Here is a 72,089-nt window from a genome sequence, read left to right as displayed (position 1 = left end):
CATACTCAAGTTTAATGTCATAATAAAACATTAAACTACGTTTTTTAAGGTGTACGGAAACTACCGATCTCTTCATTCTACTGTGTGCTCCTTAGCTTTGTCAGTTTCCAAGTCTCACATCCGTAGATTATGGATGGTATTATAAACTGAATGTAAACTTGTTTTAAAGAAGTACAAAGCCTCTCATGATCTATTTACAAAATTTTCCAATCAACTGTAATATGCTTTTTTATTCTATTATCATCTTAAGAATAAGAATGTCATCTGCAAATCTTTGGCAATTAAAATATTCACTATTAATCTTCAAACCTTCCCCTTCCCCACTCCCCCTTTTGAAAACCTCTTCCAGACAAGCTGTAAATAGTTTGGGTGATACTGTATCACCTTATACTCATTTTTTGACCCCCCCCTCTTTTCTTTATCATCTTTATGTAGTTGAATTCTTCTCTGGAATCCTTACAATGTGTCTGCACCCTACTTGCACAGTGAGGTTAGTACTGCTATTTGTTCTACCAAGTCAAAGGCCTTCCCATAATCTACAAAAGCTAAAAGATGTTGTTTTCTTGAAAAGTTGATTCATCATCTGGAAATTGTCTACTGTCAAGTATCCACTTGTAAAACCTCCCTGTTCTCTTGGTTTCCATGCAAAACTATTTCATTTGTATCTTGGAAAATGCTTTCTGTACATTTGATACTTTAATCAGTCACTAAGGCCTTTCTGGTTCCTTTCTTTGGAAGCAAAATTATTATAGCATTGTACCATGATTCATGAATGCTTTCCTGACAGAAACACCTCTTTTAGGATTTATCAGTATGTCTTCTACCCCAGGTGCTTTTCCTCGCTTCATATTTTTCAGAGCATATGCTATTTCTTCCTTCATAACCTCTAGTACACTCCTAATATCTATAGATGAATTTATCGACTCAACTACAGTGTTTCACGAGTAAAGCTCTTGGTAAAATTCTATATATTTTTTTTTATATCATTCTGCTTCAGTATTCAACACCTCAATTTCTATCTTTCAAAGGTATAATTTGCTGCCTCCCTAAAACAAATCTACACTCAACCCTTTAATACTTTTACCTTTCTGAATAGTTTCCTCATTTTCATCCATGCTCCTTCTTTTCTCCAATCTGTTTTTTTTTAAAAGCTTGTTTAGCTCTACTCTCTTATTTGTCTCTTCTGTTTTTGATCTCCATCGTCTTTTATTATGTCATTCGTAACTTTAGACTACACATTTTCTCTCATTTTTTTATATTTCTTACTTTCTCTGTAGATTCCCCATTGATATTCACCGAATTAAAGTTCATAACTTCTATGGTATCTTTATTTGTTAGAGCTTCAGATCTTTTCCTAACTGAAATTTCTTCTTGTTATCCTTTTTCACAAGACTTATTTTCTTCTTCAAAACTTGTATTTCTCTTAGCTCTGCAACTTGCCATTTTCTAACCACTATCCTGTATTTAAATTATTTGTAACTGTAACATTGCTAACGCTCTTGCTTTTACCTAATATGAAGTTTATTACATTATTTTTTGCTCCATTTACAACCTACACACTTTTGGAAAGGGTTAGGTATTCTAATGTTGTAGTTTTCTGCAAAACTGACCAGCATCTCTCTTTTCATTTCTTACCTGCTCCAAACTTTCCAATGCACAAATCATCTCCCATGTTTTTCCCCACTATGCAATGAAATCACCTATTGAAGTCGCCATATGTATTTACCTTCTCTTGATCCATTACCTAACTTCAATCTAAGACTCAATCTTATCATCTGAACTCTTTATGGAGTTGGTACAAAATCCAGAAATATTTTTAGAGTGAACCTTTCACACAACCCTATCACAATCCAAGCTACCCTATCTGATGTACTACCAACTTCACTAAGTTCCAGCAACCTCTTGATTTAGCAAGAATCCTATTCCACTAGATCTTACATTCTGCTTACCTCAAAGAACAGGTGGTGACTACCTTATATTTGTGTCAGCTTTTCTTTTTCTCTTTAGACTTTGCTCAGTCCCATGATGTGGTCTTCTGAGAGGGTTTTCACATTGTTTCTTCATGTGTTTTCATCCCCAAGACTTAGATATGCTTGGACAGTACTCAAATCAAGGGGCACACTGTATGTATTTACATATATATGTACACACATATACTGTATATTACATGTACCCAAATACGTCCTCATATGTACACAAAAGCTAAAGAAATAGCACAAACTATAATGGGTAATGGGGAATACATCTATCTACCTATACACCGAGGGGTTTTTCCCCCTTATAAGGGAGGTAGCCAAGTCAGAGGGCAAGTACCCACTCCCACCCATTCCACCATCCTTTCCTCCCCTCCATCTTGGTTCCTCGTGGAAGATGGGTCATCCCTTTCTCCCACCCACTGCCCTGGGTCAGAAATAATGCAGCAGGACTAAATCCACAGCAAGGCCTCTTCACTTAATCAGCAACCACCCACTCTGTCCTCTCTTGCAGCAAAAATAGAAGACTGGGAGAAATTCCTTCAGGCTGCATCAAAATACCATTCACACATAACTGCTCCCTAGTCCCACCTTTTCCATTACTTGCAATACAGTAATATTTATAAAGAACCATTCTATATCTTTCTTTCTCCCTTCCCTGCTCAACAGATATTCCTCACTTGCTCAATGCCCCTTTCACCCCATCCATCCATCTCATCCTTGGTCATTCCTTCCGCACCTCTTTTACTAATCTTTCTTGACTTGTTTTTTCCATGTCTAAACTACTCTTCCATCAGCTCTATCTAGCATCTCCTTTTCCAACTCCACTCTCCTCCTCATCTCCACATTTCTCACTCTATCTAAAGTTGCAACTCCTACCATACTTCTCTATCATTTCATCTTAAATACATTTAAAATTCCCCTATCTGGCCCTCTTCAATTCCAAATATCTGCCCTATACAGTGTCATACATACAAGCACCCCTTCATATAATCTCTTTGCATCCATTCCCAGATGCGCATTTCTCACGACACTTTCTAAATCCCCCAAAGCATTTACTTGTTTCTCTCAATCCATAATTTACATTCACCTCCACTCCTCCCTCTCCTGCCACATGCAACCCTAAATATCTAAAACTATCCACTTCCACCAGCCTCTCTCCCTTAAGATTTACTTCCCAACTCTCTGCCATCCTCTCCCCTTGTACATCTCATCACCTTACTTTTTATAAGTGAAGAAATAGAAGTTTAGAGGCTGGGAAGATATGAACAAGGTGGTGAAAGATCAATGAAAATAATATTCAAATCTCAAAACAATTTCTAAAATAATTAAAAATATAGGTAAACTAGCTAGGCTAGACAAAGTCCAGAAAGTCTGAGTAAGAAGAGACAACAGAAGAGAGAAATAACAAAGATGATTGAAGCCAAGAGAAAAAAAAAGGGAAGATCAGAGTGCAGAAGGGATACATTAAATAAAATCTAGAAGAGGAAAAGAGAACATACACAAATATTTAGATGGTTTGATATCAGCAAAACTAAAGCTAAATGGCAGTGTAAATAAAAGAAAGAAAAAGTTTCATTGAAACCAAGCCTAATGAAAGCACCAACATTCAAGTGAGCAAAGTAAAATATAACATATGGAAAAGGAACAGAAAAAAAATTGGAGGTGGAGTGATGAAAGCAGAAAAGCATTGTATTAATGTGGAAGAAGAGATGGAAATGGGAAATGGTATGGCCAAACTAATGAACATTAAAATAAAAAACAAAGAGGGTGGAACAAGAAATAGCAGTGGCATACATCACCTCTCCCTCCTCGACAAGTTCATGCAAGGAAGTTGAATACAGTGCAGAGAACTAATAAACAATTTAACTGTGAAATTAGAATGGTTTATTAAGAAAAGCAGAAATATAACTTATGGGCAATTTCAACTCTGGAGAGGAAATTTAGGAAGATTGGGCAACAGAAGGTAGCAAGAAATCATGGGGCAACATATTACTGAATATAGCTATCTCTCTACCAACAGGCTTCTTTCTCCTTATATGGGAGGTAGACAGCCAAGGCACACACCCAAAACCCATTTCACTTTCATCTTAGCTCCTTGTGAATAAAAGGATTATCCCTGTCCCCTGTCCACAGCCTGGGTAAGAAGTAATGCAACAAGACACAGCACATCCACATCTGGGTCAGCTGGTTCATTTACACTTAGACCTCATCCCCTCATACATAAATAGAGAAGGCTAGGAGAAATCCCTACAGGCCATGTCAATTTATCTTCCATTTACAACCCCATTCCACCTGCATATATCTCTTGCCTCTCCCTTCTCTGCTCAACAGACATTCTCCTTTTAATCCAATCATCCATCTCTTTTTTGGTCGACCCCTTAGGTTCATTCCACCCAACCACATTTACTTTCAACTGCCTATTGCATTCCTTCCCAAACTCTATCACTACTTGTTTGAAACTCTCCTCTAACCCAGCCACAAGTGCAATGTCATCACCAAATAACTGGCTTACCTCTCACTTCCCTTCCTTTCTAACCGTCTTCAATCCTCTGCCCATCACATTTTAATCTACCTCCCGTACCACCCCATCCATATACACTTTCAACAACTATGGCAACATAACACATCCTGGCAAAGCCCCACCTTCACCACAAACCACCTACTCTCACCATTTCTAACCCTAACACAAGCTCTAATAGTGTAAAAGATCTCGAGTGCTCTTAGCAGCTTTCCCCTTATATATCTGCAATACCTCCCACAATATCATCCTCTCTATCTTGTCATAAACCTTCCCTAAACCTATATATAAAAAAAAAACTTCCCTTTTACCAAAAACTTCCACAAATCTCCCTTCCCACACTGTTCCTCTCCTAGTCCTCAACACCCTCCCATATGCCTCTACTTAGCAAAATGATCCCTCTAAACCTACATTCACATTTGTCCCCTATTCCTTTGTAAAGCAGAACTATACAAAGGATTACAAAGGAGGAGCATGCCGACAATAGACCTTTTGGTCCATAACTAGGTCAGATGCAATAAAAAAATAAATAAATAAAAATTATATAAATAATAATAAATAAATGCATAGGTATAGTTAAATAATAAACAGGTAAATAGTAAATAATTATAAATTACATATATATATTTTTATATTTTAACAACCACAATGCACTTTAATTCTAAGCCATCAATATCAGGAGACCCAATGGGACACATGCGGAAATTGAAATGCGGTACTGCCGAGGACTCCCGATGTTGATGGCTTAGAATTAAAGTGCATTGTGGTTGTTAAAATGTATCTCTAATCACTGGGACCCAATCAGTGTTGTGTGTATATATATATATATATATAAAAGACATCAGGAAGTACTGTATAGCTCTACATAGAAGTGTACAGTTGTGGACCACATTGGGATGAAAATATAGCCCAAGCTAACACTATAAAGGTCAGGTTTGATAAATGGAGTAATGGAGATGGGACTCGTAAGCATAACTCCAACCTGTACACTGCAAGTAGATACAATTAAAGTTTGTACACTCCAAGGAGCCCATTCATGGTGTGGCATGTATGATTCACCACTAGCCAACATGCCACTCTCTTATTTTCCATCTATGTGCTATTTGAAACTTTTTTTATATTTTGTGTACAATATAGGAAGTTGTACACTGGGACCTCTCAATTCAACAGGGTTCAGGCAGTTTTAGAGCCGTTAAAATGCACTTTTATCAAAATGTGAATCACTGCCATTTTACAGACTTAGAATTTTTTTTTTTTTTTTTTTAGTTTGAATGTCAAATTTGAGAATTTAGGTAATTAAGGTTTAGGGGTAGGAATTGACAGATTCAATCTGTGAGCTGTCAAACGTGAACCATCACATTGTGACCCCAGTGTATGGTAAAATTAGCATCACTTTCTAAGATTATAATGATTTGAATTAATTCTTTGAAACTTGGCAATTTGGTACGATATACATTTTAGACACCAGTACCAAAGTGCCTACTATCATATCTATGGGAGGATGAAATAGTTCTATTCTTATATATACAATAAAAAACCTGCCATATGTCCAATGCAGCCTATCAGATGGGAGATGAAGCAACATTGGCTAGTACAGATATTCGTCTATCTACACATTCTAGTAATGCATTTTCACTTTAGTGTGCCATTTAATACTAAAATTTGTTCTTCAAATCACATTCAGCAAATCACTTTCATGCCAACAGTATTTTCAAATTGTATGCTGCCAAACAGCCACCTGGTAATAGAATAAGGATATCTTTATTCATAATGCAATATGTATATTTCCAAAATAAACTAATTTTCATGAAATGATAGATGGCTTCATCCTCTTCCCATACCCATGGTAGATGCAACTCTTGGGAATCAATTGAATTTTCTATTTGCGTGATGGCCAAAAGAATCCATATATACCATAAATAGATGAATATGTGTAGGCTAGGGAGTCACACAACCATGGGCTAGGCATAATAAAAATTACTGATAAAATACTGAAGAAAATTTAAATTGTGACAAACCAAATTCTCAGTCTATTGACAAAATTATGGCATATTACTTATGAGACATCAGCAGGTACCTGTAAGACAAGTTATCTTACTGTACCTCCTTCCCTGGTATGCATGATCAATTCATACCAAAAGCTGTTTTATATTAACCAACACTTATTAAAATTAAAAATGCTCTTGAAAGACGAAAGGAATGTTAAACTTCAGCCACTTGTAAACCATTAGCAACAAGTGGATGGCAACAAAACAATAGTGAGCATGTACCAGTAGTGCTGCCCTGGTGGCTGACTAAAGTAACAAAATATCACAGCCAGAAAAGTTTCTCATCCTGTATGGTAATTTGCTGGGTCTGCATGTACTGTAGCAATATATAGAAATTCTTTACTACTTCAGCAAATTCAAGTTCCTTTTACGGTTAGTGAAGTTACAAAAGATGATATATGGTACTTTACTCCAGTATACCATCTCACTATCAAATTTACTTTCACTATACATTTTCACCTACAAAATGCATCTTTCAACCAATGTGTGATGAACCACTAGTTGTTTTTCTTTCTACAAAATGTCTTTGTAAAACATGGGAATGTCTTAAGTGTGGGAGTCTTGTACCCCTGCAAATATGCTGTGATGCATGGAAGGGAAAGGGTTGAGGGAGTATGTATTTAACCTAGTTGTATTATACGGGAAGGGAGCTATGCTCGTGGTGACCCGTCTTTGTATCTCTCAGCATCAAGTTTTTTCTTAAAATCTTGAATAGTGTTTGCACACACTGTTTCTTTGTCTAATTTGTTCCAAGTATCTATCACTCTGTGTGGGAAGCTGTTTTTTCAGATCTTTTCTGTAATTATCTTTTTTTAGTTTCTTTTCGTGTCCTCTCGTTTTTCCATTGTCCCATTTCAATAAGTCATTCTTATCTAAGATTTCCATTCCTTTCATTATTCTATAGATAGTAAGTCTCCTCTTTCCCTTCTTTGTTCCAGAGTTGGTAATTCTAATTTGGACAGTCTTTGCTCATATGTCATTTCGGAAAGAGTTGGTGCTAGTTTTGTTGTTGCTCTTTGTGAATGATATTTTGATGTGGTCCAAAGGGTATGTGTGAATGATATTTTGATGTGATCCAAAGGGTATGTGTGAATGATATTTTGATGTGATCCAAAGGGATTTCTCTCAATCTTCTCTTTTCCTGTACGAGGGGATGAAGGGGAGTCGCTGATAAAGGATGAAATGGGTGGGAATGGATTTATGCCTAGGACTTTGACTACCTCTCTTGTAAGGGGGAAAAAAGCCTTTGGTATATGTATGTACACTCGATCCTCCACTCAATGAACAAATGTATGCAAGGACCGGACCATTCCTGCCAAGTGTAAACAGAACAGACTGGATTGGTAAATAACAGACAAATGACCGTTTTTGGCAATTTGATACGATATACATTTATTGATTTTTTACTTTGCCTAAAAATATGGTAATATTGTATTACTTATTAGTTTTAATACAACAGGTAAATGTGAAATAAGTGATCACAAAATAAAGTTTCTTTTGAGTGAGGTGGAGGTACAGGATGATATATCACTGTAAAGTATCGCAAAACAACAGATGAATGGGCCATCGTCCAGCTCTACAACAAAAAATATTGTCCATTTGAACGGACTTTAAAAAAATATTGTAAAAAAAAAGTTTAGCGCGCTCTCCGTAGTTCAAATGATACTTACGCATGACGCTGTGTCCATTGTTTACATGGCACAAACGACAGACTGAACGTGCCTTCCCTCATCCTCCTCCACCATCTCAATTTATGTTGCTTGAATCTAATTTATTTGAAATTAATGTTATCATTTTACAATGTTATGTGTATAATTAATGATTTAGGGTTGTTTTATAAGATACGGTAATAGAATTTACGGATGTATGGTACAGTAACAACTTACGTTCATTTTCAACTTACGTTCGGAACATAACTAAAACGTAAGTTGAGGAGTGTCTATAAATTGAAGGTCCATTGCGTCGAGATCCATTAAATGGAGGGTTGAGTGTATGTAGGTAAATATGGTGTCTACATAACTTGCATACTCCAATGGAGAAACATGATCTTTTGGATACTTTATTCTGGTTATGGTTAGTACAGTGCTATGGATGCTGAACACAAAAAGAATCGAGACAGACTTCACAATAACAGGTTTAGTGAGTACATACATAAAAAACTCGAAGAACCATACTCACCATTAACAGGTGGAAATCTAGCCATCCATTGTAACTATAGTACTCTTACACTATTAGGCCTACAACTTACACAGGATAGACGTTTTCTACATCCTTGGGCTGTGACAACTGTCTTCATCACCAATTAACATATTAGTATGACTATATACACCATCCAACTCCACTGTTGATCAAATATTAGTCCATCCAACTGTCTATGGGTTAACGATGCAATTGTCTACATACTGTTGAGAGGAACAGCTGCCTCATGGGGGTCAGACTGCACTCTCGACTGTATATGACCAAGGTCTGGCTAATAATCTTGTGATATAACGAAGAGCCTGCAATTGGGGACGAGTGTGAGTGAAGGGCTGAAGATGGGGTGAGGGTGGGGGGTAAGGCAGTGCAGACAACAGGTGAGGGGGCATGAAAGGCTGGAAGCAATGGCAGCTGATGGTGGAGCCGTACCAACCAAAAGATGTGACAAAAGAAAAGAACAAGATGTTGGTCAAGGGAGATGATGACTTGACACTACTTCAAGTTTTCCAGGGTCATCGAAGGTTCCTGAAGAATGCATGGGTGATGAGATGGATGAGTGTGGATCTAGTCATGGTGGTTAGTCGACATGCACCAGAAACACGCCCATCCACCTAACAACCCCTAAAACAATTCCATGACTTCCAATGTTGTTCTGTAATTTGGGGTTAGATAACCACTGTTCACTGACCATGGGCCAAACAGTCCTTAGGTCCACTCATTGATCTTTACTGGAAGGCCACACTGTATTAGTGTGGGAAATTGTTATTTGTTTGAATTTGCAAGTAGAGGAGAAACAATTGTTGGTCGAGATTGAGTCTAGTTTGAATACCTGTCCAGGGCTGGGTGTCAACCTATTTGCCAATTTAATTCCAATTAAAAATAAAATTCCAATGAAGGCAAATTCAATTTCATGAAAAAAGTCCAATTTGTTATCATTGATACTTCACTTTTTCTTAATTCAAAATGCATTTAAATCTACCCAGGGTAGTACTATAGGCCTATCAAGAGAAGTAAAAACTACACTTCAAATGAAAATCTCCACCAAAACTGCTTTTCCTAAGACACCTATCACATTCTTCAATGAAAATTTCAACCTGTTTAATTTTTTGCACTATTACGAGTCAGAAATCATACACACTTGTTTTTTCAATGTACACAAAAGCTGGGGCTAAACAAATACTTATTTTTTGTCTCCTTTTTGGATGCACTTGGTCCAGCAGTCCACAAGCTTGAACAATTGCACTTGTGCTCTGCAGTAAGCTCCCTTGGCACCCATTTTGCACAGACTTTATGGAAACAGAGCTCATCATGGATGATTTGATAGGCAGAACCATGGCTAATTTACCAAGAACAAGCTACCTCCTCAACGATAACTCGCCAGTTTGCCATTACCATCTCTTGAGCTTGCCAATTCTTCTCATCTGTGGTAGAGGTACAGATATCCTGCTCCTTCTTTGTGTCATGCTTGCCCAGCCACTTTTAAACTTCTTGATCCACTCACACTTCTATACAATAGTGCACCTTCCCATATTGTGCTAAAAGCCTCCTGTGAATTTCAGACAGACACACCTTCCAACCAGAGAAACCAGGTCACTGCACTTATTTCTTTTTTTGGTGCATATTGCTAGTGGAGTGGCAATATTTACACTGTAAAGATGGAAAGCGAAATGGCACAATCAGGCTCAGACTTCCATTACATGACCACAACAGTACCAACTATAAGCATAAATGTGCAGAACGCAGTGCAACAAAAATAAAGATATGTTATGGTGATGTGCGGATAATTTTTGACTCTTGTATGAATGATTATTTCTGAAGCTCTGGGCATTACACTTGATAATCTATTCTTGCTTAATTTTGTGGTAAATTATAAATGTCTGCTTCAGTTGTTTGAAATGGCGTCTCTGCCATGACTGCCACGGTAACTGTCATATTGAGCTCTGATTCTAGTTCTCCTAATAGGGCATATCCTTGGGGCCACATATGCCGAGTTCCACATTAATCTTTAAATCAAGTGCATACACTCATGGGGCATTTCTTTGTTATAATAATTTTTTTGATAGATTTCAGGACAAGAATCTAGGCCCTTCCTCATGTGGGGTGAGCACATTAGTACAGGATAAGATGTCAGGATGAAGAACAGTAATCAACAGAGTTCCACAAGATTCAGTAAGCACCAATAAGGTTTCTTATCTATGTTAATGACATAATGGTCAGTACAAGCTAAGCCAACATGTTTGCAGATGATGCAAAAAATTGTGAAGACTGAAAGCAAGGAAAACTGCTATTGCAAAAAAGAACTTTACACCCTTTTCCCAAGGAGCCAAGAATGAAAAATTCTAATACAAAAGACAATGTAACTATTCCTTGGGAAGTGTATCCAATACACAAGCAATAGGGAAGGAAGATTTGGGAGTATCAATAAAAGATAACCTATCACTTGACAAGACATACCAACATGACTGTGGGAGACATATGGACTGCAGAAGATTGAGGTGATTTTTTCATTACATGGATGAAGAAAGAACTAGCTAAAATCCTGAACTACACAGTAACCAATATAATCCCAAATCTAAATGATATGACACATGACATAAGATTGATAAAAATAGGATTTTCCCATATCAGGAGAATGAAGAGGTAACATTGATATCTAGATCAAAGATAGAAATAATGGACTTAAGTATTTGCTGGTATGGAATGAAAGATCAATAAAAGGTCATAGTAAAAACCTGAAAAAGCAAACTAGTTTGAAAGATGTTAGGAAATATTATTTTCTGCATAGAAGTGTAGATTTATGGAACAAGTTGAATATATAATCCAAGTCAACATTATAAATAAATTTAATACAAAACTTGGAGTGGAGGCAAAGAACTGGGACACCATGAGCACAGTTCTAGCTCAACAGGTGTAAAAACATACACTGGCTCCACAATGCAGCGGTATTGCTCTCAACCACTAATTCAGTGATCCGAGTTTGGGTCCCACTCATGGCCGAAAATTCCAACATAGCTGCACTATGAGCCTGCACTCTAACTCTAGTGGGCAATGAGTTTGTGTGTGTTTTACCTGTAGATCAGGCCATATATGAGCTCTTGAGCTCTCATCTAGAAAGATAATAGCGGTCAATCATGAATCCAAAAGTGATCTAAGACCATGATTAATATCAAATACACATTGCTCAATGGCATGGTGGTACCATGCTCAACTGCCACATTCATATTTTGTAACTATTCCTTGAGAAGTGAATTCATTACAAAGGAGAAGAGAAAAAAGAATTGAAAGTGTTGACAAAGAGCATGCCATCTGATAGATATATCAACAAGATTGAGGGGGAAACATATACAGCCATGGAAAATTAAAATGACTTTTCCCTATATGGATGAAAAATCTTCTGTTCTCAAACCACAATCCATTCTAGGAAACTGTTCTGGAACTGATTTAGTCAAAGACCAAAAAGTATATTGATCCGTTAGATACAGCTGTACCAGGCTGATATTCTTCCCACAATACTTTGAATTTTTACCTATTTTTCATTTTTCTATGTTCACATTAGGTGAGAAAAGACATTCTGGTTGACTACAGGAGTGAAAGAGAAAAGAAAGGAAAGGAGAGGAGAGGAGAGAAGAAAGAAAGAAAGAAAGAAAGAAAGAAAGAAAGAAAAAAATCTGGTTGAGAACCAATCTGTTTAACACTTGAGGTTCTATAGTGTAAGCAAGATACAAAGGGGAGCAACCAAACGGGTTCCCAGCCTATCAGGTATATCATACAAGAAGAGACTAAAAGCACTGGAATTGTCACCAATGAAAAGAGGATCTTATCTCAATGTTCAAGTCACTTAACCAACTGTGCAAGCGTTTTGAGTCATACACATGGTTTGCAATTGTTCGGGGTTAAAAAAAATTCTCAATAGAAATGTTTCCCATTATAAAATGAAAGGTTGCATGAAAAAGCATAGGAAAACCAAATGTTAGTTAATCATTTGCCTTAGTTAAGGTGCAGTGGTGTAGCTAAGTCGCACATTTTGTCACTTCAAGGTAGCGGGCAATGAGTGGTGGTCATGCATGGATGAGTGACCAGGAACTTTTCTGCCACCTTTAAACACTTGGTTCATCACCACTACTGCTTCAATTGTCCATAGTTTTTTTTTTTATGAACGTTTTTTGTGTAAGTTGTCTTATCATGAGAAGTTGAGGGATGTGGTCATCATGGTGATTGACCTGCCCCTTCCATGATGTCCAAAGAGACACTAAGGGATGCATGGGTGGGTAGGTGTGGTCTGTAGACTTGTTCACCCTGAGTTGGCAAACTTCATTTTAAGACATATGGGAGCAAAATGCAGACTGCCAAGTTTAAGAAAAGCCTTCACATCATACAACATAAGTCGCAGTTACATGGTGTTCATTATTTGATGCATGGCATAGTTTACAAGTTAAGTGGATAAAATACACTGATAGAAGTCATCTCTTGATTGGGGATGGTAGGGCTCGAGAGATCATGAGAACAAATTAAAAAAGATTAAATGTCTAAAGGATGCGAGTTTCCTGTACAGATGTATATACTTGGAATTGCTTGGAAGACAGCCCATGCTAGAACAATATACAAGTTTAAACCTACAGTAAATATGATAATTGAAGAACAAAGCCCAAGATAGAACCATATAAGTTTGTAGCCAGGCATGATAAATCATTAGGAAACAAGACCCTTAAATGTTGCTTCTTTTCCTGGATACTACATTTAAGCTCAGTACAAACACCCATATGGTTTCATATCTATGTTAATGATGGAAGGTGCAAGCTATGCTAACATGTTTACAGATGATTCAAAGATCATGAAAAAGTGAAAAACAAAGAGGACTGTGGGCTGTTGCAAGATGATTAGATACTTATTTGCATGGAGACAAGAATGGACAATGAACTTCAATACCAAAATGTACAAACTCCTTTATAAGGGGAAAAAAACCTTTGGTATAGACAAAGTATCGGAAATGGGCAACAACTCTAGATGACCATCTTTAAACCCTTCCTTGGGAAGTGAACCCATTACAAAAATAAGAGAGAAGATTTGGAGTGCTGATAATAGACAATGTCACCTGACAGGCATAACAATAAGACTGTAGTAGTGACTCATGAACTACTGCAGTACTCTATGGTTGGTTTCCACAATATGGATGATGAGGATGAAAAAACTAAAATTGATCAATTCAAGACTGGAACATCAATGGTATGGTCTCCACACGGTTAAAGATAGAAACAAGACTGAAAGAATACAAAGGCAACAACAAAACTGGTCCCCAGACTGGCAAATAAGCCATGTGAGGAGAGACAATCTGCCAATATTGAAAGACTGAGGGGGAAGACACTTGATTACTATATCCAAGTAGTTAAAGATGATAGACAACATTAAAAATATCTTGATTAGAGATGGAGGGTCTTTAAAAGTTCATGAGAACAACTTGACAGAACATGTAAAGGAAGAAAAAATATAGTGTCCCATATAGATGCATAAAAACTTAGAATAGCTTTGGAGATATCCCCTTACCTGGAACAGTACATAAATACATCTTAGTATGCCTGGGGTCCTTGTTCTTCCTGATACTGAAGGAATTGGTAGAGAAACAGGAAGTGCCACCTCCTCTTTAGCTGATGACATCACCCTCAGCCACAATATCACCACAGAGACAGCATGTGAACTACAAGCCAACTTTAATCAAATCTATGAATGGGCTAACAATACAGGATTCAAAGAAGAAAAATTTTAGCTGTTAGGGGGTGGCCCAAATATCATCACAGACTTTACCAAGCTCTATACTGAAGGATAAGAAATATAACCAAAACCCAGCTTGAAACTATCTATACATTAATGGACCAGACTGAGCCGAAGAATAGGAACTCTCAGCGAGGTAAAAGCAGTGGAGAGCCACAGCTTCCAGGACACTCCAGATCCAAAGAAAATGAAGCAAATAAATGGAATATGATAATTAGAAAATAAAGATACAGCCCAAGTTGGAACCATACAAGAATCTAAAGCTAGGTATGATAACTGGAGACTATGAGGCAGGAACTTATGAATGTTGCTAATTTCCTACACACATTAGGTATATAAAACACACATGGGGGATACATGTGCGCACGCGCACACACACACACATACATACACACGACTCGGTGGCACAGTTGGTAGAGCACTGGACTGCCAGCACGGTGGTGCTCGCAGTACCTGGTTCGAATCCTGCCCAGGGCCAAAATTATTTCGGTATCGATGCGCTTCGGGTTGTTACTCTGACTCTTGTGGGTGGGGAGTTGGGGGTGTGTGTGTGTGTAAGGTCATAGCATTACCCATAGATCGGTCATACGAGCTCTGAGCTCTCTTCCAGGAGAGAAATGGCTGTTGATCATGAGTCCAACACGTGATCCAAAATACCAAAGACCAAGGTGAATACACACACACACTTTCGTCGGATGGACGGCGAGAATTGGAGTTCCGAAGAAAAAGCGAAATCTTTGTGGATCTCAACGTCAAGGAAGTACCTTATTGTATTTATAGGGAAGGGGAAAGCTCGTGGTGTAGTGGGAAGGTGATAAAAAAAGGAGAAGGGGAGGGATTACTGAGGGAAATGGAAGGAAATGAGGAAGGGGAGGACTTGGTCCAGGAGACCAGGCGTCTTGTAAACAAGAAGTACCGAAGATGATTTTGGAGACGAAGTGACTAACAAAAATGTAAAAATTAGAAATATAGATAAGAGCAGCACAATGGAAGGTGAAGATAAATTGGGAGAAGAAAGAATAAAAAAAGTTATGAGAAGGACCTGGGAGTCATTGTTATGAATAATATGTCACCTGAGAAACAAACAAATAAGATTTTTGGTGAAACTTATAATTTAATAAGAACAATCAAAGTGGCATTTACATACCTGGATGAAGAAATGGTGAAGAAAATACTAATCACTCTGATAAGACCAAGATTGGAATATGCAGCAACGATGTGGTCACCATGTACAAAAAAAATTATAAAAAACATGAAAGAATACAAAGAGCACTTACAAAAATGGCACCAACACTGAAAACTATCATATGAAGAGAGACTAGCAACACTTGAGCTACAGACACTAGAGCAAAGAAGAGAGAGGAGATCTGACAGCTATTTACAGAATCATGAAAGGCATAGAAATTATTTATAGAGAGGACCTAATAAAATGGGATGATAGAAATACAAGAGGACACGGAAAAAAAAATCAAGACAGAGCTATAGAAGAGATCTGAAAAAGAACAGCTTTCCTCACAGTAAGAGACAGTTTAGATAAAATGAGATATGAAGATGGGACACCACGAGCATAGCTCTCCTTCCCGTAAAATACAACTAGGTAAATATAACTAGGTAAATACACATGGGGCATACATGCACACACACACACACACATGCATGCACCCACACACACATGCATGCATGCACAAGTTCAAATATAAATATGATAATTGGAAATCAAAGATATAGATTAAGTTGCAACCATACATGTCTAGGTATGATAGAAAATTAGAAAAGTTCCCTGCTTTGCTGATTGTACAAATATACTAAAAGCCAGCCTTGCATTACCAAATAAACAAAGAAACAAGGGACTTAATTGCAGTATTTACTTCAGTGAAGGAGGTGGACAAATTTGACAGGAATTATTTCTGTTCGGTACAGGAGGGCTATGGGAACAAACTGAAAAATACCACATAAAATATGTAAATTAATTAAATTTTCTTTCAGATGCAGAAACTGGAGTAGCTGAGATGATACTCTAGAGCTCATGTCAGAACCATAAACAAATTCAAAACTAGTTCTATTTAAGAAAAAGCTGCAAGCCCACAAGTTTTGCGCCCATTCCGCATACTTACATATTAGAATACCTAATCCATACTAGAGAAGAATAAGCAACAATGGCCTAGTCTCCACAATGTGAAGGATAAAGAAGATAAAGCATGCAATGGGCAGTGGCCAAATTGTTTCCCAGGTTTGTTAATAAAAATATGATTAAAAGCATTGATCCTGCTTTCATGGACTGAGAAAGTGTACAGTGCAGGTCACCGAGAGAATGGAAAACACAAGACCTCTCTGGTCAAATTGAAAACACAAGACCTCTCTCTGGTCAAAATCACACAAGTCATTGGAAAAAGGTGGGTGGGAGGAAAGGAGGGAGGGGGGAGGAGAGATGCACAAGACAGAAAGGGAGATCGAGAGTGGAGATAGAGATAGATAGAGAGAAGGGAGGGAGGGAGAGAGAGAGAGAAGGGAGGGAGGGAGAGAGAGAGAGAGAAGGGAGAGAGGGAGAGAGAGAGAGAAGGGAGAGAGAGAGAAGGGAGGGAGGGAGGGAGGGAGGGAGAGAGAGAGGGGGGGAGAGAGAAAGGGGGGAGGGAGGGAGAGAGAGAGAGGGGGGGAGAGAGAGAGAGAGAGAGAGAGAGAGAGAGAGGGGAGAGAGAGAGAGAGGGGAGAGAGAGAGAGAGGGGAGAGAGAGAGAGAGGGGAGAGAGAGAGAGAGGGGAGAGAGAGAGAGAGAGGGGAGAGAGAGAGAGAGAGAGAGAGAGAGAGAGAGAGAGAGAGAGAGGGGAGAGAGAGAGAGAGGGAGAGAGAGAGAGAGGGGGGAGAGAGAGAGGGGGGAGAGAGAGAGGGGGGAGAGAGAGAGAGAGGGGGGAGAGAGAGAGGGGGGAGAGAGAGAGGGGGGAGAGAGAGAGAGGGGGGAGAGAGAGAGAGGGGGGAGAGAGAGGGGGGGAGAGAGAGGGGAGAAAGAGAGAGAGAGAGAGAGAGAGGTAGAGAGGGAGAGCGAGAGAGCGAGGGAGGGGGAGAGCGAGGGAGGGAGGGGGGGAGAGCGAGGGAGGGAGGGGGGGAGAGCGAGGGAGGGAGGGGGGAGAGAGATAGGGAGGAGGGAGAGAGAGAGAGAGAGAGAGAGAGAGAGAGAGAGAGAGAGAGAGAGAGAGAGAGAGAGAGAGAGAGGGGGGGAGAGAGGGAGATAGAGGGAAGGGGAGAAAAAGAGACAGGGAGGGTAGTAGATAGATAGATGAGGGAGAGAAAGATGAGAGAGAGTGGGGAGAGAGAGGAGAGGGAGAGAGAGATGGTGGGAGAGAGGGAAGGAGAGAAAAAGAGACAGGGAGGGCAGTAGATAGATAGAGAGATACTGAGTGGGGAGAGAGAAGAGAGGGGGAGGGGGGAGGGGGGAGGGAGAGAGAGAAGAGGAGAGGAGGAGTGATACAGGAGAGATAAGAGATAATAGAGAAGAGTGGAGAGAGAGAGAGAGAGAGAGAGAGAGAGAGAGAGAGAGAGAGAGAGAGAGAGAGAGAGAGAGAGAGAGAGAGAGAGAGAGAGAGAGAGAGAGAGGTGGGGTGGAGAGTGGGGAAGGGAGAGAGAAGAGTGGAGAGAAAAGGAGAGAAAGGTGGAGGGGGTGAGAGGGGAGAGTGAATGGGGAAAGAAAAAGAGTGGAGTGAGAAAGAGAAAGAAAAAAAAGGAGAGAGAGAGAGAGAGAGAGAGAGAGAGAGAGAGAGAGAGAGAGAGAGAGAGAGAGAGAGAGAGAGAGAGAGAGAGAGAGAGAGAGAGAGAGAGAGAGAGAGAGAGAGTGTGTGTGTGTGTGTGTGTGTGTGTGTGTGTCACTTCTGGGATATGAGACAAGTGTGGAACTCCAACCCACGACTAAGCGAACCCAAGACTTGCACGTTCCCGAATAGGCTACCACACACAAGAAAAAAAATATATAGAAAAATACAAATTAGAACGAACACACACACACACACACAGAGAGAGAGAGAGAGAGAGAGAGAGAGAGAGAGAGAGAGAGAGGGGGGGGGGGGGACTGTTGACTCCCTTGCAATGACAACCGACGAACAAACCTCTCATATTAGACTGACCATGTGAAAATCACATTATCCCAATTTCCCCAAGTATAAAGCGAAAAAAACAGCATCTACTACATCTCGTTAATTAAATTTCTGGGTTATGTTCAATTTCCTCGTACTTAATATTCTCCGAAACGATTCATAAATTTCCCTAAACGAATTTTTCAGTGATAAATCGTAGCACAACTTGTATATTTTTTTCACCCATATTAAGTAACGTCCGCGAACGCGCGCAATTACGTTTATACTCAAATTTACCTAACCTACAACATACCTTCGGCGAAAATGGTTGAAGAATTCTTCGCCGAGGCCAGTTGAATTACAAGCGCCATATGGAGTTCAAAACTTATATAGAACACTTTCACATGAAAATTCAAATATACTACACAAAATGTGAATATGGAGGCTAAAAACTGGCAAAGATGTAAATTATTTCCAAAATTCAAAGACCACATTAACACCGGTAATCCAGACGATGTTAAAACCTTATAAAAAGGTATTACGAAAATAGGTATAAATTTAATTCTTTAATAATACCATGCCATTTTGTGAGTAAAAACGAATGTTCTGGATCTAGACTAAGAAAAAGTAAGTTAATCAGACCAGTTGAGAGACATTAAGACGTTTTAATTGAAGTCACACATTCATATTTGATATAACCCTGCACATTCCGAGTCGAACCAACAGCATAGAACTTAACATCTACACAATTTGATTTTGTTTCTACCTAATCGACGTCCCAGGTTATCAAGTAAAACAGCTGCCGATTTCCAAGTTCCCAGGTTTCTTGTTTAACTTTCCGCACACAAAAGACGCTGCCGTTTATGATGTCCACGGACATACAGGCTGAGTGGAGGAAAAAAAAAAAGTCCCGACTGTAATTGCGCCTGCTTTGTGTACGATTTGCCTCTGGGCTTGCCTTTGCTTGGCCTGGCTTGTCTCGCGACAACTACGACTATTTTGTAATTCATTTGTCAATAACTTCAATGTAATCTGTTCACGCACTCTCTTCTGTTGGCGAGGAAAGAATGGTTCGAGCGTGCCTCACAGTGGCATATTCGAGCTGCTTCAAGTACAAAAGCACTAACCCACCATAGCAGGCCGTGAACAAATCCCCCACGGAACAAAGAGACCCAGCGGCAGTATGTTAAACTCACTTTTGAACTTTGTACTCACACTCGATTCTCGTCGATTATTTGTGCTGTTCCTGTGCAACGTACAAAGTTTTCGCTTTTCACAATCCACAACAAAACTTTCCAGGAAGGGCGAAAATGACGAAGACAAGGCGTGTGATAAGCGCTCAACCACCACCAGCTCATCCTCAACACTTCACTGGCTGACTGGCGATTCTGGTTGGCCAACAGGCATCCACCTCGTCCTCCGCCTCCAAGCGTGTTGCCATTTTTCTTTCCAATTATTTTTTTTTACCTTTTACTACATTTCTCTTCCATAAATATAGTTACAAATTCAAACTTACGCTTAACCAAGAGACAAAATTTTACATCAATATCTTAAGAGAGAAATATACAAAAACAATGCAATAAATACGTTGTGGTAAGGACTTCACTACCACTCAACTTCCATTAGATACGTAGTAAGACGACAATCGGCAATGTTTTAATACTCTTTCATTCATTATTATTCCCCTTAAGTTTAACTCGGTAAACTTAAGCATAGATAGATCCTTATTTTTCATAAGTGATGAATGCTTTCACAAACATACTTATTTTTACTAACTCGTATTTGTTAAATCTAGCAATATTACGCGCACTAAGTGCTAAATCTCACCAATCTCGCGTACTTGCTTTGTAGATGCATTTTTTTGTATATTTATGTTATTTGAATAATTTTGTTTAATCATAGCACACTGTCAATATATTTCCTTTATTCTTGTTTACATATCAACTCAGTATTGAGAAAAATATGTGAAATATTTGAAGTCATAACTCAGTGGTGCTAAGTACGAATTTGGGCACGTTGGTTCATTATTCAGCCTGTTCATGATTCTGAATGATCAGTACCTCTCCAGACATTTAAAACACACAACCACACACCCCTAAAAAGCCAGCATCACAGTCGTATAATGGTTTACATTTAAATATTTGAATCAGTTCTAAAGCTACTTGCAAGTACAAAATAGTATTTTGAAAATACAAAGCACACACGCGTACACAGAAAATCGCACATATATAGAAATGAAACCTACAGAAAAATCAAGATATCAAGAGAAAAAGACAAACAATGCTTTCACAGTATAGAAATGTCATACACGTGGTTTTTATTTTGGAAGTGATAATTATAAGTTTGTCAGGATGTGGTTGGTTGGCTTATGAAGTTTTTAGCTAGTAAGCCAAGCGCCGGAGGAGGAAGTTAAGGAAGGAAAATTAAGAATAGGTGCTTTGCTTCATCCGTAGATCAGGGGTGATCCTATGACCCAACCTCAAGTCTCCATGGACAATCCCTTTGCCGTATGCGGTTGGACTGTTGGGACAGGTAACAGTTACTGCTATAATATAGGAATTGGAGAGGAGTGCGTGACTCAAACTTAGCGACTGCGAAACCAGTACGCCTCCGGGCCTAATTTATCCATCAGTTGCAACAACAGGGTGCGTTATAAGATGTCTGGCAAATGGTGATCATGAATGTGAAATTAAATGTTTATTTGACAAGCGACATTTTCCAGACAGCTCATAACGCGGACTAATGAATTCAATGCTACGAAAAAACTTGATGTATATATATATATATATATATATATATATATATATATATATACAGTGGCCGCGAAAAGTTTGGGCGCAAAATTATAGGCGCCCAAACTTTCCGCTTAACTGAAAACATGCGAAAAATACAACTTTCCGCCCAAACTTTTCGCTAATTTTCAATGCTAGCGTTTGTACCCATATTTAGCCGAGACAATACGCACTACTTGGCAACTCTGTTTAGGCGCACTCGATGTCACGTGGAGTCAGTTTCTAAACATCTCTCACGGGGAGTATTATTATTATTTTTTTTTTTTGCGGTGGTCTCTGTTTTTGTGCCTTGATATCTCCGTAATGGGAAGTGGTAAAGAGCTGGAAAGAGACACAGTTGTTACAATCATAACCCTCTATAAGGAGGGTTATAAGTGTAAAGATATTGCTACTCGTGTGGGAATTGGAGTGCGTCAAGTGCAAAAGTGGACCAAGAAATTTCGAGACGGAGGAAGTGACATCATTCCTACTCCAAAGCATCGCTCTGGTCGGCCAAGGAAGATATCAAATCGTACTTCTACGGTTATTAGGAGGCAGTTAGATAAAGATCCAACGCTCACAGCTCGAAAACTGAAAGAAAATAACCCTGCACTGCTGCATGATGTGTCTGTAAGATGTATTTCTGATCATTTAGCCAAAGATTTACAATACCGTAGTTGCTGTGCTAAAGTTCTTACCTCCTAAGTGCAAAAAACATATGTGATCGCATAGCATTTTGCAAGAAATATAAGGACTGGTCCTTAGAAGACTGGGAACGAGTATTGTGGAGTGATGAGTCAACGTTTGTGGTGTCGTCGGGCTGCAGGTCGAAGCGTGTGAGGCGCCCCAGGGGGTCTGACCCTAATGACCCTTGCTATACAGCTAAAGTGGTGAAACATGCTGCAAGTGTTATGGTGTGGGGATGCTTTGCATTTGGTGGAGTTGGCAATTTAGTGTTTCTTGCACAAAATGAGAGTGTAAATCAGCACACTTATTTCGAGTTATTGTGTGATAACCTGCCTGAAAGTTTTGTAAAGTGCAATGCTAGTTGGTTTATGCAGGACGGAGCTCCTGCTCACACAGCTTGGTCTGTTACCCAATGGTTAGAAGACTGTGGTGTTGATTACTTCAAAAAATGGCCTGGAAATTCTCCAGACCTAAATCCCATTGAGGACGTATGGCATATAATTAAAAAACAGCTTCAAGATCGTGAGGTCTCCACTGTAGCTAAGCTAAAAACAGAAATACAGGATATTTGGGATAATATTATTCCTCAACACGTACAAAACCTGGCAAGATGCATCCCGGCACGTTTGGAGGTCATAAAGCTTAAAGGGAAAATCGCTTGGTAAATAAGGTATGTAATAAGCCATTTATAGGTCTTTAAATGATTATTTAAATGTCACAAGTGTTTACATTTGTGTCTCGTTAATTATGCGCCCAAACTTTTCGCGGCCACTGTATATATATATATATATATATTGGAGTACTTAATTTTACTCTACATTTTCACACTGAAATGGGAACCGGTGAGTGTTGCCATTGTCCTCCTAATATATATATATATATATATATATATATATATATATACATATATAATTTATTTTAATTTATTTATTTTATTTATTTATTTATCTATTTTATTCTTCTTTTCTTTTTTTCTTTTAGAAGCTGGTCCGCTCGACCCAATCTTGCAGGTGGTCCACGGAACTGTTCATACATAATTGTTGGAGACTGTGTCCACGGTATGATGCCACTACAGTGACAATACCCGTAGGAACCTAATATACACAGTGAGGTGACCAGTGGTTGGGGGCCATTACTAAGAGTGGATGCACTTCCTATGTTCTGCGTCGCGGACAGGATTCGAATCAACGCAAAATCCCCGAGCGGTTACTAGACGTGCACTCATCCAACCGAGCCATGGGTGGGGGTTGGGGGGGGGGACATTCTATTTGTCAATGGCAGAATAGAAAGGAATCTATGGGTGGGCCCTGGAACTGTCGCTGAGGGAGTGCGACTTTTCAGTAAGAGGTAGCATTAAAGTATTGTTATCATCATGATCATCATCACCATGATTTATTTTCCTTATTACAATTATCATTGTTTAGTGCCATTGTATTATTATTACTAATATTATCATCAATTATTAAGCTACAGGCTTGAAAATTACCGATATTTGCATTAACTGTTGACAAAATACCTGAATTCCAAAATTCACCAACAACACTATATTGGTATTTTGTTAGTAATAAGCACAGCTTCTATCCATGGGGACAATATTGCACTGAGTTGGAAATCATACAGGGAGGCAAGATATTTAATGAGGATTACAGAATGGAGGGAAAGTAGATTCTCTCACTTATTTATTTATTCATTAAGTCTCCAATCACAAGATAATCTTGTATAACTTTGGTCTGGAAGAATATCACACGTTGTTTTACTGACTACATGAAACCTACACTTTCAATCATCCCACCAGTGGGTGGTGACTGGCAATACTTCACCCCACCCTGTGTTTCCTAGCATTTGGGGGACACCACCAGAGCCAGGGCCATCCACAGGAATTTTTGTAGGCAGGGGCAAAATTAAAGATGTTATACATACAGTACTAGTAATATCAAATAAACCTGAGTAATAGAATAATTATGGTAATAAACAGTTGATAAATGTATATGGTATTTTATTCATTTTGCATTTCCCATGTAATTTTTTATTCATTTTGTATTTTCCTTGCATTTTTTTATTTTCCATAAATTCCAGGGAGGGAGGGGCAAATGCCCCCATGTAGACAACTATGACCAGGCCCCTCACATGTGGGGGGGGGGGTCATGTGCCCTGGGACAGCACATTTAGGGGAGTGACAGTTCTAGCCTGGACATGCCACCCACAAGACTGACAAATTTTACATTAGAATCAACAGAATATGAAATATTTTTCCCTTATCCTTTCTATAATTGGGACATTAAATACAATTTTTTTTTTTTTTTAATTATTTCGCAAACCAATATCTATAACAAGCAGTAAGGGATGGTAGAGTTGGGAAGTGGTGATGTGGGGAGGGGGGGCATCACTGAGAACTTTGCCCCGGGATAGCACTTAGACATGTAAGGGTTCTGGACACCACAATCACTACCTGCTCTGTGCAGGTATGTCCAATAATAATTAATTATTAATCCTTTAACTGTAATTTTTTTCTAATACAGTTTGTATGATCTTTTCAATTTCATTATGGCTTATAATAATAATAATAATAATAATAACAATAATAATAATAAGTTTATTTGGCAAAGAATCAATATACATGAAGTGCAGATAATGACAAGAACACATAGTTCGAAATAACAATTACAATTGCCAAGGATAACACAAAAAAAGCATGTAAGCTTATTTCCATTGTGGTCTAAAAGGCTTCTTCTTCCACATAATGATACGAGGGTAGTAGTCAGTCAAGGCCCACATACCTAGTTGTAGATTACAGGATTGCAGCTGTGCTCATAAGATCTCTTTTCTTTGAATCTATTTATCAAATATTACCTTGGTTGTGTTTATGGTATTGATTTGCATTATATTTTCATCCAACTTCGTCCAGAAGTCTATACTTCTATGTGGAAAGACACAGCACATTGACAGCAAGGCTGCTTCATAAATTCGGCGACCCCCCCCCCCTCTGTCCCCTCATGCAGAAAAAGGAGAAGACAGGGAGAAATCCCTTTGGGATGCGTAAATTTTTTTCTCATACATACTTCCTCACCCCCCATCCCCCACCCACTCCCCCTCATGCATCACAGCACCATCTATACACAACCCTTCTCCATTCACCCCTGTCTTCTGTACTCTACTGTCCTTCCTCAACAGACATTCCTCTTTTGTAATGCCCCTTTCACCCCATCCATCCATCTCATCCTAGGACACCCCCTCATATTCACTCCTTCCACCTCTGCCTTCCACACTTCTTTTACTAATCTTTCTTCACTCATTCTTTCCATGTGTCCAAACCATCCTAATACTCTTTCATCAACCCTATCTCCCAGTTCCCTTTACACCCCTGTTCTCCTCCTCATCTCCTCATTTCTCACTCTATCCAGCCTAGTAACCCCTATCATACTTCTCAGATATTTCATCTCAAACACATTCAAACTCCTCTCTTCCTCTCTTATGTTCCATGTTTCTGCCCTGTACAGTGCTGTTGGCACAATCACTCCTTCATATAACCTCCTCTTAGCATCCATTCCCAGATGTCTATTTCTCATTACACTTTTTAATCCACCAAGGCATTTACTCACTTCTCTCAATCTACATTCTACCTCCACCCCTACTCCTCCCTTTCCTGCCACATTCACACCCAAGTATCTAAAACTATCCACTTCCTCTAGTCTCTCACCGTTAATGTTCACTTCCAGCCTGCTGTCACTCTCTCCCCTTGTACATCTCATCACCTTAATTTTGCCCTCATTTATCTTCAGCTTCCTTCTTTCACACACCATCTCAAACTCTGTCACTAATTTCCTCAATCCCTCCTTTGATCCTGCTACAAGCACAGTGTCTTCAGCAAACAACAACGGGCTTATTTCCCATTTTTCTCCATTTTCTTTAACCATCTCCAACCCCTGAACCACTACCCTTGCATTCACCTCTCGCACCACCCCATCCATGTATAGATTGAACAGCCAGGGTGTCAGGGGGGTACAAATAAAGGTTTATACTCGGTATCATTGAGAATTTGGACGTGAGAGAAAAGAAACACCAAGGTAACACAACACGTGTTTTTATTGGATATCAACACAGAGCACTATCCTATCTACCTCTCAATCACATATATAAATAAATATCACCAGCGTGATGTCTACAAGACTACAAGACTACAAGTCTACATGTATACTAAACCACTCCTCGCACTGCGGGCGCGAGGATCTCCTCGAGCGTAGATTCCTTCTTCGGATGAGTCCCCTTGTGTCCTTGGACGGGCGCACGTCTCCTCCTTGGTCTCCTGCTCCGACGAGTCCCCTTCTGTCCTGGTGGACGGGCGCACGTCTCCTCGTGGTCTCCTGCTCCGACGAGTCCCCTTCTGTCCTGGTGGACGGGCGCACGTCTCCTCGTGGTCTCCTGCTCCGACGAGTCCCCTTCTGTCCTGGTGGACGGGCGCACGTCTCCTCGTGGTCTCCTGCTCCGACGAGTCCCCTTCTGTCCTGGTGGACGGGCGCACGTCTCCTCGTGGTCTCCTGCACCGACGAGTCCCCTTCTGTCCTGGTGGACGGGCGCACGTCTCCTCCTTGGTCTCCTGCTGTCCTGGTGCCCTCCCTCCGTGGAATGGGAGGGGGGGGGGGGTCTGCCCTCAACGGCAGACGGCCGTAAAGTGTGTACCCTCCATCTCCATGTCCTTCCCTCTTATACATCCGGGAGGGTGAGGGAGAGTGGGAGGGCATGGATCTGCGCATGCGCACAGCAGTAGTGACCTCGTATAGGGACAGTTGGTAGCACTGGAAGCCAAGCATGACCTCACGATGACAGTCCTTCGGCCGGTCAGGTGTGCTTGCTGACTAGCACCAAGCTCCAAGCTCGTCACGTGACCCACGTGACACAGGGTGACATAACACATCCCTGACAAAGTCCCACCTTTACCTCAAATCATTCACTCTCTCCATTTCTAATCCTAACAGAAGCTCTACTACTCTCGTAAAAATTCTTGACTGATCTTAACAGCTTTTCTCCTTTCCCATTTATCTGTAGTACCTCCCACAGTGCCTTCATGTCTACCCTGTCCTGATCCATAAAAGCCCAAAAACATCCTTACCTTTTCCCATAGCTTTCTCACATATCTGTCTTACCACAAAAATCTGATCTATACAACCCCTACCTGTCCTAAAACCACTGTTCCTCACCAATTACTCCCTCTGTTCTTCTCCTAATCCTCTCAATCAAGATCCTCCCATAAGCCTTCCCAACTACACTCAACAAGCTGATCCCTCTAAAACTACTACACTCACATTTGTCACCCTTTCCCTTGTAGAGGAACTATACAGGCACTCTACCCTCTCTTAAACATTAAATAACCTCACAAGCCAGTCCACCATAACTGTACCTCCTTTCTTCAGACATTCTGCATGGCATCCATCCAACCCAGGTGCCTTTCCTGCTCTCATCATCTTAACAGCTGCTTTCACTTCATCTTTCCCTATTTCTCCTCCATTTTCCTCACTCATCACTCTCATTTTCTTAGTGCTTCCCACTGCAACTACCTTTCCCTCCCTATCCTCCTTCACATTTAGCAACTCCCTAAAATACTCTGCCCACCTTCCTCTCACTGCCTTCTCTTCCATTATCATCTCTCCATCTGCACCTTTTACCTTTTCTTCTCTACTTGATTTGCCTCCTCTTCCTCTCTTAATTTCTTTCCAAAACATCCTTTTATTACTTTCAAAATTTTCTGTCATACTCTTGCCCCATTTCACATCTGCTCTCCTCTTTGCTTCCTTTATCTTATGCTTAACTTCCCTTCTCTTTACTTTGTACCTCTCATACAATTCCCTCATCCTAATTTGTAGCCAATCTATAAATGCCTGTATCTTCTCTTTTACACCCTTCTTTGCTTCCTCATCCCACCACTCGCTACCCTCCCTTCTATTTCCTCCCACCCTCCTTGTTCCACAAACCATCTTTGCACACCTTTTGACTCCCTCCTTGAACCATCCCCATTCCTCCTCCACTCCTAGTTCTACTCTATCCTTCACTCCCTCCCACTCCTCTCTCAGCTTCTTCTTATACTCATTCTCCTTTTCTTTCTCATTTAAGCAGTTCACTCTAAGTACCTCCCTACCTTCTCCCCTTTTCCTCTTTCTCCACTCTCAACTTACCTTCCACCAGAAAATGATCTGATATTCCCTCACTCTTTCCCCTTAGAACATGTACATCCCTAACTCTTCCTACCATACTCCTGGTCACCACTATGTAGTCCATTAATGCTCTATCTGCTACCCTTCTATCCACAACCCTCTCACATGTGTGTGCTTATGCTTGACTTTCTTCCTAAACACTGTATTTGCTATCATCAACTCTCTTTCAAGACAAATCTCCACCATCAATTCTCTGCTATGATTTTTACATGGAACTCCATACTTCTCAATCACTCCATCTATTGGTTCATTTCCTACCATAGAATTAAGGTCTCCCAATACAACTACATTGACATTTCTCCCTAATCCCTCTATGCACTCATTTATATCTACCCAAAAAGCCTCCCTTTCCTCTACGCTTTTCTCACTACCAGGCCCATACGCACTTACAAAAACCCACATCTCCCTTCTCAGCTTCACCTTCATCCACTTCAACCTTGATGAAACCTCCTTCCACTCCACTACATGCTTATCTCTTCACTTACTAGTATAGCCACCCCTTCTCTCCCTCGTCCCTTCCTCACTCCTGAGTACCTCCCAGCTACACTCCCAAACTCACACTTCCCTTTCATTTTAGTTTCACTCAAACTCAGCACATCCATCTTTCGTCTGGCAAACATACTGCCTATCTCTTCCCTTTTACTCTCATCTGTACCACATCCACACACATTAAAAGACCTAAACCTTAGGGTACTGGTTGAAAAATTCCCAGGCCCTCTTATACCTTTACTTTTTTTAGGGAATGTCCCCTTTGGGGCTACAGGTAGCAGGACTCCTAATCCCATCCCCCGTACCGTTTTTTGTCGCCTCTTATGATTCAAGTGGAAAGATTTGGTGGTAGCATTCTCTTCCCCCACCACAGGGTAGGCGAAAAAAGGAAATGAATATTCAGAGAAATGGTACAGGACAGTAGCAAGGGGCTGGGGGACAGCATAACGGAGGGACAGTTGCTGTATAAAAGTGTCATCATTTCTCTATGAACAGAGTTTTCCTCTATCACAGACAAAATGATGTGTGGCTCTGGTCCATAGGGGCACCCCATTATGACCCTAAAGTAACGACTGCATACTATTCTGCCACAATAACATGCAGCAATACCCTTCACATTCAAGTTGATTATAGACACCATATTGTGATTTTTTTCAACTTTTGGTTCCCCATGGTGTGAGGTAAATTAAAATACAAAGCTATTAATGGAAGTCATGTATATGAAAAACTAGGTTTAATTTCTAATTAAAAAAAAAAAGGATGAAATAAAAGCCTCACTACATTGCAAGAATATATTAGACATGTATGTAATTCATTTATTACAATATATCTATTACAACATGAAAAATCTTGCTATGCAGGAATGTATATCATTTGTGCTCTCAAGGTCCCTTTTGTAGGAACACCAACAGCATAAAAAAGATGGCAAAAAAACCCTGGCGATACCAACAGATGTTATACTTGAGATTTCAGACCTAGGTCAGGGACTGGGTGCCAGCACAATGGGTTACACCAACAATGGGTGTGTGGAAAGACAGGTAGGTCTTTCACTTCCCAAGATTTAATGATGCCTGATGTAAGCACTTCAAGATGCTATTAAGAATACATACATACATACATACAAACTTATACCAACAGCTTTCTCCACCTTACAAGGGAGGTAGCCAAAGTCAAAGGCATAAATCCACTCCCACCCATTTAAGAATATACCAGTATATCCCTCTTATCTTGGCTCCAGGGGGGAACCAAGATAAGAGGGAGGTAGGGGGTGGATGGGAGTGGAGTATATGAGGATGGAATGGGTGGGAGTGGATTTTATGCCTTTGTTTCTTGGCTACTTCCCTTGTAAGGGGGAAAAAGCCTTTGGTATATGTATGTATGTATGTATGTGTGTGTGTATATATATATATATATATATATTTTATATATATATATATACATATATATATATATATACATACATATATATATATATATATATATATATATATATATACATATATATATATATATATATATATATATATATATATATGTAGTTGCCATGCTTTACTTGGGAAAAACTGATTTATGCATGTACACTAGCAGGTTCCCTTGTAAGGGGGAAAAGGCCTTTTGGTATATGTGTGTGCACATGTATACATGTATGGATGTCTATATGCATTTATGTATGTAGACATGTGTGTACTAGCAGTTTCATATTCTTCCCAGCCCTCTTTTTTGTAATTCACAATTTTTTTTTTTTTACTTGTTTCAATTTCATACCTTCTTGCCATCACTGTAGTGCAATAATCTTCTATGCAGAAAGAAGAAGCCAGTTTTTGAGTTTTCTTCTTGATCATTAAACTTTTGTTGTATAAATATTCCAGTTTCCTTGAAAGTATTCAAAAGAATTCTTAATGACTCTTATCTTCACTTACTCATGCCTATGACATCATCTATACATACTCCCCACGGAACATCATTACATTCTTATCTGTTTCATGGACTTTGATCTCATGTAACTTGACACCCTCCGGGAGAAGTGGTTCAATCTCTTTGTAGATAACCCATGCAAGGTTCTCAGTGGTGCTAACAACCAGTGTATCTCTGAAAAGTAAATTTCAGTTACTCAATCAATAGTCCCAGCTCTCTCTTACAGGAGACCTATGACCCTAGAAACTGGTTGGCCACTGTTTAGTCCATAAATAACTTCAAGAGAGTTTGTGTTGCTGTCTAGAGAGCATCAGGGAGTGTGATATAAGGTGCCCTATGTCTTCTGCAAGGTGTCTGTATTGAGAGAATTGATGTCCATTTACAAGTCATTTCTGTGTTGGTACTGTTTTAGCTCACGGTGGTGAACTGAATATATGTGCCAGAGCAGTTTTTGATTGTATTGGGAGTGATTTCTAAGATGGATTGATATACAGGACAGTTAGGAAAAGTAAATTTGGTAGTCTGTTTAGGAGTGCTTAATTTATGATTTGAGTGTCTACATGATTTATATGGCTGTATTTGTGGTGGAGTAAATTATTGTACATGTTTGGGTAGGATACTGCTGTAGTTGTTTTCATGTTATGTTTGATGGACTGTGTTCATGTGATGCAATGTGAGGGGTGGATGTGTTTAAGACTTCTTGCAGAGAATTGTACCTATTGCTCATGTGTAATCTATGGTTCCAATTTGGTCTATATCTTTATTTTCTAATTACCATGGGAGTGGGTGCATGCCTTTTGACTTGGCTACCTTCCTTATACATACATATACCAATGGCTTTTTCCCCTTTACAAGGGAGGAAGCCAAAAAACAAAGACATAAAATCCACTCCTACCCATTCCATCCCCACACACTCCATTCCCATTCACCCCCCTCCCTCCCTCTTATCTTGGCTCCTCCTGGATGATGGGTCATCCCTGCATCTTGTCCACTGCTCTGGGTCAGAAGCAATGTAGTAAGACATAGCACATCCACAGCAAGGCCACTTCATTTAATCGGCAATCCCCCCCCCCCAACATCTTCTCAAGCAGAAAAACAGAAGACGAGGTGAAATCCCTTCAGGCTGTGGCAAAATATCATTCAAACATACTCCCTCCTCCCATCCCCCACCCACTCCCTTGTGTGCATCACATTATCATCTATACACAACCATTCTCCAGTCACCCCTATCTTCTATCTTCTCCCTTCCTTCCTCAACAAATATTCCCCTCTTTCCCAATATCCCTTTTACCTCATCAATCCATCTCATCCTTGGTCACTCCCTCATGTTCACTCCTTTCACCTCTGATTTCCATGCTTCTTTTATCAATCTAACTGGTTGCTGCCCTTTGTGGCATCTCAATCTTGTTTATATCTTTCACTCTGTGTGGGATCAATCATTCAATCCCCTGGTCTCTCTTGTAGAAAACCTGCAGCCTTCAGGTAACCAGCTACAGCCCTTGGGTGGGATCATAAGCTAATGTTCGGGCACTATAGTAGGAGGTGTTCTGCGTCCTCTGTGCTGTGGTTGCATCTGTGGCAGTTTGAATTTGTGGCCAGGCCTATTCTGTGTTGGTACTGTTTTAATGCTGGATGTTGTCCTGAATATAGGTGTGCCAGTGTGGTTTTTGTCAGGTGTGAGAGGGTGCTTCCTGTGGGGCTTATGTCAGGGGGTTCTTGCTGGAGTATTGAGTTTGGTATTATGTCTTGAAGGGCTTATAGGAGGCTTATGGGAAGTTCTGACCCAGGGCAGTGGACAAGATGCAGGGATGAGCCCTCATCCAAGAGGAGCCAAGGAAAGAGGGGTGGTGAATGGGAGTGGAGTAGAATGGACATCAATTCACTAGAATCAGTACAGAGAAGAGTGACCAAAATGATACATGGATTCAGAAATCTGCCTTACGAAGAGAGGATTAGGCATCTTAACTTACATTCTCTGGAAAGATGCAGAGTGTGGGGTGATCAAATAGAGGTGTTCAAGTGGATCAAAGGCTTTAACACGGATGATGCAAACAAGGTCATCATATTAAAACAACAGGGCAGGACTTATAGTAATGGATTTAAACTGGACAAGTTTAGATTTAAGAAGGAAATAGGCAAAAATTGGTTTAATAATAGGGTGGTCAACGAATGGAATAGACTTAGTAACCATGTAGTGGGTGCTGAAACTAACAGTTGTTTTAAGAAACGGTTAGACAACTTTATGGATGGGGATGACAGGTGGTGATGGATATGGAGCTGCCTTATGTTGGCCTTATGGTCTCTTGCAGTCTCCTTCATTCTTATGTTCTTATGAAATGGGTGGGAATGGATTTATGCATTTGACTTTGGCTACCTCCCTTGTAAGGGGGAAAAACTCCTTGGTATATGTATGAATTATGTTCTAGAAAATGCAAAGTTATACCTAGGCTTGTTGGCATCTAGGAGGCGTAATGTGAATGTGATGCAGTATTTTCTGTAGGAACACACTGACAAAATACTGAATGTATCACACATACTACCATTCCTTTTTTGAGTGCTATAAGACAGCATTGCAGAACCAATACACAAACAGGTAAGCACCAATGATACACCATTATGAAAACTTCTTCAGAAATATTCCATTTTAAATTAATAGCCCATAAATATGCCATCTATCTGCACATCTAGGCTGTTGTCCAAGATATTTAGGGAGTTGAGAATATTCTCAAAAGACAATGAAAAACTCTCAATATTGCTGAATATCTGTTTCGCTACAGGATGCTTGGGTTGGTAAACAGCTCATGACGTCATCGGAACTAATACCAAGAGATGGTGCTGTGTGCTGTGTTTTAGAATGCAAATTATCAGATGATGAATATTTTTGTCAATAAGTCCCTCAAATAGTATTTTTGAGATATTTGTTTTAAACATGGTTCTCGTGAAAATAAATAACAATACAAAAGAGAAAATGCAAAGTTGTACCTGGGCTTGGTAACCCTTTAAGGACATAATCCAGATTGGAACCTTACATGTATTTGAGCCTTGATATGATAAATTGAAATATCTATATACATACATATACCAAAGGTTTTTTTCCACCTTACAAGAGAGGTAGCCAAAGTCAAAGGCATGAATTCACCCCCACCCATTTCATCACCACATATTCCACTCCCATTCACCACCCCTCCCTCTTTTCTTAGCTCCTCCTGAATGATGGGTTAGTCTTGAATCTCGCCCACTGCCTGGGTCATATGCATTGCAGCAAGACACAGCACACCCACAGCAAGGCTGCTTCATTTAATCGGCGACCCCAACTCTTGTCTCCTCATGCAGAAAAAGAGAAGGGAGAAATCCCTTCGGGCTGCATCAGAATATCATTCACACATACTCCCTATCCCCCTCCCCCACCCACTCTCTTCCATGCATCACAGCATCATCCATACACAACCATTCTCCACTCACCCCTATCTTCTGTCTTCTTCCTTCCTTCCTCAATAGACATCGCCTTTTTCCGAATGCCCATTTTACCTCATCAATCCATCTCATCCTTGGTTGCCCCCTCATGTTCACTAGCAAAGTCCCACCTTTACCTCAACCTACTCACTCTATTTCTTAATAAAATGAAAACCCATGAACAGTTCCTTTTCTTTGCATTACAATCTGGTATATACACAAACTATTCAATAACTAACCTGAAAGCAGGAACATCCAAGTCAAGATTTTTGTGGTCCATAGGATCCATGATAGTCTTCTGGATGATATCCTTCAATATTACAGCATTCATCACCATTCCAGTAACAGGATGAATTGGGGCCTTGACTGTTACCTCCACTGTCAACAAAATGAAAGGATGAATACAGTGTAAATTTGGTTTTATCTATATACAGACAACTTTATCTGACATATATAACGCTTACTCAAACTTCAATTTAACATGTCAATATTCAATACGAGTTTTATACTCTGATTTAAGTTTTTCAACTTTTGTTGAGATAGAATCTTAACAATACTAAAACATGGATTTGAAAAAAATTATTGTTATGGGAGTAAAAATGGTGAGAATATTCTTCTCCCAACCTCACTTTGTGGGTAACGGTGTATAAGTTTAGAAGAAGTCTTATTTTTTGTAGATAAGAGCTAATAAACATACAACCTATCAACAAGTGTTTGTTTAGCCTCGACAAAAGAAATCATCAATATTTTCTGAGGTAAATTTCTGAGTCCATGTATCATTTTGGTCATATAGAGGAGAATGACCAAAATTATACATGGGCTCAGAAATCTACCATATGAGGGCAGGCTTAGGCACCTTAATTTACACTCTCCTGAAAGATGCAGAGTGTGAGGTGATCTAATAGAAGTGTTCAAGTGAATCAAGGGCTTTAACAAGGGAGGTATAGACAAGGTCATCATAATAAGACAACAGGGCAGCACTAACAGTAATAGATTTAAATTGGACAAATTTAAAAAGGAAATTGGCAAGAACTGGCTTACCAATAGAGTGGTTAGCAAATGGAATAGACTTAGTAACCATGTAGTGAATGTTTAAACTATCAATTATTTTAACAAAAGGTTACACAACTTTATGGATGGGGATAATAGGTGATAACGGACATAGAACTACCTAATGTAGGCCTTATAGTCTCTTGCAATCTCCTTCATTCTTAAGTTATGTTTTCTGACCATATCTAGGTAAGAAAGAAAATAGCTGTTATATCCAAATTTATGAATGTTGTAAGAATTGTAGAATGACAACAGCATAACCCCCTACAATTTTCTTCATTTTCTTTTTATGGTAAGACTAAAAATTGTTAGCGATGCTAATATTGAACATAAGTTCTCACTTTTATTGCTCTTACCCAGGAAAGACTGTGACCTGGAGAACTGACAAACAAATGTTTCTTGTCATCAAAAAACTTGATACAAAATACTCTGAAAAACAATTGTTGCTTGAATTTTACTGAGTGAAAATTAGTAACCCCACAGAAGCTGGTAACAGTCCTTGGGCGCCCCCCTATACATTTCTCTGGGATGAAATGTTAGGCTACTGTCAGAGTTTTATTACAGTATACCCTCAATATATATCATATTAATTGGGGAGAAGACTTGGTCATTATAGCCAAAAGTTCAATATATCTGAGGGCTTTATTATACTGAACTTTCTGCACATATCAATTTTTGGCTCAGTTTATGAGATGGAAGTTTGGTAAAAAATGTACAACCTGTGAACCAGTTACAGTAGTTTGTGACAGTTTCTATGTCACTGACTTTGATAGGAGGAAAGCAGTTGCTGGTTGTCTGTTTTCAAGTGAAAATTCAATACTCGAAACTCAATACTCCACTAACAACCCCACAAAAAAAAAAATCCTATGTCTGGTAAGAACCACATTGGCATGCTTGCATTCAGGACACCATCCATCACTGAAACAGTGCCAACATGGAGTTGGCCTGGCCACAGAATCTAACTGCCCCAGATGCATCCCCGAAATACAGGACATACAACACCTTATACTACAATGCATCACACTAATAAACCTTAGACAACAACACAATATATCTTCCCTGAATAACTTATGGACCCACCCAGTTTCCTAATGGCTGCAGGTCTTCTGTAAGAAAGACTATAGATAACAGATTGATTGATAAAGGTAATAGAGTTGAACTTGACAGATTCCTTGGGCCTGGTCTGGGGATGATGTAAGCCCCTTGATGATGCACCCCCAGATGGAGGTGAGGTTGTTAATGAATTCTGAAGATAGGTGGCAGGAAGATAATTCTTTCTAATGTTCATCTCACAAGATCATCTGATTAAGTACCTGATTTTGGTCCCTACCCCAAAACTGATTGGAAAGTCTATGCCTCTCATTCTGACTTTTTTTTTTTTTTTCAATCATGTAGCTGCATTAAGCTTAGTGCTGACAGATTTCAATGAATTCATTTAAAGTAAAACTATTCAGTCAGTCACCCATGGACAGTGGTGATTAAAATCCAAATACAACCTCATAAATTCTGTTCTTGGCTATCATATGAATTTACTAAAATAGAAGGACTTCTCTGTTTTATGAAGAAGACTAAAACTTTAAGCAACCAAACTTTAGAATATAGTCAAGCAACAGAATCTTTTTAAAGCTGTAAAAGAAACCTATGGCAAAAGACTATGTGGAAACATCCTCTATTGTGATATAATTTCAATTTGATCACTAATGCCTCTAGATTTTCTTCCATTTCTCACTAAAATCAAACCTCTATGGTGAGTGAATCAATGATGATGTCAAGGGCCATTTCAATGTAAATAACCTCAGACCTAATACCTAAGCCCCAAAGAAAACTCCACTCCTAAACTGTGACCCAGGTGAGCACTGTTTGAACAGTTGATGGACAATTAGTGTTGGGCACAGACAGGTGTAGAGCTTGCAAAACAGTACTTTGAGCAGTTGTAAATGGCTGACCCCCTGAGAGGTTTGCTTTTCCTGCCTGGTGTTCAGGTGATGATTGTTGATCTAGTGATGGATACAACTCTACCCTCTTGGGATGAGGTTAGAGAAGCTGCAAACTGAAAGGTTAAAAACTTGGGTTGGCCTATGCATGAGGTATATAATAAATCAACTATTTCTTAGCCAAAAACAGACTTGTACAGAAGTGATCTTATGGATAAGTACTGTATACAGTAATCTGCCACATGGAAATATTTTCATATACCGGTAGTTAAATTGTCAGGCAAGAAATATTCCAAAACCCAAACTTCTAGGTAAACTACTGAGCATAGGTCCCAGGTTTTTAAAATAATGCATATATACATATGCTAAAGGCTTTTTTCCCTTTTCAAATAATGGAATAATGAATTAGGGTAATAGAGCATTAGAACCATATTTTATGGCATGTAAAACTTGTTCAAGAAAACCCTCATTAAAAACACCAAAAATATTGCACATCTCCATTTATGTATGTATTCTTTGCAAAGGTATTTTTTACATTATTTGGCACAGATAAGCCATCTAACCTCTCACCCTGACAACTAACACATCATTTAACATAAAGACTTCCCCTACAGACCCAAACTACACAACCTCCATAGAAACTAATATAACAATATACAAACAATGCATACGCTCAGTGATGAATTATGCGAGTCCTGCATGGGCTCCTAATCTCAGTGAGACACACCACAACACCCTTCAAATCATACAAAACAAAGCCCTAACAACAATTACAGGCTGCACAAATACATCACCTACAGACCATTTACACCATGAAACAAAAGTCCTCAAAGTCAAGGACCACCTCGACATGAGAGGCACACAAACACTTGCTGCAGCCACCACAAACACATCACACCCGCTACACTACATAGCAGAACACCCACACACACCAAGAAACATTAAAACTACACCCATAGACCTTTATTACACACAGATACTCTCTTCTCTTCCTCCACAACCACCAAATACCAGCCTCCGGAAACATATTCATAATCATATCACTCACCGCTCCATTAACACACTGAAAGACAACACACTGCTGCATGCCAGACCCCCTGATATCCACCCTTCTGAATCCTCTCTCCCACGTAAGGACAGAGTCCACTTGGCCAGACTGCGATGCGGTCACCACCCAGCACTTCTAAGCTACCAGAAGAGGCTGGACGACCGTGTTGTGAACAGCTGCCCAGGATGTAACACTTCACCCCATACCATACAACACATAATGGAAGACTGCATTATACACAATCATGCACGCAAACAACACAACATACACTCTATAAAGGATTTGTGGGAAAACCCAGTTTCGGCTGTGGCCTTCCTTGGGGAGACGGGACTGCTCGGACAGACAGTCTAGGGAACGACAACAACAACAACAACAACCTCCATAGGCACCCAGATGAAACATATAATCCATAACCTCAAGGACCCATCCACCTGTGGCCCTCACAACATAAGTAACATCCACCTACAACACCATGGACCACATGACATACATGCACTCAGCAACATTGCAAACTACAGCTATTCACACAAGACTATCTGGAAGCATGGGAAAATTGCCACCATCCCCAAACTCAACAAAGACCCAACATTTCCAGTATTACACTGCCCAATCACATTTTTCTGTAACCCCTCCAAAATCATAGAACGTCTTATACTAAAACTTGTCACAACATGGTTTTAGACCACTATACTCCATAAACACTCTTCTGATAAACCTCACACAAAGATTTTGATTCCACCAATTCAGAAAAGGCCCTACACAGAACACTTCTCATAACACTAGACATTAGTAAAGCTTTCGATGCTATCCCCCATCAAAATCTCACAAACAAAATATATAACACAAACATGCACAATAATACCAAAAGATGGCTGGCCAATTATCTGACAGGTGGAAATGTCTATGTGTCATATAATGGGCAATCATCATACACCAGAAACTTTAAAGAACAGAATACCACAGTGCTCAGTTCTATCTCCACCACAACTCTTTAATCTATACATGCACAATATACCCACACCTGACACCTCAGAAATACAAATCTCTTCTTACGCAGGCAAATACAATTACAATTATATGCACACACTGTAATGCAGACAAAGTTGCAGAAATACTACAACCATATCTCACCACACTCAACACTGGTTCACTACATAAAGACTCAAAATAGACCCAACTAAATTTGCAGCCACATTTCTCACCAATTGGACAGCAGAATACAAATACACACCAAGCCTCTATATCAACAACACTCTCATGCCACACACACATACACCCAAGATTCTTGGCATAACATACAATACAACCTTGTCAAACAAACAAACATCACAAACATAAGGACAAAATGCACACCTAGAATCAATGTGCTTAAATCAATTGCAGGAACAACATTTGGACAAAACAAAGAAACTATTACTACAATATACAAACAAAGCATACACTCAGTAATGAATTATATGAGCCCTGCATGCACATCTTACAGACCATATAAAACAAAGTCCTAAAGACAATTACAGGCTGCACATACAACACCTACAATTTATTGAGGTCAATAAAAGTGGCATTTGCCTATTTGGATGAGGAAATGATTAAAAAAAAATTGGTGCTAGTATAGTGTGAGGTCTACCACATCATAGTGTGAGGTCTATCTCCTGTTAGCACTATAGCGTGAGCTTTACCATTTTCATACATTTATTTTAGCGATAAACACATATTTTGTACATATCCTAGGAATGACTTAGATAATTTGATTTCTAATTACATTCATATTAAAGAAAAAATGTAAAAATAAACATGTTATCATATATTTCCATATATTCATTCTAGTAATATATACTTTGTACATCTTCTAAGAATGACACAAAGAGGTTAGGTTATGTCAGGTCATGTGGACAGGTCATGATTTTTATGTATTTGGGCAGGAGACATGTTTGATGGATAGGTGAGGTGAGCATCCCAGAGGAACACGGATCACGCGGTAGACCTCAGGCTGCAAAAAGGTAGGCGACATATGGCGGTAGACCTCACACTATAGTAGCACCAAAATTTTAACCACTAATAAGACCAAAACTCGGGTATGCAGCAACACTATGGACACCCAGTACCAAAAAGAATATAAGAAAATTAGAAAGAATACAAAGAGCAACAACAAAACTGGCACCGACTCTTTCCAAAATGACATATGAACAAAGACTGTCCAAATTAGAATGACAAACTCTGGAACAAAGAAGGGAAAGAGGAGACCTACCAACTATCTATAGAATTATGAAGGGAATGGAAATCTTAGAAAAGAATGATTTATTGAAATGGAACAATGGAAAAACAAGAGGACACGAAAAGAAACTATAAAAGATAATCAAAGAAGAGATCTGAAAAAAATTAGCTTCCCACAGAGTGATAGATACTTGGAACAAATTAGAATTATTAGACAAAGAAACAGCGTGTGCAAACACTATTCAAGATTTTAAGAAAAAATTTGATACTGAGAGAGACAAAGACACACCACAAGCATAGCTCCCTTCCCGTATAATACAACTAGGTAAATACAGACAATTTACACCATGAAACAAAAGTCCTCAAAGTCAAGGTTCACCTTGACATGAGAGGTGCAGCCTCTACACTACACAGCAGAACACCCACACATGCCAAGAAACATCAAAACAATACCTAAATACCTATATCACACACTTATATCTTCCTCCATTACCACCAGACACCAGCCTCCAGAAGCATATCCATAATCATATCATTCACTGCTCCATCAACAAACTGAAGGACAATACATTGCTGCATGCCAGACACCCTGATATCCATTCCTCTGAATCCTCTTTCCTCTGAGAGGACAGAATCCATCTGGCCAGATTGTAGTGTGACCACCATCCAGTACTTTTAAGCTACCAAAAGAGACTGGATGACCGCATTGCAGATAGCTTCCAGGATGCAACACTTCACCCCATACTATGCAACACATTATGGAAGACTGCATTGTACACAATTATGCAAGCCACCAAGACAATATACACTCTATATAGGATTTGCGAGAAAACCCCATCCCAGCCATGATGTTCCTCAGGGAGATGGGACTGCTCAGCCAGACAGTCAAGGGAATGAAAACAATGACAACAACTGAGCCAAATGGGAATATGATTATGTGAACCACAAAATGCTCTAAATCTTTTACTAAACAAGTTTCTACATATGATGTGAAATTTTTATGTTTCATTTGTTTTTGTGTTATGCTATGTAACAATGTTGTGGCATGTGATGGCTACATCCAAATGCATTTATAGTACCCCTCAAAACTTTATCCATACTAATCTGAAGAACTTCACCTATTATGGGCAAAAGGGGCTCATGAAGAATTGTCACCCCAGAATGCCAATATGAAGAATCATCACCCCATGAGATCCCACCTGAAGAATTGTCATCCCAGTACGCTGAATATCAACAGTAGAATAAAGATTAGGTTAGGTTAGGTTGAATGCGGGTTATGCTTATTGCCATCAACTTATACAATTAAAGAATTGTAAACCCAGGATAGTCCACATGAGGAATTGTTACCCTAGGATAGCCCACATGAAGAATTGTCACTCTGTCAAAGTCTGGAGTAACGATTCTTCATGTGATCCAGCAAAAGAAGTTAATTCATAAAATCTCTATAAACCATTACACCTATGAACTAGGAGTAAAACATTTGACACAATCCTGAGTAGTACATGAAATGGCAGTCTTATGAAATGGACATCAGAGAGAGCCATTTCTTTGCCACCCATATCCAAAATGCATCAACATCCTCATCTTCATTTGAAGGTATGGCACCTAGTCTCTTGACCTGTAGTTCCCAAACTTTTCCAGGTTGCACCCCCTTGGCTTCCAAGCATATTCGTAATACCCCCCTAACCCCCCACATACACACATGCATACACCTTTTATTTTTTATTCTAAGTTCGGACAACATATCCATGCATCACAGCATCATCCATACATGACCATTCTCCACTCACCCCTATCTTCTGTCTTCTCCCTTCCTTCCTCAACAGACATTACCCCACCCATCCATTTCAACATGGTCACCCTCTCATGTTCACTCCCTCCACATCTGCCCCACTAATCCTTTTTCATTCATTTTTTCCATGTGTCCAAACCATCCCAATAATCTTTTATCAACTCTATCTCCTAACTCCCTTTTCCACCCCTGCTCTCCTCATTTCTCTCTAGTAAACCCTACCCAAATGTCTATTTCTCATTACACTTTTTAATCTCCCAAGGCATTTACTTGCTTCTCTCAAACTACACTCTACCTCCACTCCTCCCTTTTGTGTCACACTCACACCCAAGCATCCAAAGCCATCCACCCCCAACACCCACCTCCAACCCACTGCTATCCCCTCGCTTTGTACCCCTCATTACCCTACTCTTACCCACATTCACTATCAACTTCCTTTTTTTCAAACACCTTCCCAAACTCCGTCACTAACTTCCCTAATCCCCCCTCTGATCCTGCTACAAGTGCAGTGTCATCAGCAAACAACAACTAGCTTATCTCCCATTTTCCTCCATTTTCTTTAACCATCTCCAATCCCCAAACCGTTACCATTTACCTCTTGTACCACCCCATCCATATATAAATTGGACAGCCAAGGCGACATAACACACCCCTGGCGAAGTCCCACCTTTACATCAAACCACTCACTCTCTCCACCTCAAATTCCATCACAGGCTCTACCACTCTCACAAAAAATGCAAAATGCAAAAAAAAAAAATAATAATAATAATAAATAAAATAAATAAATAAATAAATAAATAAAATAAATAAATATAATAAAAATGAGTTTGCATGTTAATGGAAAGGAACCTTTTTTCCTTCTGAAGGGTTCATTGGGAGAGCCTAAGGACTGTAATCATGTAATGTTATTGGATGCTGTGAAGCTGTGGGTTTCTAGTCAGTGGAACTTGGAGCAACATTATCATTACTGCTATAACAATCCTGAACTTCAACAGTTGCCAATTCTGTCAAGCACATACTAAGAGACAAAAACACTTACCTTTGTAATTGTGCCCATGACCATGAGGATGGTTGCATTTCCCATACAGTTCCTTATTCTCCTTATCATTGAGTTGCTTGCTGTAACATGAAAGGGCTACAATTAGTCACTGTTCCCATTGTACAGACAAACCAAAAACCCCACACAGGCTTTTCCATCAGGTTCTGTTGAGGTATTCATAGCTGGTATATCTACCGTCCTGGGACCTTTATCCACAGGACACGGGATACGGACAGTTTCCATTGTTTACATCAAGGTCTAAATATAGATCTTGGTTTACACTTTACACATCCCTTTCAATTCGCAAGCAGCTTCGTTAGGTCCCAAATCTGTCACTGTTTGTATCTCCTTTGACCTTTGTATTCCATTGTATTGCACTTGAAATCCTAATTCAATTAACACCACAATTTATTAATCAGCTCACTAGTACCATAAAGAGTTAACGAATATCCTGATCAAACCACTGAAGTGTTGTTCCACCCAAGAATTAAAAACTGCCTAGCTAGATTTTATGCTACCAAAAGAAACCTCCCCTCCTTTATATATATATATATATATATATATATATATATATATATATATATCTATATAGATATATTTATATATAAATATATATGTATATATATTTATATATATATTATATATATATAAATACATATATACATATATATACATATACATATATACATATATACAGTATATATACATATATATATATACATATATATATATACATGTACATATAAATATATATATACATGTATATACATATGTATATACATATATATATACATATATATATACATATATATGTACATATTTATATATATTTATACATATATGTATATGTATATACATATATATATATATATATATCTTACAACTTCTATCTCACACTGAAATTTGTACCATAAAGAATTAGTTCATTAATCTGCATTAAAGTTTAACATGAAACTGGTACCTTGAGTGTTCGCGCCTCTTGGGGGTGCGAGGCCGGTTCCAAGGGGATACGAGGATGCCTATGAAAAGAATAAACAAAAACAAAAATTCTATACGCTTGTTATTTTGGTGCTGGAAACGTGAATTTCAGTCAACTGCTGGTACTGTTCCCTAAGGCATATGCATCGGTATGAAGATAATTTCCTAATGAAGTTGCAGGATACACGGATGTGATATGGAGGTACGAGAGAGGCACCCATTGAAGCTCTTGCACCTGCATATGTGGTCTGCAAAGTTTCACTGGATCACCAGTCATATTGGGATTCCAGGTACATTATTGCGGACGATATTGTCAAGGCAGCAACAAGGTTCAGCAGGATCACACTGACCCTGGCACCCACAATCATACATAACAAGGGCGTTACCAACAAGGAGGCCAGATTGATGGTCAGGGCCGACCACAACAGCAATCTTCATACTTCGGAGTCAGTGCTATGGCACTACCTCGTCACTAGGTACGAGGCAGTCCGCTTGTATATCGTTATGGGTGGCAAGTGGGAGAGACAATCACAAGGGCTGCAAACTTTGTGGAGCTGCGGTGCAACAATCAGCAGCGACTACCTGCTAGAGTCCAGAGCCACTGTTCGCCCAGGTCTCAGCCCGCCACTCACTTCGGCAGTCGGTTGGGGTGGCGCGGCACCTCACCGTCTCCCCTTCCGAGGCAACCCTCATCTTCTTGGGGGCAGCCCCTTCCCCTGAAGCTGCCTGAGACTGAAGGGTGCCCTCCCTTCCTAATCTCTTTTGGGCACAACCACTCCTATAGTCTGTGCGACCCATGGAGTCCGTTAATGGTGTGGCATATGTCGTGATTTACCATAGCTATTCTAGTAAACCAACTTTGTGGGAATCTGCAGAGAGCCACTCACGGCTGGCATTATGTGCAGGCTCTGAGCGGGGGAATTAAACGTTAGGGACAGGATTTAGCTCAGGAAGATTTAGGATAAGGGTTAAGGGTGATATCAGAATTAGGGTCAGGATTGGGATTAGGACTGAGGAGAGGAAGATAGTGATGGGTGATCCTATTTCTAGAAGTATCAAGAGTGGGAGAAGATTCCAATCTTCAATTCTGCGGGAGAGGAACGAGCACTTAAAAATGTTGGTACTTGTTTGGTATGTGTGGTATTTTACATTGTGACTGCCTCTAATTATTCGTGTATTTGTAGGGAGTAAGTTTCCTTGTTTATATCAACTAAATTATTTGTGATTTTATATATAATTTGTTGTCTGTGTATTCGTCTTCTTGTTCAAGTTTAATGTATTGTTCTAACTTAGACCGTGTCTGTAATCACGTCTGATCCACCTTACTCTTTTATTTTGTGTGGGCTGTAATTCGTACAAGTCATTGTTAGTGTGTGGATCCCACACAGTGTCACAATAGCGTGGACAAACGAGTGTCTTCAAACCAAGAATTTTGATGTCTGTGTTGCATTTCCTATGTATATATCTCTCATTTCCCATCTATGCGTTTTTTCCTACTCAGTATATAGTAAAGTAAGTTATATCACCATATTACTGTATTAATAAATTTCGCTTTTTAGGATTATAACAGTCATGATACACACCATTCCATGTCTTAAGGCCCCTACACACTGTCAGTCATGATTGCACAATATTCATGATTGCGCCAGCATATCCTGTGTGAGTGGGTGTGATTGAGTGTTTGCGCAGATGATTGAGGAATTTCCAACACGGTTTGATTTTGTAAGCTCAAGCATAGTAGTTACACCATCATGAGTGATAGTGGCGATGATTGTGCCAACAGCACAGTCTTTCCTTTGTAACCATGGCGAGCACACAGGACACTCAGGAACTTTGGAGGGAGTTCATCCAACTCCACAAACTCCAAGAGGTAAGTAATGATTGATCAATCTTACTGATAGTGTGTGGCCCAAACACTGCTTGCACAATCTCGATGACTGTGCAATCATGACTGACAGTGTATAGGGGCCTATATATGTGATACTTCGGCGCAGCGAGGGGAAAAAGCCCTCCACGTGTCTTTGAATTTATATATATCGTTGTTAGTCCTTAAAAGTGATACTTATTGCACTGTACAACTTCCTTAATATATACGGTATATAGGAAAATAGCACATAAATGGGAAATAAAAGAGAGAGAGAGAGAGAGAGAGAGAGAGAGAGAGAGAGAAAGAGAGAGAAAGAGAGAGAGAGAGAAAGAGAGAGAGAGAGAGAGAGAGAGAGAGAGACTCATATATGACCGATCTATGGGTAATGCTGTGACCTTACACGCACACACACACAACTCCCCGCCACGAGGGTTGGAGTAACGACTCGCAGGTCAGTGGTACTGAAATTATTTCAGACCCGGACCATGTTTTTTTTTTTTTTTTTTTTGTACGTGTGTACGAGTACACGTGGGTAAAACGAAGGAAGGGCGGTTATAGTCACGTATTAAACCGAACCAGCCTCCCCCACCACCAACACGCAGACCTCTGCTAGAGTGAGTTATAGTTTTCCTGTTTTTAAGAACGTTTTTATCTATGCATAGCTCGTATCCACTTATGAATTTCTAAGGGAGGAAAATTGCCTAAGAATGGAAGTTATGCATGGCAGGAGACTGGGGCTAATTTTGACATACTCGTGTGTTTCGTGCGTGAGATGGTTTATGTATCTCAGTTTCCAAATTCATCTGCAATGAGTAGAAGAAGCGAAGTGGAATGGCGACTGTCAAATACGACTTCACGTATGTTACATTGAATGAGAATCAGACAAGAAACAAAGGTCTCAAACTGTCCGGAAATAGATTCAATTTGGAAGTGGGTAGAAACAACTTCGCCAACCGTGTAGTTAATGAATGGAATAAACTTCCTGCACAGGTACTGCAATGTAGTTAAGTTCGAAGCTTTAAGAATCATTTAGATAAACAAGATGCTGTCATGATTATAATTTACTTTGTATTATTTGTTTTTGTTTTGTTATCATTTGTCTGTTTGATTCTCATTTATCATTAGTTGTGTCAATTTATTATCATTTACTATTTACCTGTTTGTTTATTATTTAACTATACCTATGCATTTATTTATGTATCTTATTTGTTATTTACATTATTACAGTTTTTATTTATTAATTTATTATTATTTTCGCATCCGACCTAGATATGGACCGAAAGGTCTCCTGTCGGCATGCTCCGCCTTTGTAATCCTTTGTAAGGTTGAACTACAACGTCCACAGTGTATCTTGTGCAGTACACTTTTCCAGTGCGACAATGAAGCTACCAAAGCTTGATGAACATTTCAAGAACAAACATGGAGGCAAGGATGCAGGGTATGATATTTAACAGGACCAGAAGAGCTAGGTTTGATCAAGCTGTCACGCTGCCTTCATACATGTTTTCGCCAACAGCGAAACCACTGCATGTTTCTTATCATGTTGCATACCAGGCTGCTGCTTCAAAGAAACCTTGGTAGCTGATCAATCTGCGTGCCTGTGAGATAGCGAAGATTGTTCTCGGCAAGGAAGTTGAGAAGAAATTGCGACAAATGACTTTATCGACTTAATCCGTAACCGAATCATCGACATGAGTGAGGACTTCCTGGAGCAAATTGTAGCTGACATCAAGACCAGCACAAGTGGATGAATCAACAGCAATCTCAAACTATTTGTCAGTTAATGACAGTAGTTCGGCACATGAAAAAAATGGTAGAAAGCGTCCTCGACTGTCAGTAACTGAAGACAACAGCGCAAGCTGGAGATGTGTTCAATGAAATACAAGAATTCTTCACAGGAAACTTCAGTTCGATATGCACTGAGGGTACTCCCAGTCACGCTGAGAGAATAATTCATAACCTGAACATCACTGCTTCATTCATCGTCACGCTCTTGGAGCAAGAACAATAACTCCCAAACCTAAAGAAAAAAAATATATATAAGTTTATGAGGTTGTGAACTTGATTCGTAGGTTGTTCCGGTCACTTTGTGAGGAAGTACGCCATGGACACACTGTAACTTACGTACCATACTTAAAGGCCATAATGCACAACGGGAGACACTTTTTCAAAACTCCAAGCAGAGCAAACAAAAAGGCATTGCCGACCATTCCCACGAAATATTTTGCAATTGATCTTAAATTTAGGCAACATAAACGCTATTTTTCAACTCTGAAAAAATCGTCTGCACTTCGAAAACAGTTTTGGGAGTCTTCTGAAGTGTGAATTTTGAGTGGCAAACCTCGTTATTCACACGCCATCGAATACCTGTGAGAAATTTTAATAAATCATGGTCTATCATGTAGCTGCCGAGTGTAAAAACGTTTAAGGAAAGTACCAACAAAACCAACTGTCAATGATTTGGAGTTGCACATCTTTAAGACTAAGCTCCCAACACCTGTTGATCTGCCTCCATCCCATTTCTGATGTTTTGGGATCCTCCATTGTAATATATAGTACCCTAAAACAAATGAATATAAAAATTTTCACGCAGAAGGTTCTCTTATAAGGCATAAAATTCCTCCCTCTATGGCTGCACAGATTTACACTGGTTACATAATTTAATAATCCAACTTGACCCATTCATGTCACAATAAATGTCTTTCTCATAATCTTTATATCTCAAAATTTTAAATTTAGCAGAGTTTTTTTCCTCATGCAAGACTGTATACCAATTTCAGCTACATACGTTCATGCAAGTTATTGCCGAGGTAGTCTACAGAGACTTTTGTCATCTTACATGGTCTAGTTTATGATTCTGAAGAGTAACTTAGGTGACGTTCCGGGCACACGAGAATTGAAGCGTGGGTAAAAAAAAATCGGAGGTACGGGCACAAAATTTTCATTTTTCTTTTAACCCTTAAATTATTGTTGCATATGAAAGACAATTTTATTAGAAACAAAATGCTTTTTAGTTTTTTGAAATAGCTCAAAAAATAAGGGAGATACGAAATTTTTAAGTTATTTTTTAGCCTGCATTTTTGGCTGGATTTCACCATAGCAAAGTGTTAGAATTAAGGGTGGTCATTTGTAAAGATTTCGGTAAAGAAATACACATTAACTCTAAACCACTGGTCCAATTTTATTAAAATTCGGAATAAATGGGTTTTAAGGATCAACAAATCACATGAGCATGTCAAAAACAATGTAAGACATCTCCATCATACCATATTTGCCTTTTCATGTTAATTTTGATAGGAGAAATGTTAATGAGGCATTGAATGTCATTGAAGGACCAAATAATAATAATATAGAGCAAGGCATAAATAAAACTCAAAATGTGTCAAAAAGAAATAATCACGAGTTTCTTAAAACTATGTACTTTAATGCTCGTAGTATTAGGAACAAATTTCAAGAAATACAGGCGTATGTCAAAAGCGAAAATCTCGATATGATAGGAATAACTGAGACATGGTTAAATGGTACAGAGTTCGAAGCTGAATTTAATATTGCGGGATTTAAACACTTTCATCAGGATAGAAACCACAAGAAAGGTGGGGGTGTTCTACTGTACGTTAAAAACAATGTTCATGCTTGTGTTTTAGAGAAAGTGAAACAGGATGCATATGACAGTTTGTGGGTAGAGTTAACCCAAACAAATGGACAAAAAATGAATATAGGTGTAATATATAGGCCAAAGACATTATCATTAGCAGACGACAAAGTATTATTTCAAGAACTGTCTAGTTTCTGCAACCGGGATTTATTGATAATGGGTGATTTCAATTTTACTGACATTGATTGGATGACCCTTGAACATGGCCATATAGGTAGTCGCTTGATTGATTTTCTTGGTGACAATTACTTAATTCAGCATGTAAAAGAGCCCACAAGATATGGAAACTTACTCGATTTATTGATCACTAGCCGCGAAAGCATGGTAACTGATGTAGAAGTCGGTGAATCTGTTGCAAATAGCGATCACAACTTAGTCAGATTCAAACTCCTAAACAATTTTAGAATAGATACTTGTGCTTCTAAAATACCCGATTTCAGTAAAGCTCAGTTCATAGAACTACGTCAGGAGCTTCAGCTTACAGATTGGGAGGCAAAATTAAACGAAAGGCCTGTAGATCAGATGTGGGAAATATTTCAAAATACGCTCACTTAGATGATTCAAACTTACATTCCTTTTAAGGACAGACGTCCACCAAATCAGGCTCGCCCAAAGTGGCTCGACAAAGAAACTGAAAAAAGTATTGCTAAAAAGAGACAGGCTTATAAGAAATATAAGTGCTCGGGTGCATCTAATGACTATGAAAGTTATGTATCAATACAGAGAGATTTAAAAAAGACAATAAGAAAAAGAAAACGACAATACGAAATGAACATCGCTGATAAATCCAAAGAGAATCCCAAAGAATTCTATAGTTACATTAGAGATAAAAAGGTTGTTAGGAATCACATTGGTCCACTATTATCTGCTGACGGTCAACTTGAATATTCAAATGAAGGAATGTGTAATATCTTAAACAATTATTTTAGCTCGGTATTCGTAAACGAAACACCTCAAAGTGAATTCCAAACTGAAACTTGTGAAAAGTCTGGGGTAAACTTACTCACTACGGTAAATATAACAAAAGAAAAAATTAAAAGGTGTATAGACAAACTCAAAGTTAATAAAACACCAAGGCCTGACGGTTGGCATCCAAGAATCTTAAAGGAAATGAAAAATGAGATTGTTGTTCCATTAGAAATTATTTTCAAGAAATCCATCATATCCGGAGATGTCCCAACAGAATGGAAGCTAGCTAACGTTACTCCCATATTCAAAAAAGGTGACAAAAAGAAACCAAATAACTATAGGCCTATGAGTTTGACTTCGATCGTAGGAAAAATAATGGAAACTATCATCAGAGATGCTATCGAATATCATTTAGAAAGTAACCGTTTGATAAATGATAGCCAGCATGGTTTCAGACGGAAACGTTCTTGCGTGACTAACTCGAATTCTACAACACAGTTATCTCGAATTATGACAAAAGAAACAATATAGATTTAATATATCTAGACTTTGCAAAAGCTTTTGATACCGTCCCACACGAAAGACTACTTACTAAATTAGCTTTGCATGGAATAAGTGGTAGCCTATTAGGTTGGACTAGTAATTGGTTGAAAGGTCGAAAACAGAGAGTTGTTTTAAATGGAAAAACTTCTGGATGGAAAAGTGTTGCAAGTGGAGTTCCTCAGGGTTCCGTTCTTGGGCCACTTCTATTCATAGTATATATAAATGATATAGACCATGGACTAAAATCTACTGTTTCCAAATTTGCTGATGATACAAAACTGTGCGGAGTGGCAAATGATCACTCAAACCAATTAGATATTCAAGAAGATTTAGATCAATTACAGCAATGGTCTGAAAAGTGGCTAATGAAATTTAACACAAGTAAATGCAAGGTAATGCACATAGGTAAAAATAACAGTAAGTACGATTACAAGTTATTTGGAAATTCGTTAACAAAAGTGGATAGTGAAAAAGATCTCGGCGTAATTATCAGTAACGACCTCAAATCATCCAAGCAGTGTATTTCAGCCTCTGAGAAAGCAAATAAGATTCTGGGATTGATTGCGCGATCTTTTTGATTTCAAAAGTCCATCACTCATTAACAAGCTATATAAATCGTTAGTTCGTCCACATTTGGAATATGCTGTTTCCGTATGGTCACCGAATCTCATTAAAGACATTGACAGACTGGAAAAAGTACAACGGCGAGCCACAAAACTGATTCCAAATATCAAAAATAAATCATACGAAAATCGACTTAAGCACATGAATCTGTTTTCCCTAAAAAAGCGTAGACTCAGAGGTGACTTGATACAGGTCTTTAAGATCTTAAAGGGAATTGACAACATCAAAAGTGACCAAATTTTCACATTGAATGAGAATCAGACAAGAAACAATGGTCTCAAACTGTCCGGAAATAGATTCAATTTGGAAGTAGGTAGAAACAACTTTGCCAACCGTGTAGTTAATGAATGGAATAAACTTCCTGCACAGGTAGTGCAATGTAGTTCAGTTCAAAGCTTTAAGAATCATTTAGATAAATACCTAAGTAAGATGCTGTAATGATTATAATTTATGTTATATTATTTGTTTTTGTTTTGTTATAATTTGTCTGTCTGATTTCATTTATTATTAGTTATACGTCAATTTATAATCATTTACTATTTACCTGTTCGTTTGTTATTCAACTATACCTATGCATTTATTTATGTATTTTATTTGTTATTTTTACATTATTATAGTTTTAATTTATTATTAATATGATATATATATGTGTATATGTATATATATATATGTTTTTTTTTGTTTTTTTGCATCCGACCTAGATATGGATCAAAAGGTCTCCTGTCGGCATGCTCAGCCTTTGTAATCCTTTTGTTTGTAAAACCATGAAGTTGTCAATTTTCAGATTGTCATCAATAAAAAGCAAACCCTTGGCCCAACTCACATGCAACTTGGCATATCTAGGTTTTATGGGTCAATAAAACACCTGAGCATGTCAATAACATTGCAGGACCTTCTTCTGATACTATTCTTACTAACACCTATCACGTTGTCATGGCAACTGTTGTCAATTTAGACTCTCCTGAGCATGTCAACATTGCAGGGCCTTCTTATACCATTCTGTTGTCAATTTAGACTCTCCTGAACATGTCATGTCATTAACATTGAAGGGCCTTCTTATACCATTCTTACTAACACCTATCATGTTACCATGGCAACTGTTGTCAAATTGGAAATAATGATAACATCCGAATCACTGGCCCAATTGACATGCAACTTGGCATGTGAAGATTTTTGGGTAAAAAAATCACCAAGTGTATATTGCCCAACGATCTTGAGCTGCTCATATATGGAAGAAAATAGGTTAAAAAACAACATTCTTACATTACAATAGTATGTTATTGATGTCTTACCTTAATATTTTCACTCGAAAAACTAATTTGACAAGATTGATAACCAAATTTGCGTTGGAATCGGTGAATATTTGTTTTCTTTGAAAGATTTGGGCATACACTTGTGTAATAACAAGATAATTTGAACACCCTGCGCATGCGATGAACGTTCAAAGCATTCAAACTAAGCGATACAAAGTCAAATGGGTCGCAAAAGATGGCGTCGTAAATAATAACAGCGCGATAGTGACGTCACGCTTGTTTTTCGCGCATACCTAATTCTGATTCAGACACATCCTGCATACACATTTAAAGTGAAAAATGGAGTATCACAGAAAATATTACAACTCTGCGATGCAGCGTTGTAATATATATACATGTTTAACAAAAGCCTTTAACTCATCCTCTAAAGATTCTTCGGTGCATGTCTTCGGCCACCTTCTTAAATCTACATAGATCTTTGAGATATCTATGTTTAACAAAAGCCTTTAACTCATCCTCTAAAGATTCTTCGGTGCATGTCTTCGGCCACCTTCTTAAATCTACATAGATCTTTGAGATATCTATGTTTAACAAAAGCCTTTAACTCATCCTTTAAAGATTCTTCGGTGTATGTACGAACGTAAGAGAAATGTGGGTGTTAGCGTGATGTCTACCGCCATATGTCACCTACCCAGGTGCAGCCTGAGATCTACCGCCTGACACGCGTCCCTCCGGGAGGCTCCACTCACCTGTCCAATCAAACATGTGTCCTGCCCAAATACATAAAAAACGTGACCTGTCCACGTGACCTGACCTAACCTAACCTATTTGTGTCATTCTTAGAAGATGTACGAAGTGTGTATCGCTAGAATAAATGTATGGAAATATATGATAACATGTTTATTTTTACCTTTCTTCCCCGTGTAAGGGGGAAAAAGCCTTTGGTATATGTATGTATGTATGTATGTATGTAATTAGAAATACAATTATCTATCTAAGTCATTCCTAGGATATGTACAAAATGTGTGTTTATCGCTAAAATAAATGTATGGAAATGGTAGACCTCACGCTATAGTGCAAACGCGAGGTAGACCTCGCGCTATAGTAGCATCGAACTGTGTTTCAATGCTGTAGATCGCACATTGTAAGATATTTTCAAGTTATTTGTTACACACTAGAATCAATACAGGTAAAAAGCAACGGGTTTATTGTATTAGGCATAACGCTGTAGATCGCACACAGTAAGATATTTTCCATTTTGACACGTTGACCGAAGGGGAATTGTGCCGTTACGAGAGGTAACGGGGCTTTTTTATATGTCCGTGTATCCCCATGTTTACATATTTTTTGTAGTAAGGCTCGTTTCCCCTCGGAAGAGGTTTTCAATTTTGTTTTTTGTAATGCTTTAATTTTAAGTATATTTCGAGCAGAGGCCTCTTCTGTTCGAAAAATCCCACCTTGTAAGTTGTCTGCAAGCTGTGTTGCAAGATAACATCTCATTATTTGTACAATGTTCACTTTAAGAATTAGAATTAAGAAGGTGTGTGAGACCGGTTGCCGTTGTGATGTCACGTCACACATTTAGGCGCCAGTCTGGTTCTAAACTCGAAAGTTGTACACACCCCTCTCCGTAATCAACTCAGTGAGTAGTAAAACCCTTTATATATTAGGTTAGAGTGTACTAGTGGATCCTTGGAAATACTTTTATATCATGTGTAGCGTTTAGCCTTTAGTAACTACAGTCCCATTTCCAGTTTTCATCATTCCATCCTGCGTGATGGATCGGATCTGCAATAAAGACGCATCTAACATTCCCGTGAATAAATAACCTTCCGTCCCAAGTCTGTCTACGTCACGGACGCTATGATGCTGATTGTCCATTTGATCTGCGCAGTCCCCAGTTGGCTGCGCCTCAGGAATAATGAAATGAGTAGACGAGGGGCTCGGACAGGCGTTGTGGTGGGAAGGACGTTGTAAGTTATTTCGAGTGTGGAGAGCAAGTTCACCATTAATCATTTCACGCTATATGGACGAGGCCTGTGCAGTCGTCTGACGAAGGTTTGAAAAAAGCCGAAGAGAGAGTAAGGCTTGGGTTGTTAAATCTTGATACGGTGGTGATATCTTGATGTTAAAGAGTGATGGATGTCTATAGGGGGTGAGGGGTATCCGCTTTCTGCATACGAGGTTTTCATTAAGGTACTGTGAAACATACCGTACCCTGGATGTCAGGTACTAAGCTTGTAAATCATACAACAATGCTGGTTCAAGCATATAAAAACAAAATCTTTGTTCCTGCAACAGGTGTCAAGATGCCTCATCCCCACTCTTGTAAACGTGTCCCTCACTGCTCCGGACGACTTGTTTTTCAAATCCTTTGGAACGGCGAGGGAGTCATGCACAGCTCGTGATTACCCGAGCAAGAGCATCAACAGTAAGATAGGCCCTCAAGAAAGGGATAGGGTCGAGAAAAGGAGTCATCAACTTGTTAAATGGATCAAATCTAGATTAATCTTCACCCCTTCCCTACCTAGTGCGCCACGTTCGGTTGAATGAAATTGCATGGCGACAGACTGAAGAACGAGGTTAAGTAGGAATCTGGAATCTCAAGTATTTGCCTGTCCTATCTGCCTGCCTGCCTGTCTGTCTTGCATGATCCAACGTCCATAGTGTAACTATGTATATAGCAATTGAATGTTTCTACAGTATATGTATGTAGTGACTTAGGTACCTCATGTATGTATATTTATGTAGCTACTGAGGTACTTCATGTATATACATGTACGTAGTTACTTAGTCACTTCATGTATGTCTGTATGTACATGTACGTAGTTACTTAGTCACTTCATGTATGTCTGTATGTACATGTACGTAGTTACTTAGTCACTTCATGTATGTATATGTATGTACATGTGCGTAGTTACTTAGTCACTTCATGTATATCTGTATGTACATGTACGTAGTTACTTAGTCACTTCATGTATGTCTGTATGTACTTGTACGTAGTTACTTAGTCACTTCATGTATGTATATGTATGTACATGTGCGTAGTTACTTAGTCGCTTCATGTATGTATATGTATTTAGTTCTGTAGTTACTACGTCCTTTGTGTAACGATATATATTCACTGTATATGGACGTTGTTCTGCTCTGTATGGCTGCAACTCTTTCAGGAAAAGCGCTACTCACCTACCTCTCGGTCAGTCTCGACATACAAGCACAGTTCCAGCCATTTTATAACACATTTGAACCAACCGTTAGTTGATCTCTTGGTATAACTTAAGCATGATAAGAATTAGAATGAAATACATCTGTAATAATGCCGAGACAAAAGTATATTCATATAATCTAAGTGAAAATTCAATTACACACACATTCTTGTATACAGGTAAGCGCGTAACTAACCTGTGCATTCTGTGAGTAGCACTGAAGATCTCAATCCTAGTGAGATACCCGAGAGGCAACTTATCTGTTTTCTCCGACATCGTTTCGAATGCAGGTTGCAGGCTCAAGAAACAGGAAAAGGCGAGCTGGTATCTGCTGCTACAGGATCAGAAGTAAATCTTGTTGACAATCAGCTTCTCTGTCAATCAGTGTCAGAGAGCTGTGTCAACTTCCAAACCAGCTATGTCGTCCACCACCACCTCTCGTCTGACCAGTTTGAGCTATTCTACACACGCTTATCGAGTCGTCTCACTGACGATGGGGCGGGATGGGTGGTGGCGGCAGCAGCCGCCTAATACGTAGAGCATGCGCAACAAGTTTGCGTATGTATCAAAGAAAACGTAAACTTATGAGCATAAACTTTACAAAAATACAAGGATAGTTTGGAGGTCAAAGAAAATGTATATTTTAGGTTGCCCTTTCGATATATTGGTAGAAATCATATTGAATACAACATAAATTGAATGCAGTAGATCGAATAAAGTTTTATCAAAGTCAATTCAAAGTGGTCACTTTTCTAAATTAAAACCACAGATAAGGGACAACGAAAGTCTGCAATAATGATATATTGAAATAAGTAATACAAAAATCCATTTAGATATACAGAAGTAGCAGATACATTTCTGAGAGTTGTATAAACAAAAGTACTCCTCCATCACCGCGATGATTTCTTTACACTGCTGACCAGTGAGAAAGGCGGGAAATTCGTACAACCTCCTTCACTCATATTTCTTTTACAATGCTTCCGTAGTTGTTAAGAGATTGTTTCTCCTTTTCATTTTAACTTTTATGATTTGACGATATCCTTTTTGTATCTACACTGGATCGCTGGCCTGTACATCACCGTATAATCCTATTTTCTAAAGAATGATATAAGTCCCCGTTCTTCATACTCACAATATTCTAAAAAAAATGTATACTGAAAACAGACTGCAACTGTAACAGAAGACAAGATTGTACCTCTAATAACAGCTGGTGTGTTCTCCGGCTATTTGGCCTAAAGGGGCATTTAGACGGTCAAACGGTGTGACAAACCCGGTTTGTCAAACAAGTGTTTGAAGTTATATTTGACCGTGTGAAAGGGGAATTTGATTGTCAAACACGTTTGACAAACATGTTTTGATAGCCAAATACCCCATTCACACCGTGTAACATCACTTCAAACACTTGTTTGACAAGCCCGGTTTGACTGTGTAAATGGCTCTCAAGTCTGTTTACTGAAGCAGATTGTGGATACTCTCCGATTATAAGTCTTAAGTAAGTTTTAGAGGTTTTGTTGGCGTTGGGTATTTTGATAGTAATGCTTTTGTTTTGTAGAAAAAAAATAGTTTGACTAAAATACTGAATAATCTGAATCTGATTTGTATTGTGATTATGCTATGAAGACGTGTTTAACTTAAGCCTTTTGTTGCAGATTAAAAGTTACCTTTATAAAAGCCTCCAAATGATTGCGGAAACACTACGTGCACTTGTTGTGTGAGGCTCGTCTTACATGTAACGACTTTTTGTCCGTCGTGCTCTCAAATAACCACGGACGCTTTCACACATCACGACTACGACCACGTGTGAAAGCGCCCATACACACTCATGGTGATAGCACGACGTCATGTCGTGGACGGCACACGGCGAAAAGTCGATACGTGTGAAACGAACCTTAGAGCTGCTTCTGTTCTATAGCGCCTATAGGCCGTTTCCTAGTATTTAGGTTTTTATTTAACAGTGAACATATCTTTGAATAACTTTGTGTTTATTACCATCTTCATCAAGTGGGGGCATACGCCAGGAGGCGCGTTACTTCACTCATACGTCCTCGCCAGACCCCCCACGGTCTCTCCGAGGAGTCCCGGAACAAGATCCCAGAGGAAGAAAGCCCCAACGGAAAAAAAAAAAAAAATACTCGGAATAACCCCCGATGGAAAATAGCCCCGGCGGAAAAATGTAGAAACAAATATTGTTCTGTAATCGAACAAAATATTTTTGCAATTTTATTATCAAGAGTGAGCTACAATAACTCTATCTTGTTCAAAGCGAAAGTCAAGGTTAATTACCAAGAGTGTGAACTACAATAACCCTATTTAGCTCAAAGCGAAAGCCAAATTGCTGACGACGAATCCTGCACGGTTTGGATGAGTGAGCTGGTTTCAAAGAGAAGTATTTTCTGTTTAAAATTGCTTCACGCTCTTTGAAAGCAACTCTATAAGTGAGTTGGTTTAGATAAGTTAGTTGGATTCAAAGAGATAACCCACGGCTTCAAATGCGAGTCCTTGCGATTTAAAAAAAAAAAAAAAATCAAACACTTTGAAAGCAACTCATATCGTGTGAGTTGCTTTCAAAGGGTATGCCCAATTACGTTTCAAAGGACCCGGTAAGTTGGTTTCACATGAGTTAAGTGGAGATTGTTTGGTTGGATTAAAGGTGTGAAGTAGGCGTCCCTAACAGTGTGGGTATATCAGTACAATTTCAACACAGTACTATTTATGTTATTGTGTGCTAATATGTGTGTATATATATATATATATATATATATATATATATATATATATATATATGTATATATATATATACATACATACATACATATATATACATATACATATACATCATCATGACAATGATAAAAGGCAACAAAGGTGGACACAAACTTTGTTACGATGGTTACAAGTATACGAAGAAAATATGAACAAGACGTTGGGAGTGTTCTTGGAGGAAAGCTTTGAAATGCAGTGCAATACTACACATGGACTTGGATATTTCAAGTGTAATCAAAGCTACAGAATATAACTATGACTCTAGTAGTTCTAAAGTTAACACCACGGAGACCAGAGATAGGATGAATGCTTCTGCCACGAGAGGAAAGCCAAGCAAGATTATTGCTGACAATGTTGTAGATTTTTCAGTCATGTTTTATGATAGTGGTGCTGATACCAGGAGACGGATTATTCCCTTTGCAATTGAAGGATTGCGTTATTTTGCTCGTTCCAAGCAATAATTTGTGGACGGTACATTCAAACCAGCTCTAAAAATCTTTTATCAGCTTTAGACATTTAGGAATGGATGCGAAGAGGAGACTGTATGAAGGAGTGATTGTGCCAACAGCACTGTATGGGGCAGAAACGTGGAACATAAGAGAAGAAGAGAGAAGGAGTTTGAATGTGTTTGAGATGAGGTGTCTGAGAAGTATGGTGGGGGTTACTAGGCTGGATAGAGTGAGAAATGAGGAGGCGAGGAGGAGAACAGGGGTGAAAAAGGAGCTGGGAGATAGGGTTGATGAAAGAATATTAGGATGGTTTGGACACATGGAAAGAATGAGTGAAGAAAGACTAGTAAAAGAGGTATGGAAGGCAGATGTGGAGGGAGTGAACATGAGGGGACGTCCTAGGATGAGGTGGATGGATGAGGTGAAGGGGGCTTTGGGGAAGAGGGGAATGTCTGTTGAGGAAGGAAGGGAGAGGACGGAAGACAGAGGTGAGTGGAGAATGGTTGTATATGGATGATGTTGTGATTGCTTGAGGAGGAATGGGCGGGGGGGGGGGGTAGCATGTGTGAGTAAATTTTGACGCAGCCCGAAGGGATTTCTCCCCGTCCTCTCCTTATATGCAAGAGGGGACGGAGAGGGGGTGTCGCCGATTAAATGAAGCAGCCTTGCTGTGGATGTGCTGTGTCTTGCGACACTGCTTCTGACCCAGGGCAGTGGGCAAGGTGCAGGGATGACCCGTCATCCAGGAGGTGCTCAGATGAGAGGAAGGGTGGGAGGGGTGTGGAGTGTATTTAGGGATGAAATGGGTGGGAGTGTTTTTATGCCTTTCCCTTTTTGGCTACCTCCCTTGAAAGGGGGAAAAAGCCTTGGTATATGTATGTATGTATTATTCAGGCATCACAGGTGTTTATGCGTGTAAGAGGCTGGTAGAAAAGAAGGTAGAAAGTGAGGTAGAAGACGGGTGTTACATTTTATGGGTTAGGTGTCTATGAAACATGTTTACAAAATACAATATAGACAGCGAGCGGGTTGCTTAAGTCCGAGTGTATTGTTGACATGGCATTCCTTTGTAACCCAAGTAAGATATGCAGAGTCGAAATTATTTTAAGTAAACAATATTGTCATATAGACCTGTAACAAGGAATCTGATTGGTGAAAGGGTGGAGAAGGAGAAAATTAAATTGGTTTATGATTGTAAGATCACGCCCTTTGCGGATGATCTTAAATATAAAGTTAAATATTATTGGACTAAAGAAGTTACTACGTCACACTATAGTTCACGTACGATCTTGCATACGTGATCTTGGGTGATTTCTTTGGAGCTCGCTGTATAAGAATTAACTGAAGAAAGACAGAGAAGAAATAAGAAAATAGAAATTCAATTCTCCTTAAAAAAAATTAGTGAAATGCGGGGTGGAAGCCTGTCAATGAAAAGAACCAACACTAAGAGAAACAGACAGCCTAGAACTTGGAAAAGTTGAATGATTGGAGGCTACAAGGGGAGAAAGTGGTGAAAATGCGTTTCTTTCTGGCAAATTGCAGAACATATATGAGGAAAATTTCCGACCCATTGTCGAACAGTATGACACACTAGGAATCAATCTTGATCTTATGGCGATTACAACAGACTTTGAACTCGCTATTGTCAATACTATTCAGACTGTTTTCGGAGATGTTCAGTGCCACTGTTGTTTATTTCATTTAACGCAGAGTACCTGGCGGAAGATCCATGAGTTGGGCCTTGTAACGTTGTACAAGACGGATGCTGGATGCCTTGGCATTTCTACCATGTGACAGTGTTTCAGATAGGATGGCATTCTTGAGAGCTATTGTTTCCGAACAGGTGTATTGTCTGATGGATTATTTCGACGTAACCTACGTGTCTGGGGGATCTTGACGTATTTCCAGGTGCCTGCAGCTGTGGCATGAGTAGAACGCGTGACTATTTCTATGGTAAGCGTCTCGCGTTGGGTCACGTGCTCCCGCGTTAAGTTGGCGGGGGACGCGACCTAGCGTGACCATTGTTCTCTGCGGCGCGTCGTCACGTGACCCAGATGCGCGTCATCACGTGACCCAGATGCTAGCATCTGATTGGATGACGCGCTAGGCTGAACCAGCAGGGCGACTAGCCCGCGTCCGGACAATACTCAGATTATCTCTGACTACGCTACCAGGCGGTCGTGGTCAAGCAAGTGCTGGTTACAGGACACAAAGAGTAAGTGTGATATTCTATTCACAGTGCCGATTAGTTCTCTCCCCCATCAGCCTCCGATACACATTTCATATTCTGTGCTACAAATAAAGAGCCAACACATTTCTACGTGTTTTAGTCATTGAGCCTAACCATTCGGACACTTTACCATAGTGGTGGCAAGCGGTGGTTAGAGTTTGACTAACTCGTGTACACGTACCCATTCCTATTACTCAGTGAACATACATACAAATTACAAGGTCCACACTCTCCAAATACTCAGTGCACATACAGGAGTGCTAGCTAGAGCTAGGCCGGTTATTTCATTGCCATGTCGAGGCGTACGGGCGTACCCGTCAGCCACCAGGCAAGGGCACTGCAGGCGGCTGCAGATGTCCCAATATTTATATCATCGGGGATCAACTATCATCCCACTACCAATCTGCCTGCTTGCACGGACGCGCAATCATGGCTCGCCCTGTTAAATGAAAGGTGGTCCTCCGAGATCCCGGAGGCAGACAAAATCGCCGTCACTCAGCAGAAAACTGCCGGTGATGCCGCGATTGCCGCTCGGTTAGCCAAAAGTGGGCATCCTGATGATTGGAACGCGTTCAAACTAGCGTTCCGCACTTTTTTCTACGCGCCCGCGTCGGCTGGCGCTTTAGCTGATCGTTTGGCGGAAGCAACTATGCATCCAGCCGAAACACTCACTTCATTCGCGCTTCGTCTGGCCGACATGGTCTCGGCCTACACGGTGTATCACCCAGAGCGCGATGAGTGGGCTAATGTTACTGCGGTAACCCGCATTAAACGGGCTATGCCTTCTCAATTCGGCACCACCCTCACCTCAGACCAGCAAGCGTCCATTGTTGCCATTCTCCATGCGGCCATTGACTATGCCCATCGGCATCCCTGTTCAGTTAAGACGGTCTACGCAGGTGGTGCCGATTCCCCTATGGCTTTGTACCCAGCCGCACCTGCCGTGACCCACCAATACCCGGCCACAGACGTCTTTTCCCACTCAACTTCACAATCACATAACATTTCCACTGTACACAGAGTCCCAGGCTCTTCCTCTCCTCGCAATCTGCGAGAGTCAGAGACACCCTCTCGCTATTCGCAAGAGGTGGAGGTGCGCCCTCGCCATGAGCGAGAGATCGCAACGCGCCCTCACGAGGAAGCCATGCACTCGACTCACAGACATGGGGGACAAAGGAACACGTGGAAGCGTCCCCGGGGCCGTGGTAATCGCAATAGGTGGCGTCCATACTGCACCCATTGCAAGAAAGCAGGACACGCGACTGATGTGTGTTATTATAGAACACGCGGTCGACCTACCACGTGTTGCAAGTCTTGCGGGGGTGCAGGGCGAATTCGGGAGACTGAGTTTAGTGTCGGTCATGAGGCTCAGAGGGGTCTCGCAGCAAGTGGCTCGTCAAAAAACGGCCAGCGCAGGAGTGTCCACAATCCAAGGTGACGGTTGAACAGCAGTCGGCAGTGACAATTGTTCACGTCGATTTAGCTAGCTCCCGTACGCCGAGTGGAAGCTTAGCCATGGTCGCAGTTACCTTGTTCGAGCCACACGCAAATCGGTCGATTTGTGCTCTCTTGGACACGGGAGCGGTGGTGTCTCTTATCCATAAGAGCATTTTGCCTACCGCCATGGAAGGCTCCCAGGTCGGTACCACTAGAATCATAGTGGCCGACGGATCGGAGATGCCAAATCTTGGCAAGGTAGATGTTCCTTTTGATCTAGCTGGTTTTTCGTTCCACCATCCTTTCTTTATCATCCCTGCTGAAGGTTTGCCGGCCAAAATTATCTTAGGGTTTGATTTCCTCGCGGCGCACAAAGTGACGTTGACGTTCAGTCCTTTAACATTCCAAGTTAAGGGCAAGGATATTCCCGTAATCCTTGCGGGGACGGCTCAGCACTCACCGCCATTCATCGCCGTGTGCGAGGAGCGTCATAGTTTCCAGCGGGAAAGTGAAACTCCCACTTTCCCGGTTAAGTCAATCGAACATCAGTGGGTGCCTGGGTTCTCAGGGGGAACCGTAGGATTGATGCTCGAGAGGGCAAACGAGCTCGCTCCCGCAGGTCAGGTTTTCTCGGCGCTGTTTACAGCACGCCCATATGCCGAAGGCGCCAACCTGCTCGGCCAGGGAGTAGTAGAGCTGATCAGGATGGAAGATGGCAAGGCGTGGTGTAAAGTTCCATTCCTGAACTTGGGCCCGGACACCCATGAGGTTCGTAAGGACCAGGTGGTCGGAGACATTTCCCTCTTAGGGGAGATTGCGCTAATAGACGGTGGAACTAACGTCTCGGTGGGAATGGTCCAGGCGTCTAACGTAGTGGATGGCTCTCGCGTACACAAGTTACGTGTGGAAGTAGGGAAAATTTTCCCTAATAGGCATGGCAGGGAAAGTATGGCTCTGACCTCTTTAGTGGTCAAATATGCCGATGTTTTTGCCTTACCGGGGGATCCACTTACCGTGACGCCTCACTTCCTACACGAGATTCGGACATTTGGACCGCCAGTCTACCGCAAATCTTATCCCTTCCCTGAGAAGTATAGAGGTGAGATTAGAGACCTCATTGGGGATATGCTCAGTAAGGGGATCATTCGCCCATCTCGTTCTCCTTACAATGCTCCTATTGTTCCGGTTGTGAAGAAGGACAAAACCCTTCGTCTTTGTCTTGATTTTCGTGCTCTAAATAGACACGTGGTTGATGATAGGTTCCCTCTTCCCCACATTGATTCGATGCTGCGCAGTCTCGGCTCCAGCGTCATTTTCTCTCTGCTTGACTTAAAGCAGGGTTATCTCCAGATCCCATTGATGGAGAGCAGCTGCGAGAAAACGGCATTCTCGACTCCCGAAGGGCATTACGAGTTCACGTCTCTGCCCTTCGGGTTAAAGGACGCTCCATCCTGTTTTCAAAGGGTGATGAACCAGGTACTAACGGGGCTGTTAGGGGTCAGTGCGATGGTGTACATGGACGATATAATTGTTCTGGGTACGTCCTGGGTCGACCACCTCAAGAATCTTGAGGATGTCCTTAGGAGGTTGCAGGAAGCAAACCTCTCATTGAGGCTGGAGAAATGTCATTTCTTCCAGAAGGAGTTCGCTTACCTAGGCCATGTAATATCCCAGGAAGGGATGAAGCCCCAGCCAGAGAAAGTCCAAGCCATCAAAGCTTTTCCCCGGCCAACGCGTCGGAAAGAGTTGCTTTCCTTTTTGGGATTGGCGGGATATTACCGCAAATTTATCCCGCACTTCGCGGCCATTTCGTTGCCCCTAATAGATATGACAAAGGGTGACGTCGCAGGGAAGCACAACAATCGTGTGCTTGGTGCGTGGACACCTCCTCAGTTGCATGCGTTTGAGTCCCTCAAGCATCATTTGTCATCAATGGTGGTCCTTCCATACCCCAACTTTTCCAAACCGTTCTTACTCACCACCGATGCTAGTGCCTCGGCTATCGGGGGCGTGCTTCAGCAAGAGGGCGAAGGAGGTGCGAGACGTCCACTCTCGTACTTCAGTCGCACGCTGAACACGCATGAGAGACGGTACAGCACCGTGGAGAGAGAAGCGTTAGCGGCAGTGTACGGTCTCACGGTTAACCGCCCACTAATCATGGGCTATCCTGTCCGGTTGATGAGTGATCACAGGCCATTGGTCTGGCTCTTCACTGTTAAGGGCACAAACACTCGGATCCTCCGGTGGCAGATGGCCATCGCCGACTTCGACATCCAGGTCGAGTACATACCTGGGAGACTCAACATTGTTGCGGACGCACTCTCTCGGATACGGGGGGCTGACCACCCTATAGATGACTTCATAGTTTCGGCCGTAACCACGGGTGGCCGAGGGAACTCATGCACAAATCCTGATGAGGATACCATCACCTGGAACCAGGTTGAGATCCGAAAGGATCAGGATACACACCCTGATTGGGGTCGAGTAAAACAGTACCTCAAAGGAGTGACGTCAGAAGTGCCAAAGATCCCGCGCCTAAGAGTGCCAATCGGGGAGTTCCGACTCCTCCCCGACGGACTCCTATATCATGCGCGTAGGAATGCATACCAGTTGGAAGAGCTTCGCCTGGTATGCCCTGATGGAGCAAAGGCGGCAGCGTTACGTATCGCCCATTGCCTTCCGATGGCCGGCCATGGCGGAATCCAAGTTACTCTGGAACGCCTACAGAAGTTTGCATTCTGGCCTAAGATGTCGGAGGATGTGAAGGATTTTATAAAAAAAAATGCAAAATCTGCATTACTTGCAAACCTTCCTATGACCTCCCAGCTCCACTTAGACAGTTTCCTGACGTGAAAGCTCCATTTGAGAGAGTGCACGTTGACCTCATTGGTCCACTAACCACCACGCTAACTGGTGCGAAGTACATCCTGACCGTAGTCGATGTACTAACCCGCTTCCTGGTCGCTGTACCTATTAATTCAAAGGAAGCGAGGACAGTAGCCCGTGCCTTTCTACAACATGTCCTGGCCATACATGGCGCTCCAAGGCAGGTAATCTCAGATGGCGGTGGTGAATTCATGAACGAGACGTTCAAAGAGGTGATGGCGATGGCAAACATCAGCCACCACAAAATCACCCCCATGCATCCCTCGAGTAATGGCATAGTGGAAAGGGTAAATGGTACAATTATAAAGATATTACGGTCCCTAGTACAGGATAATCAAACCGGCTGGGACCAGATGCTTCCTCTGGCGGTGTTGGCGTACAATTCCGCGTACCATAGAGTCCTCAGAGATTCCCCTCATTTCCTCCTTTTTCACAGAGACCCCGTCCTACCTATAACTGAGTTCACCAGGCCAAGTGCCCCTTGGTACAACGCCGAAAACCTTGCAGCCGAAACAATGGCGTTAGCAAATGCATGTTTCGATAGGTGCCAAAAGTTCATAGAGGCTGCCACTATTGACAGGCACACGAAACGGCTCAGGGCTAGAGTAAAGCAGCTCGCCCTTGGCGATAGAGTGTACGTAACCACAAAACCTAGACAGGGGGTGTCAAAGAAAATGCAGCCATTATACCAAGGCCCCTATAGAGTAATCAGAAGGGTGAGCGATGTCATTTATGCCATCAAGCATATCAAGTCGGGACGTGAGTTCTGTGTCCACACGGACCGGATCAAACTCGAGGGCAATCTCTCTGTGTGTGAGAATAAAAACGTACGACGAGCGTTCCCCACACATGAGCAAGAGGTTACAGACCTACTCCAGAGTAGCGAGTCTGACCCCTCCGAGTGATCACTCGTGAGAAGGATTCCAACCTACCATCATGGTAGAGACTTTCTCTTCACACCTGCCGTCATTTGGCAGCGATCAGGTGCATATTTTTCCCCTCGTTCTGAAATATTTCATGTAAATAATGTTTGTTGTATATACATATTTCTTAGGAGTGTGATCCACTCGTAACCCCCCCCCCCTCTTCTGTGCAAAGTTTCTGCCGCTGCTCATTTTTACAGCTCTGCAAAGCATAAGTCTGTAGCAGGCAGCTCAATGCCTTGTGGCATGGAGCGGTTGGAGCTCCACAGCGTGTCGACGGGGTGAAGCAGCATCTTTCACGCACACGCACCAGGTTGACGGGAAGATACAGCCATGTGACCTCTCCGTGTACCACATCCACGTAAGTTGGAACCTGTCATGTCCATACTTTTTTTTTCCCCTTTTCAGTTGTGCACACATTTCCCCATTTGTGAAAACATCAATATACTTCCTTCGCACCCTGCCTCGGTTGCATGACAGCTAAACCCCCCCCCCCCTCTGGGACAAGATTCTGCTGTTGTTGTTTTTTACAGGTTACCAGTTTCTGCTGGTCGTGGGACGTCGAACACCTCTCAGATGACGAGAGGGCTCAGCACCGCCAAGTGAAGGACACCAACCCCTTCTCATGACAACACCATCGCCTGCAGAGGGGCAGAAGCCCTTGTATTATTATTTTCCTTGTTTTTTTTTTCTTTTCATTGGCATTTTGCCGCGGAGGGTTTTTTTATCGTAGTGATTGACGTAACTAGGCGACCCATTTTTGGTGGGCCACCTCTTTACGTCGTACACATCGGTTTTTCCCTCACGCTGAATTTGTATTGTGTTCGGCGGCTGTCGCTGCCTTTTGTTGGCAGGGGGAGGGATGTGGCATGAGTAGAACGCGTGACTATTTCTATGGTAAGCGTCTCGCGTTGGGTCACGTGCTCCCGCGTTAAGTTGGCGGGGGACGCGACCTAGCGTGACCATTGTTCTCTGCGGCGCGTCGTCACGTGACCCAGATGCGCGTCATCACGTGACCCAGATGCTAGCATCTGATTGGATGACGCGCTAGGCTGAACCAGCAGGGCGACTAGCCCGCGTCCGGACAATACTCAGATTATCTCTGACTACGCTACCAGGCGGTCGTGGTCAAGCAAGTGCTGGTTACAGGACACAAAGAGTAAGTGTGATATTCTATTCACAGTGCCGATTAGTTCTCTCCCCCATCAGCCTCCGATACACATTTCATATTCTGTGCTACAAATAAAGAGCCAACACATTTCTACGTGTTTTAGTCATTGAGCCTAACCATTCGGACACTTTACCATACAGCATGTTCTGGTGATGTGATGCCACCGCTTCCTATGTGCCACACCCAACCCCGCCCTTTTCTCCTCCTGAATTTTGGAACCTTCACCATATAACCTTGTTTGGTAAGCATCGTGTGAACAGTCATTCCGAGTCGTCGTGGAATTATGCCTTCAAACAGATAATAGGACACGACCATCCCTCTGTGTGGATCGTGATTGAGAGTTTAAGAAAAGACCAATCAGTTGTTGCCACGACCCTCTAAGAGCATAGGGCAACCACCCCAAAAGCGTCAAAGACGACAAAGGAACAACAGGCTCTCCAATCTCTGCAAAGACTTTGACGCAGACTCGAAAGACATCGTAGCGTTTCTTAAAGGATGTGCCCACTGCATTCTATTTTGATTTACAATATTCAAGTGATTATTGAAACTCCTGAAGCCCTGACTTTGTATTATATTATACTTATATTTCATATTTCTATAATATTTACTCTAAACATATTGTTTGATTAAAAAAGAATATTATTTTTTTTCGCCTGGGTATTTTCAAGGTGGGTCTTTTTTCTGCCAGGAGGTTTTTTCACCCGGGTTTTTTCCAGGCGATTTTGGGGCTTATTTCCGGTGGGGCTTTTTCCCGTTGTCCTTCCCCGAGCAAGCTTCCATGTAGACACCCTACCACTCCAAACAATTCTCGACGGGTTCGATCAGCTTGCCCCAGCATCAGTGGTTCTTAACCTTTTTCAGTGCCCGTACCCCCTGACATGTACAAAAAAAAAAAAAAAATAATAATAATCTCGTACCCCCACCAGTATAAATACAATACAAACGTATGAAAATGATTAGTGATACAAACCTTGCTATGCTTTCTCATAGTAAATACACAGTACCATTGCACTGGCTACCATGTCTCGTACCCCTTTGGGGGTACAGGTACCCCACGTTAAGAACCACTGCCCAGCATCCATGAATTCCGTGGACGTCCCCATCGTCTCTTCCATCGAGGGTTATCCCCTGTGAAGACAACCCTGTGTTTATTATGTAATTATACCTTTTCTTTTTGGTAACGGAAGGGTTGATATAGTAAGGTATGAGAGTAATAGGATATGTTTGTGTAAATTGTCCTAAGTGTTGGATCTGTTGTTCAGAGAATCCAAAATAGCGTTTATGTTTTTGTCTCTTGTATAAAGGCGTATTTTTGTGTCTCGGGCAACCTGTGTGATATGGATGTTGTAAATAAGAGAAGAGAGGTTTTGATGTCCGAGAATACGATTGAGTTTATATATGAGGTTGGATTCAATATCAATTTTGTGAGCTGTGACACAATATCTATGAAAGTGTTCATTGGTAGTTGGTATGATTTTGAAAAAAATGATGATTAAACGGTTTTTCACGTTTATTTCTCGTTTTTCCGTCTGATCGCAAGGCGAGGCCAGTCCAGGCGGCCCCATCTTTGTTGTTGAGGAACACAGCTCCCCAGTCCCAGACTACTCATTCTACCCCACTGCCTCTGATGTCAGCGGAGGCATACCTCCGTTGCCATCCCCCATCCCCCACCTCCCTCGGCTGTTGCAGTGCCCCTACATGCACAGAGGCCGAGTGCTTCTTCTCCCTCCCCCAGGCCCCAATCAGAGTCCTAACGTGCCACAAAACTGATTCCAAATATCAAAAATAAATCATACGAAAATCGACTAAAACATATGAATCTGTTTTCCCTAAAAAAGCGTAGACTCAGAGGTGACTTGATACAGGTCTTTAAAATTCTAAAGGGAATTGACAACATCAAAAGTGACAAAATGTTTACATTGAATGAGAATCAGACAAGAAACAATGGTCTCAAACTGTCCGGAAATAGATTCAATTTGGAAGTAGGTAGAAACAACTTTGCCAACCGTGTAGTTAATGAATGGAATAAACTTCCTGCACAGGTAGTGCAATGTAGTTCAGTTCAAAGCTTTAAGAATCATTTAGATAAATACCTAAGTAAGATGCTGTAATGATTATAATTTATCTTATATTATTTGTTTTTGTTTTGTTATCATTTGTCTGTCTGATTTTTATCTATTATTAGTTATATGTCAATTTATTATTATTTACTATTTACCTGTTTGTTTATTATTTAACTATACCTATGCATTTATTTATGTATTTTATTTGTTATTTACATTATCATAGTTTTTATTTATTATTTTATTATTAACGTGATTTTTTTTCGCATCCGACCTAGATATGGATCAAAAGGTCTCCTGTCGGTATGCTCCGCCTTTGTAATCCTTTGTAAGTGCCGCCCCGGGGCAAAGATATGTGACGCCTCACCCCCACCCCACCCCACCCCCCGCCTTCTCTCCATCACAACTTCCCATCTCCACAATTCCTTACTGCCTATTATAACTATCGGTTTGCGAAATAATTAAACACATTTTAATTTTTTTTATTTAATGTCCCTTTTGCAGAAAGTACAAGGGAAAAATATTTCATATTCTGCTGATTCTAACGCAAAATTAGTATACTGCGGTAAAATATTCAGGGCTCCTTTAACCTTTTTCTTTTATTATAAAATTTTTGTCAGCCTTGTGGGCGGCATATCCAAACTAGAATTGCCCCCCCCCCCTAAATGTGCCGCCCCAGGGCATATGCACCCCACCCCCCCATGTGAGGGCCCAGGCTCCGGACCCATGACATAATACCTCCGCCCAAAATACCTCCAGCCAAAATCCCACACCCAAAATACCTCCACCCAAAATACCTCCTAAACTACCCATAATACCTCCATGCAAATGACGTTATGATAAGGACATTTGGGAATGATATTGTAAACAATACGTAGAGTATAGAATCCTATAGAAAGTATCATTAGAGGACTTTTTCATTCAGGATTATGGTAGTATGGTAGATCAATTCTATATAGAAATTGTTAATCAAAGGAATCAGACAAAACAATTGATCAAAGGAATAATTAATTCTATATAGAAATTTTTAATCAAAGGAATCAGACAAAACAATACAACGACTTCAGTTCACATGTTCAAATCAAATAATGTATTTTACCCTATATAATGTATTTTACCCTATATAAGTACCTGGTCGCCATCTGTAATGGCATATATTAATTAAGCCGATTTTCAAAAATAAAATAAAATAAATAAATGAAATAAAATACCAGGTACTGATATAGGGTAAAATACATTATTTGATTTAACTTCTGATTTTAAGGACCATTGTATCCAGTTTATTAAACAATTACCTATGTGAACTGAAGTCGCTGTATTGTTTTGTCTGATTCCTTGTTTACAATATCATTCCCAAATGTCCTTATCATAACACTTATCATTTGCATGGATGATTTTAGATCGTTACTGATAATTACGCCGAGATCTTTTTCACTACTCACTTTTGTTAACGAATTTCCAAATAGCTTGTAATCGTACTTACTGTTATTTTTACCTATGTGCATTACCTTGCATTTACTTGTGTTAAATTCCATTAGCCACTTTTCAGACCATTGCTGTAATTTATCTAAATCTTCATTCCGCAAATTATAATTATTCCAATAAACTTGACAATTTAAATTTATAACATTCTAAGCAGTACAAACAGCACAATATGCATGGAGGTATTTTGGTCATTTTTGGAGGTATTCTGGTTGTGGGATTTTGGCCGGAGGTATTTTGGGCGCCTTCCCCAGGCTCCAACACCGAGCCCTAGCAGATAGTAACTCTGAGACGGTTCCTTGACGGAATTAGGGGCCCAAAAGTGCGTGACTTCGAAGTAGGACCTGAAGGCGGTGGGAAGGAGGAGGGCTGGAACCCCCTCCACCCCCCCTCCCACTGCTGTGCGATGATCGACAGCTATGACGACGGCTATAAACCAATTCTTTGCGACGTCTTTAACGCAGCGCCTGATTTAGATAAGGTGAAGCC

General features: G+C 40.4%; 1 protein-coding gene across 2 annotated transcripts; it reads right to left on the bottom strand.

Moving 5' to 3' along the window:
* Positions 1 to 29,494: 29,494 nt before the first annotated feature.
* pr (6-pyruvoyl tetrahydrobiopterin synthase purple) lies at positions 29,495 to 56,706 on the bottom strand. Of its 2 annotated transcripts, none has more exons than XM_076174056.1 (4): positions 56,393 to 56,703; positions 43,162 to 43,241; positions 34,324 to 34,462; positions 29,495 to 30,805 (listed from the first exon to the last, which is right to left on the bottom strand). In XM_076174056.1, the coding sequence occupies exons 1-4, from the start codon at positions 56,470 to 56,472 to the stop codon at positions 30,655 to 30,657; spliced, it is 450 nt and encodes a 149-aa protein (XP_076030171.1). In that variant the 5' UTR covers positions 56,473 to 56,703; the 3' UTR covers positions 29,495 to 30,654. The 2 variants fall into 2 exon arrangements, with proteins under 2 accessions (XP_076030171.1, XP_076030172.1); XM_076174057.1 differs by lacking the exon at positions 29,495 to 30,805 and adding an exon at positions 31,801 to 33,473 and having other exon boundaries at positions 56,393 to 56,706.
* Between the last annotated feature and the right edge of the window lie 15,383 nt (positions 56,707 to 72,089).

The sequence above is a fragment of the Oratosquilla oratoria genome, chromosome 35 (assembly GCF_046742065.1).
Source record: "Oratosquilla oratoria isolate Oo_2021 chromosome 35, ASM4674206v1, whole genome shotgun sequence".
In the NCBI taxonomy this organism is placed as follows: Eukaryota; Metazoa; Arthropoda; class Malacostraca; order Stomatopoda; family Squillidae; genus Oratosquilla; species Oratosquilla oratoria.
This window is presented reverse-complemented; position numbering and strand designations above follow the sequence as displayed.

Coding starts and splice junctions, on each gene's coding strand:
- pr (XM_076174056.1), bottom strand. CDS start 56,472: ATGTCGGAGAAAACAGATAAGTTGCCTCTCGGGTATCTCACTAGGATT. Junction 43,242..56,392: donor GCTACTCACAGAATGCACAG/GTTAGTTACGCG, acceptor TTCATGTTACAG/CAAGCAACTCAATGATAAGG. Junction 30,806..34,323: donor TTGGATGTTCCTGCTTTCAG/GTTAGTTATTGA, acceptor TTTACTTTTCAG/AGATACACTGGTTGTTAGCA.